General features: G+C 39.9%; 4 protein-coding genes and 1 long non-coding RNA gene across 5 annotated transcripts; all 5 read right to left on the reverse strand.

Annotated features, from left to right (window-relative positions):
- Positions 1–18782: 18782 nt before the first annotated feature.
- On the reverse strand, positions 18783–21176 carry LOC105040256 (subtilisin-like protease 4). The gene has a single exon (XM_010916711.3). The coding sequence runs from the start codon at positions 21165–21167 to the stop codon at positions 18903–18905; it is 2265 nt and encodes a 754-aa protein (XP_010915013.1). The 5' UTR covers positions 21168–21176; the 3' UTR covers positions 18783–18902.
- A 3602-nt stretch (positions 21177–24778) lies between these two features.
- LOC140856163 (uncharacterized) lies at positions 24779–25295 on the reverse strand. Its single transcript, XR_012139511.1, has 3 exons — positions 25238–25295; positions 24977–25078; positions 24779–24883 (listed from the first exon to the last, which is right to left on the reverse strand). It is a non-coding gene; the product is annotated as an uncharacterized lncRNA (long non-coding RNA).
- A 16504-nt stretch (positions 25296–41799) lies between these two features.
- LOC140856164 (uncharacterized) lies at positions 41800–42889 on the reverse strand. The gene is made up of 4 exons (XM_073253321.1): positions 42799–42889; positions 42538–42639; positions 42086–42444; positions 41800–41984 (listed from the first exon to the last, which is right to left on the reverse strand). The coding sequence occupies exons 2-3, from the start codon at positions 42592–42594 to the stop codon at positions 42139–42141; spliced, it is 363 nt and encodes a 120-aa protein (XP_073109422.1). The 5' UTR covers positions 42595–42639; positions 42799–42889; the 3' UTR covers positions 41800–41984; positions 42086–42138.
- An 11335-nt stretch (positions 42890–54224) lies between these two features.
- Positions 54225–56499, reverse strand: LOC140856358 (subtilisin-like protease 4). Its single transcript, XM_073253466.1, has one exon. The coding sequence runs from the start codon at positions 56487–56489 to the stop codon at positions 54225–54227; it is 2265 nt and encodes a 754-aa protein (XP_073109567.1). The 5' UTR covers positions 56490–56499.
- Positions 56500–59234: 2735 nt separating this feature from the next.
- Positions 59235–62160, reverse strand: LOC140856712 (subtilisin-like protease 4). Its single transcript, XM_073254912.1, has one exon. The coding sequence runs from the start codon at positions 61443–61445 to the stop codon at positions 59484–59486; it is 1962 nt and encodes a 653-aa protein (XP_073111013.1). The 5' UTR covers positions 61446–62160; the 3' UTR covers positions 59235–59483.
- Between the last annotated feature and the right edge of the window lie 9929 nt (positions 62161–72089).

Raw genomic sequence — 72089 nt, forward strand, 5'->3', positions numbered from 1 at the left:
TTGAACGTCGAAGGAGTATCGACTTCCGTGGGTGCATCGGTCCTGGTAAGGGGCCGATGGATCGTTGAACGTCGAAGGATCAGGACTCCGAAATTTAAAACTGAACTTGTATTCCAACCACAAAATTCGCTGGTAATACAGCTTCAAGTTGTCGGCGTTCCAAGTCCGGGGAATGGGCTTCCCCTCAAGGGTCTCCAGCCGGTAGGCCCTCGGCCCGAAGGTGTCAGCAACCTTGTAGGGTCCTTCCCAGTTGGGAGCCAACTTTCCTTGGTCCAAGGGCTTCGACACTTCCGCCTTCCTCAAGACTAGGTCGCCAGGCCTGAAGAGCTTTGGTCTGACCTTAGTGTTGTAGTACCGGGCGACCCTCTGTCGATATGAGACCATTCGGATTTGAGCCTTATTTGGCAGTTCGGGGAGAAGGTCTAGGTCGGCCCTCCGGCTTTCGGAGTTGTCCGGCTCGTGGTACTGCTCGACCCTTGAAGACGGCAGGCCAATCTCGAGCGGGATCATAGCCTCTGTCCCGTAAGCCAAACTGAACGGCGACTCCCCGGTCGGGACACGGGGGGTCGTTCGGTAAGCCCATAGGATGGAGCCCAGCTCGTCGACCCAGAGACCTTTGGCTTCGTTCAGTCGGGTCTTGAGTCCATGGAGCAGGGTTCGGTTCGTCACCTCAACCTCACCGTTGGACTGTGGGTGCCCGACTGAAGTTAGTCAATGACGGATGTGGAACCTGGCGCAGAAGTCCTTGAAGTCTTGGTTGTCGAATTGCCGTCCGTTGTCGGTGATGATGGTGCGCGGCAATCCGAACCTGAAGATGATGGACTTTTGGATGAAGTCCTCCATCTTCCGTTCGGTGATCTGCGCCAAGGGCTCGGCCTCGACCCACTTCGTGAAGTAGTCGATGGCGACAACGATGAACTTCCTCTGGCCTGACGCCGGTGGGAAGGGGCCGAGAATATCGACTCCCCACTGAGCGAAGGGCCATGGAGCGACAATGGGAGTGATTTGGCTGGCCGGTTGGTGCTGAATATTGGCATACTTCTGGCATGGCTCGCACCTTCGGACCAACTCTGCCGCATCCTTCCTCATGGTCGGCCAGTAGTAGCCCTGTCGCAAGACCTTGAAGGCTAAGGACTTGCCCCCCAAGTGATTCCCACAAATTCCTTCGTGAACCTCTCGGAGAGCGTAGTCAGCGTCGGTCGGTCCCAAGCACCTGAGCAGAGGGAGGGAGAACGACCTCTTGTAGAGTCGGCCGTCCATGATCACATATTGCGACGCCGACCATCGGAGTCGCTTGGCCTCCACGGGATCTTCGGGACTGGTCCCGTCGGACAGGTACCGGACGATCAGGTCCATCCAACTTGGTTCAGACGTTAGCTGCTGTACTTCTTCGACCCGATCGATGCTCGGCTGTTGGAGGTTTTCGACAAACGTCCGACCCAAAGAATCATAGGCCGATGTTGCCAATCTGGAGAGAGCATCGGCACGGGCGTTCTCCGTCCTGGGGATGTGGGAGATCTCGAAATGCTCGAGGCGGGCCACGAGATCCTTTACCTTCTGAAGATACTTGATCATGGTCGGATCTCGCGCCTCGAAGTCGCCCTTGACCTGCCCCACGATCAGCTGAGAGTCGGAGAATGCCCGGAGGCTGTCGACGCCCAGTTCCTTCGCCATCCTCAAGCCCGCGAGGAGTGCCTCGTATTTGGCTTGATCCTCAAGCCCGCGAGGAGTGCCTCGTATTCGGCTTGATTGTTGGAGGCCTTGAAGTCGAACCGGAGGGCGTATTCGGTGACCACCCCCTCCGAATTCGTGAGCAGGAGCCCGGCCCCGCTTCCCTGAGCGTTGGAGGCTCCGTCGATGTGCAGTACCCAGGTGGAGATCGGGTCTGGCTCAGAGACCGAATCTCGTCCCGGGCCTTCAGCTCCCGACCTTCGGTCGGTCGTCGGGCATTCGGCGATGAAGTCGGCCAAGACTGAGCCTTCGAGGCAGGCCTCGGTCGGTACTGAATGTCGAACTCGCTAAGCTTCATCGCCCACTTGGCGAGTCGTCCGGATGTGTCGGGTCGGCGCAGTACGGCCCTCAGGGGCTGGTTGGTGAGTACCACGATGGCGTGGGCCTGGAAGTATGGTCGGAGCCGTTGCGCGGAGACGGTCAGGGCGAAAACCATCTTTTCCGTCTCCGAGTATCTGGCTTCGGCACCGTGGAGCACTTTGCTGGTGTAGTAAATGGGCTGATGGGTTCGGCACTCGTTTTTCCGAATGAGCACCGAGCTGATCGCCTCAGAAGATGTGGCCAAGTAGAGATACAAGGTCTCCCCGATCTGCGGCTTCACGAGCAGCGGCGGGGAAGCCAAGTACCTTTTCAGGTCTTCAAAGGCCTGTTCGCACTCATCCGACCAAGAGAAACCGTTCGCCTGGCGCAGGGTCTTGAAGAACGGGAGTCACCTTTCAGCTGATCGGGAAATGAATCGGCTAAGAGCAACGATTCTTCCGTTCAGCTGTTGGACCTCCTTCTTGGTGTTCGGATGACGCATGTCGAGGATCGCCTTTATCTTCTCAGGGTTGGCCTCGATCCCTCTCTGAGAAACGAGGAATCCGAGGAACTTCCCTGAGGTCACCCCGAAAGCGCATTTGGTCGGGTTGAGCTTCATTCGGTGTCGTCGAAGGGTGCGGAAGGTCTCCTCGAGATCTTGAACATGGTCCGGGATCTGCGTGCTCTTTACTAGCATGTCGTCCACGTATACCTCCATGTTACGCCCGATCTGGTCTTTGAAGACCTTATTGACGAGTCGCTGGTAGGTGGCGCCGGCATTCTTCAATCCAAAGGGCATCACCCGATAACAGTAGAGGCCCTTGGGGGTCACGAACGTGGTGTGCTCCTCATCTTCAGGCGCCATCCGGATCTGGTTGTACCCGACAAATGCGTCCATGAAGCTGAGCAGTCGAAATCCGGACGTCGCATCCATCAGCTGGTCGATCTTCGGGAGTGGAAAGCTATCCTTCGGGCATGCTCGGTTGAGGTCGGTATAGTCGATGCAGATCCTCCATTTCCCGTTGGCTTTCTTGACCATGACGACATTGGCGAGCCAATCGGGATACGTGGATTTCCGAATGAAGCCTGCTTCGAGCAGCTTGTCCACTTCTTCGTCAATGGCCTTCTGCCTTTCTGGGGCGAAGGACCTTTTCTTCTGCCTCACCGGCTTCATTGTCGGGTCGATGTTGAGTCGGTGAGTAATTGTTTCTGGAGGGATGCCCGACATATCTGCTGCCGACCATGCGAATATGTCGGCGTTGGCCGTCAGCAGCTCCGCCAGTCGGTGGCGTTCGGTGTCGGGCAATTGAGATCCGACCCAAACTTTTCTGTCGGGATTTTCTCCTATCGGGATCGCCTCGAGCTGCTCGGCCGGCGAACCCCGCTCTTCCTCCTCCCGTTGATCCAGTTTGTCGATTGTCAGGGGATCCTTTGTCTCGTCGCTTTGGACGGAGATTTGGAAGCATCGTCGGGCGAGCTGTTGATCTCCGCGCATCTCCCCGACTCCGTTTTTGGTCGGAAATCGAACAAGGAGATGGTACGTCGAGACGATCGCCCTGAGGGCGTTCAATCCGGGTCGCCCGAGTATGGCGTTGTAGGTCGAAGGAACTTGGACGACCGCGAAAATGAGGGAGACTGTGCTTTGCCGTGGTTCGGTACCGACCGTCACGGGCAGGGTGATTTCTCCTTCTGTCGTGACGGTGTCTCCGGCAAAGCCGATCAAGGGCGTGGAGACCCCACTAAGTCGATCAGTCGGTAGTCGCATTCGGGAGAAGGTCGAGTAAAACAAAACATTTGTCGAACTTCCATTATCAACAAAAATTTTTTTACATCATAATTGGCTATTGTCGCCGACACAACAACAGCGTCGTCGTGGGGAGTCTGGATGCCCCGAACGTCGTCTTCTGAGAAGGTAATCACGTCGTCCGGGCGCGGCTTTTTCGTCGGCTCCCCCCCTGTAGACGTCCCCGATCCCAGCCGCTTGGAGATCATGTTGATGACTCCAGCCGTCGGCTGGTTAGTCGGCGCCTCTTCAGTCGGCTGGGGGCGTCGATCGGCAGTCGGTCGGGTCGGCGGACCCTTTCGAAATTTGCCGAGATACCCCCGGCGGATGAGATTTTCGATCTCATCCTTCAACTGGATGCATCGCTCGGTGTCGTGGCCGTGGCTCCGATGGAACCGGCAGTACTTCCGATGGTCGAGGCCCTTTGCCTTCAGAGGCGGAGGCCGTCGCAGGTATTCTTCCCCTTCGATCTCCATCAGGATCTGTGCACGGGGAGCGGAGAGAGGAGTGTAGGAGTCATACCTGGGACGCACCGGCCTCGGAGTCTGTCGGCGGGGTGATTTTTGGATCTGTCGGGGTGGAGAAAGCCGACTATTGGCCGGGGGCCTGCTTGGTTCGGCGGGCTCCCGACCTTTTCTTCGCTTCTCCTTCGGACCTCTGGGCTCGACCAAGCGTCGGTCGGACGCTCCTTCGTCCGCGCGCATATACTTGTATGCGCGCTCCAGTAGCTTGGCGTATGTTCGGGGGAGGGTCTTGTCCAGAGAATAAGTAAATCGGGACGACCTCAGGCCCCGCTTCATGGCTGAAACCGCCATGTCTTCGTTGAGGTCCCGGACCTCGAGCGTGGCCGCGTTGAATCGCGCCACGAAGTGTCGGAGCGTCTCGTTTTCCCCCTGCTTGAGGGAGAAAAGGCTATCCGACGTTCGCGGCGGCTTTCGGCTGGTGCTGAAATGGGCCACGAACGAGTGCTCGAGCTGCGCGAAGGAATGGATGCTACCCATCGAAGACCGGAGTACCAAGCCCTGGCAGCCTTGCGAAGTGTGGCGGGGAAGCCGATGCAAAAAAGAGCGTCGGTCGCCCCTTGAATCGTCATGAGAGCTTTATAGCTCTCGAGGTGGTCGACTGGGTCGGTGGAGCCGTCGTATGGCTCCACGTTCGGCATTTTGAACCGACTGAGAATCGGCTCATCGAGGACCAGTCGAGAAAGAGGCTGGGCGGTCTGGAAGTCGACGTCGTTCGAAGACTTCTGGCCGTCCATCTGCAGTTGGGCGAGTCGGCGGTCGATCTCCTCGAACCGTCGCTCGTAGTCGTCCGCTCGTCGATGCTGGGAGACCCCAGGGGTGGAGCCTCCGGAGGATTCCGAAAGAGAGGCCGACGGTGTGCGCGGCCGCTTTTCCTTCCTCGCCCGTTCCAACGGGGAAGGAGAGGGCCGCTGGGACCGTCGGTCGTCGCGCCGTGGTCGCCCCTCCTCCTCTCCGTGGGGGCGCTGTTGGGAGCGCTCGCATGGAGGTGACAGGGGTCGGCGCGGCCGTCGGCGGCTGCTCCTGGAAGGCATAGGTCGGGCCGCCGGTTGTTGCTGGAGGCTTTTGACTGCGTCGGTCAGTACGGTCATCTGCCGTACGATGGCCGCAATCTGGGCCTCCGTGGTCACTGCAGGGCGCGGAGAGCTAGGCTCCGCCGCCGGTGGGGGCGGGAGGCTTCTTCCCGGCGGGAAGAGCGCCTGGCCGACCCAGTGACTCTCGATCGTTGAGCTCTTGTCTTTATCATGCTGCTCCCCTTCCTGGCGCGCCAATCTGTTGCGGCCAATCGCCTCGTCGCCCGATCGCCGGGAAGCGTGCACCTGCAAAAGGAAGTCCGCACTGACCGGAGGCGGCTCCGGCGGGGACCCCTCCGACGGTCAAGTCAGAGAGGTGACTGGGCAACAGTGAAATGCAGACAGAGAGCTCTGAGAAAGAGAGAGGGAGAGAGAGAGGAGCGAGCCTGCGTATGTGGGAGAGACGGGCGGATCGACCCCTTGCACTGTTGCCTTCCCCGGTATATATAGTGGAGCACGGTATGGCGCCGTCATTAATGACGCGGACAAGTGAGGAACTGTCAACTCACTGTAGACTGTCAGAGCCGCCGTGAAAACGTCATGTCGCCGTGTAGCCGTCTAATCGCCAGGGTTGACCCGGCCCCGGGCGGGACAATGCCCCTAGGTAACTGTGCCGCATGTCCGTGTCAGAGCTGACAACGTCTGGCGGCCGTACGGTGGTTGGTGGAGTCGGCCGACCCCAGGTCGGTGGCCAGCAGAGTGGCGTCGGACTCCTCCGTCGGTCGGCGAGCTTCATGTGGGTCGGCTACCAGACCTCTGGGCTTAGTCGGTCGGGAATGGACCGTGGAATGGCCGTAGTTAGCCGCTGATGGCGTCCGTCGGCCTGTCGCCCGACCGACGATCGACCAGTCAGAGTCGTCCGTCGGGCCGTTGGTTAGTCGGTCGGGCTTAGTCGGTCGGGAATGGACCGTGGAATGGCCGTAGTTAGCCGCTGATGGCGTCCGTCGGCCTGTCGCCCGACCGACGATCGGCCAGTCAGAGTCGTCCGTCGGGCCGTTGGTTAGTCGGTCGGGCCGCCAGCCGGTCGGACCCTCCGATAGTCGGTCGGTCGGTCGGTGGGTATCCCCCAACAGGTCCATAAAATATTTTGAGGTTCGGTGGCTGATGAAAGAAAAGAGCGTTTTATTTATCAAAAAAATAAAAAATTAAAAATCGTTTTCTAATTTGTACTTACAGAGAATAAAATTCCACCCAGTGAGTTTCCTGAGCTCATATAAATTTATAATGTTGGGTGACAACTCCTTCAACCTGTCAACTACAAAGGACGGGATCGGGTTGTTTACCGGGGAAAAAAAAAAAGAGAGAGACGGGTTCCGGTTGCATCCGTTGGGCGATAGAATGATAAACAAGCAAGTCATGCTACGCAGCGGTCCAAAATAATTGGCGGTAAAAAAATAAATAAAAAAAATATAATATTAATTTAAAATAAATAATAATTTTTAATTTGAATCATATTTTTTTATCTAAAAAATTATTTTAATTTTATTTTTTTAAAAATATATTGTTATCTAATACAAACTAAATAATACTCAATCATGTTATGACAAACGGTTGTATACATCAAACATATGATGTAAGGCATTATCATCTATAGATTGATCGGACAATGCAGATCAAAAATCACAAAATACTCCATCAATCTTCGCCAACAATAGATCCTTCATCCTTCATCAATCTTCATCTTTCATCCTGCAGCAGATTCTTCTGATTCATTTTGATCATGCATCAAATGACTCAAGCCTTAAAAATCTCAGATGATTCATCATCTCGCTCCAATACAATCTTCACATGCAACCTCATCACCCCATTATCTCGAACCTCTAATCCATAAATCGGTCTGAGCAACCCTAATTTATCGATTATTTTTTAGAGCATGACCTTCGATGAAATTTTGATTATTTTTATTTCTACATTCATAATTAGCTAAAAATCAGTGAACTAGTCGAAAAAATATAGAATAAAATAATTATTTTCAAAATCCAACAAAGTAATATATGAGGGTATTCTCTTCCACTAGATAATCCACTAAATTTATAGTATTTGTTATATTAACCCAAAAAAATAATCACAATAAACCCAAAAAAGGTTATGTTAATTATTACATTTTATTAACCAAATTAAATGCTAATTTATATTAAATTATATATTATGGCTCATAAATTATAATAATAATATTATATTATATTAGCCAAATTATGTGTTAATTTATATTAAATTACATATTTTGTCTTACACGTTATACAATACATTTTATTAATTTCAGACAATAAAATAATAAAAAATAAAATTATTCTATAAAAATTATATAATAACTAAAATTATAATCTGATTACACAAATCAAATCATTATTTTATTATTGCTGCAAAATCTATGCATTAGCCATCCAATCACCATCCAAATTTTTATCTCATAAATCATAAATCATTTTTTATTAATATAAAATAAAATATCTTATTAAATAAATCATATTAGCAAAATATTATATTCAAAAAAATATTTTATTAATATTCTTTTCATCTACCAGATTATAGACCATTTTTCATCAATATTATTAAGTTATTTTTTCAACATAAATACAAAAAGAAAAACAAATATCACAAAAATTCAATAGTTTTTCCATATCTTTTTCATGAGGACATCCTCACAAAAATAGTCTAAACAACCAAAATATGCAATTGACAGCATAAATTCCCCATACAACCATTCCCTCATAAAATGTTTTATAGGGACTCCTACATAATCCTCTATGCGGCCGGTGTTTTATGTACTTGAAACCCATAATTTCTCCATATAGACAGGCCTTAAATTTCTACCCCTTCCCCATTCAAACCCCATTCTCCTTCCGACTCTTCCACTCCAGCCACCCTCTCTCCACCCCACTCTCCGTCATCATCTCTGGCATCCTTCCTCCATCTTTTTCGGCCAACCCTCCTCCCTCTCTGATAAGGATCTATCCTTTATGTGCCAATCTCGCCGCCTAATGACCCGCATGAAAAGGCCATGTTGGCGCTCACAGATCCATCACTTTTCTAAGCAACTGGACCGGCGATGATCGTGATCAAGACCGTTCTTCTCCTCCTTTCCTCCTTCTTTGAAGATGGGAGGCCATCGGTTGTTGCAAGAGCCTCTCCTCTCCATCCTTAACTCAGACCAGCCACTCTTCGGTACCATGTCCTTCTCCATTCTCTTCCCCTCTTTCTTCAATTGACGCCTCATTTTTTTACTTCTTATATCCCTCAACCACTCTTCCTCTTTGACTCAATCAACCCTAACCCAATCCTCTACAACCCTAGCCCAACCTCTATTTTTCTTCCCAACTTGAAACCCGAGTGCTCTCCATCGCCATCCCCACCCTCGAACCTTGGCTCTACCCTAATCCTAACTCTAACCCTAACCCTAACCCCATCCCAACCGTCCTCTCCCTGACTTAAATCGAATTGAACCCTACACCGACCTTTGGGTATCCTTCCAATTGGAAACCTAAGCTCTTATCTCTCCATTCTCTTTTCTTTCTTTCTCTGACAGGCTTCCCTGAACCACTGTTCCTCCTCAACCCAGGTAACCCTAACCCTCCCCACCACCATCCCTTTCTCTTGCTCGCTACTAAAACCCTACCCCACCTCTACCAAAAATTCTAGCTCTCTCCACCACCATCTTCACTTCTGAACCCTAACCCTAACTATAACCTAACCTTGACCCTAGGCCTGACTCTAACCCAAGTGGCCATCCCAACCATAATCGGACACAAACCCATTCACAATTGACCTAACCCAATTACTCAACCTAACCCTAATCTGAAACCGAACCCCAACCCCAATCCTGGCCCAGCCAAACCACCTTCTATAATCAATAACTTGCAATCCAAAATCTAACAACCAAATAACCTGCAACCCAATAACCCACTATTTAATAACTCGAACCTGATAACTTGGTACCCCAACAACCTGATAATCCGAATCCATGTGCCTGAATCAGCGGATCCGAACCCATTAATACCCAAAAAGTGCCTTGAACCTGAATCCTATAGCCTCGAATCTGATAACCCCAAACCTGTGAACTTGTGCCCGATGCCAAACCTACATCTGTTCACATCTGTGCATAGAAGCTGTCGGATTTTAGCAACACCGTCGATCGTGAGAGGCTCCACGATGATTCTCGAGAATGAATGACTGCTTTATGCGGCAACCTTCCCAAAAAACCCCACCATCTATAATGATCAACATCATTGATCAGACATGAAATTGTGCTCGGACCCTCTGACCGACCCTCCCCCTACATGATGTTATAAAATAAGGAGTGGAATGCTGTTGTTATTAAAATAGCAACCCTCCTATATAGCTGATGAGAAATCAAATTAGATTTCTCATATGATGCTAAAAACTACATAATACTGATGGGAAAAAAAAAATCCGATCCTGCTCTAGCCACGAACTCCTTCACTCAAACAATCCTTTCTTACCCTGTACTTAACAATAAACTGAAACATGTAACGAGCAAAAAAATAAAAAAAAATAAAAAAAAAAGAAGCCAGCCCTAACTGAAAATCCCACCTTGGAGCCTTGCTCTGAGCAACAAGGCCAGCAACTTCCATAGAATCCTTCTTAAAGGTAATTCCTCCATTCTCTCTGTCATCCATAAATAAATGTCCCATCTAATTCACCCTCTCTACCATTCCCTCCACCGTGCACAGCCACCACCGGCAGCCTCTACAATACTATTTTTTTCTCTTCCAATACTGAACAGTATAGTGACACGTCAATATACCTATCAGACTAGACCATTTCTTCTTTTAATTACCTCCCAAACCTACTTTGAAGAGCTAATCAACCATTAGATCAGCAGTCATGCACCTCTTCTCTCCCCTCTCTCTCTCTATATATATATATATATATTTTTTTTTTTTTTCATATCATATCAGATCATTTTCCATATGCACCATGCCCTGCTCTCCTCCCTCTATTTTCATTTTTTTTAGATTTATGGGAATGTTGCGATACTTCAACAGAATAGAAAATAAGATAGGCAGCATGTGTAGATTTTAAAATTTTAAAAATATACAGCGAAAAATAAATCGGGTTAAACCCTTTAACCCCACATGCAAGATACTAAATCTAAACCTACCCAAGCTCAAAAGAAAGTATATATAATTAATCTAAAATTTAAGAAAAATATGAGATCATATCTCATTACCTTTGTGCGGGTAGAAATTCACTGCTTCAGATGATCTCAGATTCGTAGAAGATAGAGCTGCACACATGTCCGACCTCTACAGGTATCTATCGGGATCAATCTCGAACTTTTCTTCTCGTAGAAGATTCTTTTTCTCAAGAAGAACCTTGGCCTTGAGGATCTGATCAACTCTTTTGATCTTAACTGAGAGATCAACTCTTTGATCTGCAGTCTTCTTCTTCTTCTCCTCGATCCTTGATCTCTAAGTCACCAAAACTCCTTCTAGACGTGTGGAAGAGAGAACACCCAACTTTTGGACATGAAAAGGAAGAATATGAGAGAGAGGAGGCGTGGAGATGGAGAGAGGAAAGATTTTCTTGATGAAAAATCAATACTAAGAAATCTTAGAGATCTCCCTTTAAATAGACATAAATCTTGACACATATTAGGAACCCTGTCATCTTAAAAAGGAAGATCCTTATCTCATAAGAATTTTTTACCTTTTAAATATAATTTATGCCAAATAAAATCAGATTTAAAAGATAATTAATCAGATCTTTTAAGCATGTATAATATCATCCATGGAATACATGTTAGATGGTTGGGACTCCAACTCTTGGTGCCCCACAAAAGGATCTCCAGCCATAAGAGGTGGGGCATGGACCCCACCCTCTCTCCTTCACGCCATGACACATAAGAGGGATTGGGCCTCTCTAGGATATGGCGCTCAATAATTTAAAAAAAAAATTATGCCACCCATTCTTCCATTTATTCCATATGCATACTTAGAGATAATTAGGAGATATAGAAGAGATAATGTTAGGATAATTATACCAACTAATTGACTTAATTAAATTTTTTTGGACTTATAATTAAGAGCCCAATTAAATCTAAATAAATTTAGGTTAGGTTCAAGGCTATGGACTTGATCAAATCAAAATTTTAAGAAGAATTTGGTTTAACCATGTGCTAGCATGATTCTCATAAACCTAATAGAGTTTCAAATAAACCTTAACCCAATTGAAACTTCATAAGCCTAATTGACAAATTCGAGATTAAATCCCTTAATGTGTGACTCCATAGGTTCCATTCTATCTGGTAGTGAGATATATTGTGATCTCTATCACAATATCATCGAAACTCTTTTCGATGGATTGGAACATTTTCAATTCTACCCTTCAAGGACCATCGATCATCAAGATGACATCCGATAAGTCTCACAATCCACCAGTAACACCGAGCAATATGTAATGACGATCCAGTAGAATGAAAATACGAACCCCTAGGTGCAGTTATCATATGATTTAGTCCTTCTATCGTGAGTCTCGACTTGATGGAGGTCATGGAGAACTCGTCAAACCCCATCGTCAATCTTATGTAAAATTGGCTCGACTCGAGTTCATTTGTGAATCCCATGAAAACTCTTTTTCAGTATTCATACTTGCTTTGGCTAAAAATTTTCGGAACTCAATCTCGCAAATCACATAGGACTTCTCCTTTTCTACCAAGGTTGTTAATTTCTATCTAGATGCATCCTACTCCAAACAACGAACATGAACCTATTGAAGCCAACATACACAATAAGGACCCGAATGGCTAGGGACCAAGAAAACGTGCAGTCAAACTCAGTAGCCTCGCTGCGAATAGCCAATATCACCACAGATCAAAAGACCACTCATACCACTGCAGTATCGAGAAGATCACTGACGAGTGAGTAGATATCCATGTGGTTCTTATGTTGGTCATGCTCAGTGCAAGTTGTTCTCTAATAACTACCTGCACCTTCACCCCAGTGTCTCTACACTGCAGACCCAAGACTTATCTCCCCACAAGGAAGGTGAACCGTGCACCGATCTTAAATAGATTGATCACTGTCCTCCGTGATGATCTCTTGATCGGGAGTATTTAGAAATTAACCACTAATTAATGTATGTCTCAAGTTCTTAACTCTTTAAGAATATACAAAAATCATCTTTGTTAATTTCTAGGACAAATCATGGACACATAAGTATGATTGGAAAGAAAAAGCCCTTTATTTATAATGAAAGTATTACAAGTACAAATTTAAGTCCTGAAAATACATAATGTATCAGCCAACAATTGGTTTCTAGGACACAAATCTAACATAGTAAATACTGCCTCATCAGACACCTGTGCACAGTCAGCTCCAATTGGATATGACAGCGAGCATGCCATATGGCACGTGGGGAGAGCATAGGGATGCACTTTAATATACAGGATAGATATTCTTATTTACCAAAAAAATGATAGATATTTTTTCACCAAGCTGATCATTGAGTCTCTCCTGCATGGCTCCTAAAGCATTTCGATCGTCCTTTTCAACTGCCTGCATAGTCTCAAAAGAGATATTGCATCCAATGGTGATTCACATGAAAGATGGTGCAATATCACACGTGGCATGCCATATGGCACGTGGGGAGAGCGTAGGGATGTACTTTAATATATAAGATAGATATTCTTATTTACTAAAAAAATGATAGGTATTCTTTTGCCATGTTGATCATTGAGTCTCCTGTATGGCTCCTAAAGTATTTTAGACATCCTTTTCAATTGTCTGCACAGATCTCAAAATAAATATTGCATCCAACAGTGATTCACATAAAAGATGGTGCATTTTTTTTTATTTTTTTTTGATGAGACAGAGAAATCAGAAAGCGTACAAATCAAAGAAGGATCTAGAAATCATAGAATAATCAAGTAATATCTAATTTTTTTATATGCTTGACGATAAATGAAATAATTCAATTTGCAGCACCATTCATCTCTAAATAAATACGGATGGTCTGAATGACTGTGCAGCCACTCGTTAATTCTAAATATTATGAAACAGGTGTTCGTCGATCTATAAATATATTTATCTACCAATAAATCTCCCTCAAGCTTTATATGCTGTGCTCATTAGTGGATGTATGCATGTAAATGTGGGATCAATTGACCTCACAAAAAAATTAAAGTAAAGAGTAAAAAATTAGCCCCATATCTCTTATATTAATAGAAAATTTAAAATTGACCCCATTAATTTGATGAATTGACCTCATATCTGATGTAAAATTTTTTAAAAATAAAAAAGATCATATAAAAAGAGAAATTATGATTTAAATTTTTTTTTAATGACTCATATATCCTATCTCTCTTCCTTTCTTTCTCTTTCTTTATTAAATATTTTTTTATTTATCTTTTAATATCTCATCCTAACCTCTTCCATCTATTTTTTATATTTAAATCTCACATCAATTTATTGTTTATATCCTAAAGGATCTGATCACATCAAAAAATGAAAAGAATAATTATGACCTACATTCTATCTTTTTAATAACTCACATATCTCATCTCTCTCCTTCTCGCATGCCACTTTGACCTCTTTCTCCCTCCCTCTCATTTTTTTTTTAATTTATTACTTCTCTATTTATCTTTTAATATCCCATTCTAATCCCATAGTCTTTATCCATTCATCCCTTGCATTTTAACCATACATCAATTTATTTTTTATACTTTAATTAATTCAAATGCAATAGAAAATCTTGTATTCTTCTCATCTCTCTTCTCAACGTGAATTAGGTATATCTTTTTTAATTTTTTTTTTGTAACACTCTTTTAATTTTTTCTTTATCTTTTACATTTTTTCACTCATATCAAATATATATGATCAGAATAATTTTTAATTAATCATTATAATTTTAATATTTAATAATATTCAAAATTTTACTATAGTACTTTTTTATAATATTTTATTATAAAAATATTTAAAATATTACATATTATTATTTTTATATATTTTTATTATTTTAAAAAATATTTTATTATTATTATTTTTTATTTTATTATAATTATTTTTATTTTTTTATTATATTAATCTCATAAAATAAATTTTTTGGATCCACCGTTGATTGTGCATCCTTTTGTGCGTTAGATCCACCCTCTGTTCATAAAAAAAAAAAAAAAAAGAGAAAAGAAAAAAAAAAACAGCTTGCCATCCAACTGCTCTGTTATTCTTCTTCTCATAGTTGCTTTAATAATTAAAATAAATATATTTTGCAAGTCTTCTGCGGTTTCGTAAGGATCCACGCATTTTTAGAAAAAAAATCGTAGGCAAAATCAATAAAATATTCACACATCACTTGATTGTTCATTAATTGCCGATTCAACCAATTGTGGACAGAAGACAAATCAGTTCGTAGACATTTATCTACCATGGTTATTAAGAACTGGATGGCCACGGATATTACATATTAAATATATATAGGGGTTTCCTTCAAGGCAACGGATCAATTCAATTAATAGTTCATAAATTTTATTAAACTTAGAGTTTTACCATGAATACTGCCTTTAATACAGAGAGACGTCATTTTACGTAAAACCTTTTTATTTCAAAGTCTATACGTGATCTGCTCTCTCTTTTTTTTTTTTTTTTTTTCCTTTTTCAAGCACCACCATCTTGATCCAGCATCAATCTGCATGCTGGTATCTCTATTATTTAGGCATAGAAACATCTCGATCATTTTAAAAAATCCATTAACGAAGCTGCACCCATAGCTTTATTCATGTTGTCAGCTTCCAAAACCTACAATAAACCTAGTGATGTTGCAGTTTGCCATCCGGATGTTGAGACAAAATGAGCACGATTCGTGAGAAAAGGAGGGAGGGGTGAAATCAAACCGTGTCGAACCTTTCGTATACCTTGCATTATTTATTTATTCTTTTTAATATTTAATTGATATATATATTGCACGTCCAATTATTGGTTGTACCAGGTTTCGTGGATCACTAATAGCGGTGGAAATAGGCCAGGGCCTGCGATCTAACCTACTGCTGGCCTCATCTGATTTATTTATCTAAATAAATCAAATATAAATTAAAAAAATTATTTAAATAAATAAATTAGATTTAAAATTTCAAAATCTGACTTGAGAACTTGCAGGCCGATCTGTATAAATTTAATATATATATAATTTAATAAAAAATTATAATTTTATTAATATATATAATTAATTAATTATTGAGATGTTACTTTCTATTTTTTATTTGGTTAAATTATATTCTCTGTAATTTGAGATCTATTAGAGATAAAAATTATTATGTTTGATAGGCATTTGGGTCTGTATTAAGGGTTTGAAGGCCTAAGGTTGTTGAGATCTATTAGAGATAAAAATTATTATGTTTGATAGGCATTTGGGTCTGTATTAAGGGTTTGAAGGCCTAAGTTTGTTGGTCTATTTAAAGTTCTTAATGTTTATAAGCCTTTAAATAGGTTTTTAGGCTAGATCAGACTTTTTTATTTTGCAAAATCGATCAGATTGAGCCTCATTGTAATCCTTAATCAGTCCTATAAATCAGACTCATGCTAGTATTTTACAATACATGTCTGACCTATTTAAGTCAGAGTCTGGTCTAATCTGACCTATTTCCACCTCTAATCACTGATAATATTTCAATTAGATGAGGAAAAAAAAATTAAGTACATCTTACCTTGCATTATTATTACGTATAGAACAAGAAAAAAAAAAATAATGAGATTATTAGTGATCCATGCTAAATGTGACAACTAATTTTTTTTATGTGTATATTGATGAATTAAGTTCATCAAGTACTTTGCATTAAAAATTTGAAACTCATGAAACAACATACAGTGAACACGTAAACTTTATAATTAAATCTCTCGGCAAACTTTGCATTCGGTGCAGTTCCGTCACCCCTCTCTAAAAAGAAAAAAATATTGGGTAGGCTCATCATATTATAGAAAAAATATTTTATAAATTTTGATTGACTATTTTTTATTTTACAATCAATCATAATTCATCATGAATAATAATTAATAAAAATTAAATAATATGAATTTTATTAATAAAAATATGAAGTAATACTTAATAATTATTTCAATGGACTGACACATGATTTGGCAATTTGGCTCAAACATTTTTAAAACTTGAGTGCTGTAACCCAATAACCCTTAAACCACATCCCATCAGTTATTAGTGTACTCCAGATTCTATCACGTACCGTTAGCACCTCCAATCGGCTGATCCAAATACTGGAAGCAAAAGCGAAAGGGTCTATTAACAAAGGTCCTGAAATTAATGCTATTGGCGCACCTTCAGTTCATGGTCAATCTAAACTTTTCACCATAGCTTAAAATATTTTAATGTAAGCTATTTATAAATTTATTTTTCAATATTAATATTTTTAAATCTATCATTATATATGTTTTTTGATTTTTTTGAGGGGAAATTTATGATCTTCTTGGATAAGAACCTCCTGGAGAATCCGAGTGTGAAAAAACGTCAAGCCAACAGAAGCTTTGGTCCCTATCCTTGGCTTGGCGGAGTAACCAATCTGCCACCTTGTTTTCTTCACTATAAATATGAGAGATTCTGAAATTAGACAGTTGAGAAGCGAATGACCGTATATACAGCAACAAGGAGAAATTATGAGGACCTAAGATGAAATTATCCAAATATTTTTTGCTATTGCACATAAAAGGAATAAAAAGCAGGGAAAAGGGAGTAAATTCATCCTAGATCCACGGTGGACCTGGTCCACCTGTGTCCTATTATATGTACTGGTTCAATCCACGAAAGCATTGTTGTGGAATCTTCCTCTAACCAAACGTTTGCGGTCAAATGAAATAGATATTTAGCTTACAATGCGCGGTACGCCCGAAGATCTGGGGACTGATGTCTTCTGTGACTGGGCCTGGTAATGGGCTAAGGCCAGGCGAAAACCCGTCAGGAAGGGCCTACTTGGGGCCCGGCTAGCCGATCGATAAGGATCACGGGCCAGCGATTTTTCTGGGTTTCATCTGGCAGATCCATTCGTGGCCCCTCGCCTGTTAACTTCCACTGCCTGGTTCTACACCCTCTCTCGTCTATTCTGCTCGAGCCCTAACACTAAACTGCCCGTAAACTTTGATACCGTTTTCTGCCTTTCTCTGAATCCTTGCTGCGTTGGGCATGGAATTTGCGTTTTATGTAAGTTATATATAGGCTTCTTATTAAGTATTCATATCTGACCCTTAATGTTCAAGCCTTCCAACTTGGCTTTCTCTACTACTTGAAACGAAGCTTTATTTATATTTGTTCTGTTATTTTTTGGAAAATGAAAAAAAAAAAAAAAAAACTGGAAACAATGAAATTGACTGATTATATGTCATCATCCTATGTTGACTAATAAAAGGAGTGCTACATATGTTTATAACTAAGTTGATCCGCTTCCCAACTATTTGGGCTTTTAGACTGCGAGTTCGTGACAAGAGGTATTAGAGCCAAATTTATTGTTTGTTACAGTCTTTATAAATCATGTGGGCATCTCATTAAGAAATACAAAAGTTGGGTAGGACCTAGGCCATGCATGGGTGACCCTCCTCTCTAGGAGTTAAATGTGATGAGAGAGTAATGAAATTGGATGGGGGAGGTTGTCATAGTCCCATATCGACTAATAAAAGAAGTATTCCATAAAGCTACTAGTATGGATCGGTCCTCCTTCATCTAATAGCTTAAGCTTTTAAGCTGCGAGTCTACGATATATAACTAGCCTAGCTTTTCCGCCGAAGATTTGCTGTTTGCAGTCTACCTAAAAAATAAATCCAAGTTGACCAACAATCCAAAGCATGTGCACCTTCAATATATAGAGCTTTTGTTGATGTTTCATTGTAAGTCTTAGTTTAGATAGAATTCTATTTCTAATTATTATTTATTTTATTATTATCGTAGTTAATTATTCCCATGTTATTCTAAGTTGAGATAAGTAGTACTTTGTCTTTTCATAGGATGGTTCGAATAAATATTGGCTTCCGAGTTTTCACTGGTTCAAAAATATTTTATTTTAAATAAACAATCAATATATAGTACCGTTGTATGAGTTTAAGGGGCAGTCTAGCTTTAGTTTTAATATGAAGGATCCACGTGGCCTACGAGAGAGGATACATATGCTCTGGTTCTTGGTGTGCGGTAATGGAGAAATATTTGTGAGACGTTCTTGGAGTACCAACTGATTTTTTTGGTCCGGCTTTGTAAATTTTAGTTATAAGTAAAAAATATATTTTTTTCCAATATATATTTTTTCAATTCTATTTTTTGTTGCAGTTCTTGGTGTTTGTGTATGATGATCCTGGGCGGACCCTCCCTCCAGAAAAAAAAAGGGGGGTGGGGGGGTGTGTGGGTGTTGTGTTGTGGTGGGGGTGGGGGGAGGAGGAGAGGGAAGATCCAGGGCGGATCCATTTTATTTAATTTGCAAGTGGTTGCAGTGCTTTACATACTCTTGGATGGTATACTTGCAGATTTTTGTAACAGCCTTCTTCTTTTTTTTTTTCAAGTAAAATCGACAGCAATCGGACTCGTCACGACGTACTTGTTGGAAACCCACTCCAGCTTCCCCCCCGCGTTCCTGATTTTCCCTGGGCGTGGATTTTTCAAGCTAAGTTTCACTGTGAATGTCACCGTCTGCCAGAGCCTGGAAAACTTAAGCTGGTACTCCGAAAGGTCTACCCTCACTCCTTTAGGCTCCGTGATTATGGCGTTGTAGGTCGAACGGGCTTGGCCTACGTTCGTAACAACCCTCGTGAAGTTGGCACTAGTTATGCTAGAGTTTAACGACACTCCTATGGAAGGATAGTTCAAATCGGATGCAGCAATCTTCTGAACGGTGGAGCAGTTGACCGTCCGACGGACAGTGCGTTTGACTTCATCATCGGTGTAGCCGAGGCCACAAAGGTAGTCGGTGTAACGAGTGGTATTGAGGTCGTAGACGAGGCCCGGATCCATTGCCGCCCACGGCCTCACATGCCCTGCACCAATGCCGTAGACATCGGCTGGTTCGTTCGTCCTGGCGTCGATGATAGGGTTCCCATCGAGGTCGAGACTGGTGGCCGACGTCATTATGGCGGATTGAATGGCGGCAGGAGACCAATCTGGGTGTTTGTTCTTGAGGAGAGCTACGATTCCGGCGATATGAGGTGCAGCCATGGAGGTGCCACTGCTGAAGGCGAATGGGGCAGTATTGCCGAACCCGGGGGGGTCACGCCATGCACCTAGAATGTCCACACCAGGTGCAATAATGTCTGGCTTCAGGATGCCACCGTTGATCTTGCTCGGACCTCTCGACGAGAAGGCGGCGAGGTGTGGAGACGGTCGATGACCGAACCGCGTGCCGCGGAATATGATTGTCGCCGTAGGGGTCGAATTTTTCATCGAATAGACGTAGCAGCGGATCTTCTGACCATCGACGTAGTTCACATAGGATACCGGAAGTACGTGGGGTTCAGCGAAGGTGTCTCTCCCTCGGTAGACGGGACCGACGAGGATCATTCCGGCTGCCCCGGCTTCATAAAGTCTCTTGCCTTTCGCAACATTAGTGCTCTCTCCCCCAGTCATGCATAACACAATCTTTCCTCTTACATTTAATTTGTCCAATGTGTACTCGTCGAGACACGCTTCATCATCGTCTGTACCGTTTATCCCTGGGAAAACGAGGGGCAGTAGGACGGAGGAGTTGAATGTGCTCGGTTGGAAGGCGGACTCTCCCTCGATTTCTATTCCATTTCCGAGCTTCACAGTGGCCATGATTCTTCGATCCGTGGCGCTCGCTCCGACCCCAATGAGCCATGGGGCATGAAATTCGAGCGACTGCCAATCCGGGCCACTGTTGCCCATGGCGCAAATTGCAGGGATTCCATGCTCGACCGCCGCGTGCAAGCCGATGGACACTTCGCTTTCAAAAAATTTCTTCTTCGTGGCTCGACCGATCGATAGTGTAAGGACATCGACTCCATCCGCGATGGCCTGGTCTATGGCTCCTAGTACATCGGCGTTGGTTGAAGCCTTATATATAGCCAGGTGGGATTTAGGTGCCATCCCGGAAGCCGTGCCACCGGCACTGCCGAGAACTGATGCATTGCTCGCAAAATTTCCACCGGCTATGCTAGCGACATGAGTTCCATGCCCCTTGTTGTCGGTAGGAGGTTGGGAGGGCTGTTTGCCGCCACGAAATGCGGCCGCGCCGATGATCTTGTTGTTGCAACCGAAGCCGGTGAAGTTACAACTCCCCTTCCACCTGACCGGCGGAGGCGGCATTCCGTGGTCCCCGAAGGAAGGATGGTTTGGGTGCAATCCAGTGTCGACCACCCCAATAATGATTCCTTCTCCATACATGGTCTGGTGCCACGTACCATTAGTCCACTGGCTTAGCCCCAAGAACTGAGGCGTATAGGTTGTTTGGGGCTCAGATTCCTCGTCCGGTGTTGCCGCCAGGAACCCGTCCATTGCTTCCATGGCCCGCACTTCCTCTGGAGTCAGTCTCGCGGCAAACCCGCTGATAGCATGGCGGTAGGAGTAGACCAGTCGTGGCTCGCCTGAGTCCAGGGGGGTGTTGGGCAGGAAGGACTTGTGCCAGCTCTCGAGATCTTCATCACCGAGAAAAACCGAGCCCTCCGGCTTTTCCACATGAATGATATAGATTTGAGATTTGTTGGCAAGGTCTTCTATTACTGGCAGAAGCTGACTGGTGAGAAGCTTGGAATTGCATAGGAAGACGAGTAGATGGGCCAAGAGGAGCAGGATGTGTTGGTGGCTTTCCATATGCGACGGGAGTAAACAGTCTTGTGTTTCAATGAAGCGCATCAAGGGACGTATATATGCATGCGTCGGAGGAAAGATTTAACATATGAAAAGTGAAGGCCATGTGGCTCGGATATTATAGGAGGACGGACGATTAGCAAAATGTTAAAGCTAGCGTACGTTCAACCGGGGATTTATAATTTTGTACAAAAAAAAAGCAATAATTAATAGATAGGCTTTTTATTCATCAACTTGCACCACACCTGAAAGTTATCATTGCATGATATCCAATGGTGGATTCGTGCGAAGGAAGATTAATCCTTCTTTCGCGCAAAAGATTAAAGCCTCTGTCCAAAGGAATCAATCATTGCATCAGCACATGTACATCTGGCTTCATGGGAGGTTCAAATATCATTCAAAGGCCTGGATAAGATCCATATTCTTACGTTGTTATCATCAATGTCAGTAATCATCGTCTATTAATTTTTGACAAAAAATAATTTTTAAGATATAACGAAGTGTCCATAATTAATTGGAGTGCCATGTTGGGACGTTTGGCTTGCAAATCTTTACACGAACACGCTTTCCTTTTTGGGTCGACTGATAATAAAATTGATAATTGCTAGTTACACGTGCTATGCGGAAGAAAGAAGAAAGACAGGCAGGAAGGAGGAAGCCCACCCACTTTCGCCGGACAGACTTAGGATGCTTCCGTGGTCTGTCTCGGGCATTAACTGCCGCTTATGGACAAAACGTGCATGAGAAAAGAAGAATCACATGTTTGGCTGGTGACGGACTTCATCAATCAGCATGCAATAATGGCCGATCGGCCTTTGCCATGACATGCGCATGAGAACTATGCTCATATATTTACATGTAATTATATGGCTTAAGCAGCTTTCAGGGGCATTATGATGCTCAAATGGCATATCACTATAAGTTGGGTCCCTGGAGCTGAGCATGACCATTTTTATTCGGATTTCGGACCGGATCTGTTTAAAATTTAATATTTTTTGTATCCAAGTCAGAACCATGATCAGCTCTACTTAATTTGATCCTCCCATTTAATACACACACGCACGCACGCACACACCACTACAATCTTCTCATGAAAAGATATGAGAAAAGAATTATAGGTTAAAGATTATTTTCTTTTATGGGTCTTTATACTCTTGTTCCATACTTGTAATGCTTTCAAATTATGAAATCCAATTTTATAATTTGTTTGTAATGTTGTAATGCTTGGTTTAACTATGAAACTGGGAGAGATAGATCAATCAAGAACAAATTTAAGTATGATATATAAAAAAATAAAGAAATAATTTGATTTTATACCAAGAAACTCTACAAATGAATCTATTTCTTCTCTCTAGAAGTTAATGAATAAGCATGGAGAAAAAGATAAGATCTTTATATAATTTTTATTCATTTAGTAAAAGCATATGATATATAGAATCTCTGGAGAAATTTTATGATGGATGTTGAAAAAAAAAAAGAAGTTTCTATTAGATATATTATTATTATCAAGGATATGTAGATGATGCAATTAATAGTGTAAAAACCACTACTAGCGATAATACTTGTAAGTTTGCAATCACAATAAATTTATGATTTAACCCAAATTAGACTAGCCAAACGTGGATGGACACGTGACATGGTAGGGGCCAGTTTTAATTAGTTGGACTCGGATTCCTAGGTTGATCTAGATAAGAAAAATCTAGAAATAGTTCTTTACTCAACTCTAAATCCTAGAGCCCAACTTCAGTGGGATAAGAATTCTGCATCGCTAAAATAAAGGCTAAGGCACCAGCATCATGAAAAATACATACCCTTTACTCTCTCTCTACTTTTTAAGTTTTCTTCTTCTCCCTTTGTTAGATTCTAGAGCCATGTCTGACTCAAGCATTGAAAAGGTGCCTGCTAATCAACTCCGATGATCTTTTATCTCCTCTCTCTGTGTGTGCGCACATCTAGCACAAAGTGGAGCTTCTTCTTTGCATGTGGATCCACCAGCAATTTTTCACCTACTAGTTGGGTTTTGACGACAACAATTTACATTATGAATATGCTCTAAATTAATATTTTTTATTCTCCTTATATATGGATGAGTTTACCAGAAACTAAATATTTAGGATGATATTTCTTTGTCCATACTATATGCAAGTGGTAGTCTTGGTAAGTGAAACTAAGATTGGAGCTCACTAATATAAGCTAATATAATGGAGGAGTGCATTAGAATCCAAAGATTTTATGTTAAGTAGAATCGGAGTGGAATTCAATTTTGGTAAAATATGAAATGGAGATAAAATTTCTAAAAATAATTATTTTTAGTATTTATGATCGATTATTCATAAAAATGAAGATAGTGAACAGGATGCTTTTCATATAATTAAATAAATTGGATAAAATAAAAAAGTACAATGAGGAAGGTGAATCTTTCTTTCATGCCGTGAAAAGATACAATCCTCACTACAGTGAAAATGGTCATTAACGACGCTATTAAGGTTATTTTATGATGCTAATAAGCGTCGCCAATAAGCTTTACGACACTTCAAAAAGCATCGCCAAAGCGTCGCCTATGTAAGAGTGGAGATGAAAAGCGCCGACGCTTTTTAAAAGCGTCGACGCTTTTTAAAAGCGTCGTTATTTTTTAACGATGCTTTAAAGCATCGTAAAATTAAATTATAACGGCGCTTATAAGCGTCGTTAAACTTGTTTTAACGACGCTTATAAGCGTCGTTAAACATATTTCTAACAACACTTTAAAGCGTCGCAAAATTCAATTTTAACGGCGCTTTTTAGCGTCGTTAATGACTTCGCGTCCTCCACTCTACCAAGATATTTTTCGAAGCGTTGGCTTTTTTGTCTTTAACGACGCTTATAAGCGTCGTTAAATTTTTACGAGTTATAAGCGTCGTTAAAGGTTTTAAGAAAAAAAAAATATAGATTTTATATACAAAAAAAAAGAATACATACATTCCTGTACAAAATTATATCAATTATTCTAACATAAACCTGTACAATCACCATCATTCACACTTGTACAATCACCACCATTCACACCAAAAGCAAACTTAAATAGCAAATTTAATCAAACCAAAAGATATTATTTTATATAAATAAAAATAAAGTACTAATCGTCCATTACAATCAAGAGTAATATAAATAAATATAAGAATACAATAAAAATAAAATAATATCAATCCGCAGGCGGATGGTCGTCGTTGTCTCCACGTGATGTGCCGCTGTCTCGACGGGTGCCTGATGTGCCAGGAGCCTACAAAAAACATATCAAAAGCATGATTTGCATATCTATAAATAAAAATATATAAATCATTAAATTAATACAAAAATATATATTTAATAATATGTGTTTACCTGAGATGGACCATACATCTCTAATAAAGATGTAAGCCGATCAATCTGTCCCCTCATGGCCTGCATCTCGGCACGGCTCTGTCGCATCTCCTCCATCTCAGCGGCACGACTCTGTCTAATCTCTTGTATCTCCGCCTCGAGTCTACGAACGCGTGAATCCTGAGCATCTGCTGCAGCATGCTGCGTATATCTACTAACCTCAGATAACTGAGTGGGGGTGACTCCTACTCCATAATCCCTCACTCGCCGTAGCGCTCTGGTCCCATCAACTCTGTGAACATCTCGGCCTCGATACGGCTCTGCTGCGTAGATGTTGCGGACTCGTCGTCACGCTCCGCAATGAGAGATGTAGCCCTCTCCTGTATTTTTTTTGAAAATAAGATTTATACATTAATAGCTAACAAAATTAAATTTAAATCATTGTAAAAAATAGAATATTAATAATGCCGTACATATAAATCTCTCGACTCATCTCGAACAAAAGTACCATCCTGATGAGTATGAGTCATCCGGTAAAACTCCACTTGTCCGGGTTCCCTCCCATGCTCATCCACCTACACAAATAATTTTAATTTTAAGCAAACGTTATAATAATTTTAAAAAATATATGAGTATCATGATACAGACATGGTCCACGATACATAATGATATTAGTTATATAAATATTTCAATATAAAAATTAAAAGTTAATTATGAAAGTTTAAGGAACATACAAACTCCTGTCGGAGTCGTGCATAACTCTTCGACCCCGATGTATGAGGAATAGACTGAGCTGCTCGTACAGCTCTACCAATAGCAGAATAAGTCTGTAAAATAAAGTAAAAAACTTGTTATATATATAATATATAATAAAAATCAATATTTTTATAAAATATTTAGAAAAAAAAATAATAAGCAGATAATATACCTGTGCCCTCTCGGAGAACCAATAATGAACCAACTCCATCTACTGATGAGGGGGTACATCAGGAGGACAATTCTAGCAACCTCCTCCTCTGTCATACCCTGTCTCATATAGTCCTTCTTCAATTGTGCTCTATATTCTTTCCATTTGCGGTTGAGAGACTTCATTACAAAATCATGAGTGGATGGAGGGAGAACAAACTTGCTCTATAAAAAAAAAAGTTAAATAAAATAAATTATATAAATGATTAACAATTAATATACAGTATGAACATCAATTCATTACCTCTATAACTCGGAGGAGCTCAACTTTGTACGTTGAAAGCATGTCATTCTATTTTGCATAGCCCAACGGACATAGCTGAGGCCTCCGAGCAACAGTCTCCAAAAATGAAGTCAATAAGCAGGAGCTATTAGTTTATCTGAATAAACAGTCTCCATTAATTATGAAACAGTTATATCTATTCACAATCTTGTTAGGTCCTCGAGCAAGAGCTATTAGTTTATCTGAATTATTTATCTCCATCATCTTTGATACCTAAAAAAAATGATATGACGAAGTGCTGTTGAGTTATCTGATATTAAATATGTATCAAAAATTAATATATCTCATAATTAAATATAAATCATACCTGATTCGAAAGCCACATAGGGAATAACTCGATCAACCATCACTGTTCAATCCTTGCATTAGGACGAATGTTATGATTGGCTCGTCTCTGATAAATTAAAAATTTACTGCATAAAATATAAATATATCATTTAAAATATTATATCTAATATAAAATTTAAATTTTGATGTCATTCCTTAAATATACTAACCTGCGATGGTCAGATATTATATCACTATGAAGTAACACATAACGATGTGCTTGTGCTAAGGATTTTTGATCAAGTACAATACTTTCAGCTCTTCCCAAGAATTTTCAGCAGTTAAGAACTTATACAGTTCTGCATTCTCCACAAAGTCATTATGCCGTTGGGGTCGACTAAAAATAGTCTCTACACCTTGAAGATATCTTGAACTAAATGTCAAACATTCATCCGCAATATATGCTTCAGCAATCGAGCCTTCGGGATAGGCTCTATTTCACACATAATCTTTAAGATACACAAGATACCTTCAAGAATTAAATATTTATTAAAATATCAGTATGCTGTTGTTTCTAATAAAATTATCAAAAGATTTAAGGTTTGCAATAATACCTCTCAATAGGATACATCCATCTATAATGTACCGGTCCACCAACTTTAACTTCTGAAGCTAGGTGAATGAGCAGATGTACCATAATAGTGAAAAATTCAGGAGGAAAATTTTTTTTCATCTGGCAAAGTGTAATTGCAATATCAGATTCTAACTGATCAAGTTCCCGAGGATCAATAACTTTGGAACATAATGCCTTAAAGAATGACGATAATCGAAGTACAATTGTAACAACTTGTTTCGGCAATGACGATCTTAAAGCTATTGAAAAAATATCTTGCATCAATATGTGACCATCATGACTTTTAAGATTTGAAAGTTTTCGATCCTTTAGATGCACACATCGTGAAATATTTGATGCATATCCATCGGGTACCTTGATACTTTTCAAAACTCCCAAAAAATTTCCTTTTCTCGAGCAGATATTGTGTAACATGCAGGAGGCACATAAATTCTATCATTAGCAAGCATTTTAGGATGAAGTTCCTGTCGGATACCCATTTCTTTTAAATCAAGACGTGCCTTCATGTTATCTTTGCTCTTTCCATCAAGGTTTAAAAATATTCCAAGTAAATTATCGCAAACATTCTTCTCTATATGCATGACATCAAGATTGTGCCGAATAAGATTATGTTTCCAATAAGGTAAGTCAAAAAAGATACTTCATTTTTTTCATAAATATTTACTGGGCTGTTGTGTAGATGCTATCTGTGTGTCTTCCTCATTTTCATCCTCGAAATAATTGTCTGGATCTTGAAACACCTCTGCATCTATAGTACTGATACTGACTTCCTCTGGTAACCCTTCGTGCACTGAGCTTTCAACATCATCCCTTCCTCTTTTTTTAGAGGACTTTGAGTGCTTACCATAGCTGTAATTGATGCCATCAATTTGTCTATGAACATCAGTTCCAGAAGGTGGAATAGGGGCACATCCCAATTCTATAGTACCATCAAACAAATCTTTCTGAAATCGAAACGGATGATTTGCTTCCAACCATCGACGATGTCCCATGTAACAAAATTTACCTCTATGTTTTAACCAAATTGAATGTGTTGAATCTCCACAACAAAGACATGCGACCCGTCCCTTTGTACTCCAGTCAGATAAATTGGCATATGCTGGAAAATCATTAATAGTCCATAACAAAGCTGCCCGTAGTTTAAATGTTTGACCGTTGGAAGCATCAAATGCATCAACACCCTCCCACAACTGTTTCAATTCCTCTATTAAAGACTGTAGAAAAATATCAATATCATTGCCTGGACCCTTATCTCCTGGAATAACCATTGACAAGATAAGTGATGATTGTTTCATGCACATCCACGGTGGCAAATTGTAAGGTATCAAAATGACTGGCCAAGTGCTGTAGGTAGAACTCAGGGTCCGAAATGGATTGAAGCCATCAGAAGCTAAGCCAAACCTAACACTGCGAACATCAGAGGCAAAATCAGGATGCCTATCATCAAATGCTTTCCATTGAAGACTATCTGCTGGATGTCTCAACATTCCATCCTTTGTACGTCCTTCATCATGCCATCTCATTGATGAAGCTGTTTTTGATGATGCATAAATCTTTTTCAATCTAGGTATAAGAGGAAAGTAACGCAATACCTTGGCCGATTTCTTTTTACTCCGTGTTGCATCCAATTCATTCAGTACATCATCTCGATCTTCTTTTTGTGTTATCCATCTTGAAGATCCACATACATTACATGACTCTTGATTAGCGTTTTCACCTCGATATAACATACAATCTTTCGGACAACTATGAATCTTTTCGTATCCAAGATCCAATTCCTTTACTACTTTCTTGGCTTCATAATACGATGGTGGTAAACGAGTGCTTTCTGAAAATGCATCCTTTAATAACTTGAGCAGCATGGTAAAACTTTTTTCAGACCATCCATTCAAATATTTTATATGAAATAAATGTACAAGAAAAAAAATCTTAAAAAATTTTGTACAACCCGGATATAATTCTTCGTCTGCATCTTTCATTAAGGTGTGATAACGAGCTGTCTCATCATTAGATGTATGTATAGGCTCCTCAACATGCATCGTTCCGTATGCGTACATCCATCAAACAACCCAACTGTTTCTTGTATACTACTGGATTCTCCTAAATTTTGAACACCAAATCCAAAAGCATCTGTGATCAAACCACTTATATCATCATCTCTTGCAGAATTGTCTTGTAGGCTAGTGGATCCAAAATGAGTCAGGGGTTGGTTACATGATGATGGCAACATAAATTCTCCATGAAAAATTCAGTCGGTATAATCTCTTAAAAAATTATTCCATACCAAATGTTCTTCAACATTTTGTGGATCTAAAGAAGAACTATTTACACATTTCCGACATGGACATAAAATCTTTCCATTCAAACTACTTTTCTCCATACCAAATTTAATGAAGTCATGAACTCCATCTAAATATTCTTTACTATTCCTTGGTTTATTTATCCAACTTTTGTCCATTGTAGGATAAAAATGACCGAACTTGTAATTTATCTAAAAATAAAAAAAATTATACAATCTATATTAATGCAATGAGTAAAAAATATCAGTCATTTCATAAAATCCAAAAAAATAACAGCTAGATAAAGTTTACATAGTAAATGCTTGCTATCATCAACTAATAGGTAAAGAAGGTCCTATCCCATTCAGAAAATGCATTAATTCTATAGGTCAATTACAGAAATCAAATGATATGCAACAAGAGTCGAAAAAAATTTCGGCAGCATTTTTTCTTAGTTCTTCCGTATAGGAAGAACAAAAGAAAAATACCATCCGAAATTTTTTTCGAACCCTCAGCATACCATTTGATTATGGTAATGACCTATAGAATTACTCACATTTTTCAAACTATCCATACTGGACAATCAATTGATCAATGTACATAATTCTTTTACCCATACAAAAATAAATAAATGTACGGATACAATAGAATATGTACATTAATCAAAAGATGGGTCTATATTTCTATGCAATGTAATTTTTTTTAAAATTAATTCATAATTAACTTGATTTAATACCTGATATTAACTTGGGGAGTAGTGGACAAAGAAACTTGGCCCAGCTTAATCCAGATGCTTAGTCTTCATCAGTCACGAAGATAAGGATAACGTAGGCCACACGATATCAGGGTCCAGCCACATAACGAGCGCCACATGTCAGATAAGCAATCAATCAGGATTCATAAAACTATGAAATTATCCATTCATCAACCATGTATCACAACCTTAATTAATTGTACTATATATTTTCGGGTGAACCTCATAGAGAGATACTAAGAGGGTGTGGTTGTAAATTGATCTAGCTCTATATCATTTATTTAATGCTATACATGTTTACCATATTTGATAATTTAGGAGAGGTGTGGATGAAGATGATCATGACTTATACGTTCGCTCCACAAGTACATATGAACCAACCATCATTCGATATTAGATTTTTTATTTGTTTGTCATTATCTTTAAAAAATCTCAATATTATTCTGGTTATGTGCTATCATGTGCTGGTTTTCTGTTCTTTTTCACTCCTCTTTTTAGATCATGAAAAACTTATTACACCAACCAGATAGTGACCTACTCAATGTTTTATGTAGTTAAGCCAATTTTTATAATTAATTTTCCAAATCATGTCATTTTATCCTCTATCTAGGCCAAATAAAATCGAAATCTAATTAGCATATATTTAATTGGTGCTAGTTTTCTATATGTATATGATTAATTCTATCATCAAGAGCTATAATATATTAGCTTTGCTGGTTGGCACCACTCCCGTGTATAATATTTTTTTATTTTTATATTTTTGGTAAGAGCTAGGTTGAAGTTCAAGTCCTGATGGTGGTGGCATATCTTCAAAAACTGATTCCTCCTTTGAACAATCTACTATTTTCACTAAATTATAAATATTTTATCGCTGCACAAAAATGATCATTACTACCGTCAACATGATCAGAAATAACAAATAATGGCGACATCTTATACAGCTAATTTATCAAAAATAAAATACAGTTAATTACATATAACACTATTTCTAAAAGTCAGAATAATAACTCAAAATAATATTGAATTTGATAGAGAATGATGATGTATCTAGAATTCCAATCAAACATATGAAACCGAATATTTTATACCGTCAACATACAGGAGACACCATAAAGCATGAAGAAAGTTGTTTTCTTTTTGCCCAAAAAGATCTCCTTTCTACTTGAGGTTAAAGGCCTTGGAGAAAGACTTTGGGAAAACCATTTGAGATTAAATCTAAGCTGGAAATCATTTCCTATAGACAACACTTAGTCAGCTGCAACAAAGTCCACGTTGGGAACTTTTAAAACCCACAAGAAAAGATGGAAAACTGACACCCCAAAAAATGAAAAAATAATTCATAACACGTAGAAATTATTAGATGGATATCCCCAGTGGACCGATTCAAAGCCTGGGGCAAATGTATGGTGGATAACAGGATGAATTGTCATCCTTGTTTTAATCTTAAAGAGTATACACACAAGAAGTAATATTATGGTGAGTGACAATTAGATTGGTCCACCGGACCTGATCATTCTAATAATTCCTCCAAATACGTATAATATCGAAATCAAAATCACCCATTTACATTTCCAAACCTAGGAAGTTCATGTTCCAAACCCTCTGCACCAGCTGATCTCCAGCAAGTATATAATAACCCAAGAATCGAGAATATGGAAAGATCAGAAGCATTCCATGAATTCAACCCAAATCATCAGTCCAATAGGGACAGTTGAAGTAAGCAAGCTCATGCGCATACAAGTCGACGATAACATTAGGTCTCTATCCCTGTAGCTTACAGGCTCCAGGGTGATCCATGCTAAATCTACCGGCTCTATGACAATCAAAGCTGCTAACAATTTCAAGCTTGCATCCCAAAAATCCAACAAAAACCCGCTATTATATAATTAAGCTATTGTGCTGAGCTACTCACACAGAATGCATCAATTGCTCGTCCATTCTCTCTTGCATGGCCTAGTGCACATATGCAGAGGAAAGAAAGTGTGCAAGCAAATTTAATATGAAGATGGCCTGTGTGAGCAACTGAAACTATTCGAACTTCACCGACATGTTGGGCAAGTTAGACAAGGGAAAGCCAAATGCATATGTAGGAAAGAGCTGCCCTTATCATCTATAGTATCAATACTCTTTCAGTTAAAATATAGAGAAAACAAAAGTTTGCCCATACCTCGGAAATGTGTGAAAAAAATCAATAGGAAGCACTAAACCAGTGTATTACAGTCTGATCTAGATGAGAAACAGAGTGCAATCTCTGCAATAAGGACCTTCATTGGTGGTCAGTCAAAGGCACATAGATGACAGGCAGAGAAGGCCTTCTCAGTCGAAGGGCAAATTTTAAAAGAAAATGCATTATTGATAATACAACAATTTTTTTCAACTGCCAGTCAACCAGAACAAGAAAATTTCTTCATCGGATCAGCGTGTCGCAAGGTGCCATCGCTATCAAGCTTAATTAGCTTGCAAACAATGCGCGGAAAAACCAGCCACCACATTTTGAATAATTCAAGGACCGGACAGAACATAAACTATTATGATGCATGTCAGCTGGCAATGAGCTGAAGGATCAAACAGATAAACACTTCAAGCTAAAGCCTGCAAATTTCTACCAAAATTCAATGAAATTAACCTTTTCAATGCTTCATTTCAGAAGTAAGATAACTATACTTGATGATCACAGAAAAATAAACTCTTCTATAAGCTTGATCCTTTGAAATAATAGAAAGCTAAACAAATACCAGTTACTCACAAAAATTATTAAAAAAACAAAAGAACGATCTCAAAACTAGATAGACAAATACGCGGCTCACTCCGAAACCTTTGCAAGCCAGAAAGAGATCCGATGCGATTACCGGTTATGACACCCTTCACTTTGTAAGAGGAGGATTCGGCTCATATGATCCAAAATCCAACCAAAATAACCCTCGGAGAGGGGGGAAACATGAGAGAAAAGATAAAAAGTGAGGGAAGGAGGGAGGGAGAGAGATCGAACCTTTGGGCCGAAATTTAATCGGTGGAACACGAATCAGTCCGCGCCAAACAAAATCCAAGAAAAAGTGCACGGCAATCGAAGGAAATCGTGATGGGAAGATGGCCGCCGGGAGGGGGAGGAGAGGAGGGCCGGTCGGGTGGCTGCTTCCAGGAGGGCGGACGGCGTATGGCTTGGACCGCACGGGCGCGGCATCGACGGACGCTGCAGCAGAGGGGAGCGGCGGACGGAGGTGAGGTGTGGACGGCGGGTGCGGTGCCGGCGGCGGAGATGGACCGGGGTCGGCGGAGGAATGGGTGAAAATTAAAGGGGCGGTGGTAGATAGATTAGAATATGGGAGGAGGGGGTATTAAACGAACCTAACAACGCTTTTTAGCGAAAGTGTCGGTATTTTCTTTATTTAACGACGTTTTTGCTAAAAGCATCGGCGTTGACAGTGTTCAAATGTTACGATGCTTAAAAGCATCGTTAACAAACGATGCTTTTTAAAAGCGTCGGCAGGTCAGCGCAGCCTGCCGACGCTTTCCAAAAATATCGCAAAAAAAAATCGATAATTTAGTATTTTTTTGTAGTGCCTTATCCCTCTTTGGCTAGTCCAACTAATTAAATATAACATGTCACTGCAGGAGTTTCGAACCACGAACCTCTGTCAATATGATTTTATGAAAGTGGATGTCATCTTTATAATTTTTTGTTTAACCATATAAAAATTTTAAATGCTACTGTCATATCAACTAGCTAGACAAGCGATAAAAATATTGATACACGTCCAACATATATTTTTTGAGCGCGGGAATTCCATGTTATCGAAGGATTTGTCGAGAAACACCCATCCAGAGAAATAAAAACAACAAACACAACAAATTAAAGACCCCACTTCAAGCTACAAAGACAACTATAACAAATAGACCGAAACAGACTTTCCCTTCTCACACAAAGAACAATCCATTTAAGGAAACATAACGACATTGATCAATTCAATTCTTTTAAGAAAGACCACAAAAAAACCCATGCATCAAAGTAAAGATCACCTGATATAGTTGATCTTTATCGATATTTGTCGTGAACAGGTGAGCTTGCCTTCTGCTTCAATTTCATTTGTATTAGCAAACACGCCTGGCACCAAAATGGTTCACACACATAGTTGGTCTTGGTTTCAGGTGAAGCTGATGGCTATCGGGCTAGCTACAACGTGATCCTTGGACACCCATTCAAGTTTTCCCCTCGCAGAAGCCAATAATCCATGAGAACCTTGCATGCTGAGCCTAACCGTAAAACTCCTCTGTTGCCCGACTCGAGAAAATTTAAGCTGATAGTAAGAAAGATCCACCCTCACTCCAATCGGTTCCCCGATCCGAGACAAATAAACCTCGCTGGCCTTGCCCACATTTGTAACGGTTCGTTCAAAGGTCAGGCTCTGCATACTCGAGTTCAGGGTCGCTGAGATGGTAGTTTTCTAAGCCTTTTGATTTGCATGTAATCTATAAGAATTTGAATATTAATGAAATCGAATATTTATAAGTCTTACTGATAACACATGTGGAGCTTCTCGAAGCTCTACATCCGTGGAGTAAAGGTTCCATTCAAACCTTCAATTAGCTATTGTTGTTAACATGGTGATGATATTGTGCTCATCAACAACGCTCCTCGATTGCTCTTTTCATTTTTTTTTAATTTTTGACATGATCTTCTGCCCTCCTGCTCCCTTCGAAACTTCGAATCATGCTGATAGTGCTAGCCATCGGCTAATTATTATTGTTGTTTCATTGGATAGCTGCCAAGGTGGTTCCTCAGGCGTGGGGCTTTTGTCAGTTAGGAGAAGGGGGGAATTCGGCTTTAGGGCTAGTTCGTGTGTGTGCACTCCGAGGAGCATGATCTGGCACCAGAGAAGAGTTTCGATAATTGTGCCAATAGAGCACAGGTTAGGAAATAGGCTATGGAGGTCGTCATTGCTTCGCAACCCATCAAGCCACTAGAAGGTGTCGATCTATCCCCAGATTTGGTGGACTAGATCACAAAAATATCGCGAGTGAGCTGCCACAGGCACTGATGTCAACTGTGTAGGTTTAGTTCGGGGTGGGCGACTGGGTGGCTCCACCTAACTTCATCGGATGGACCGTCGGTAGCAATTGATGGAGTGATTACGTCTATTCATGCTCTCTCTCTTTTGATGGGTTACTGACAATCCTTCTTCTAACGCCAAACTGTTGCGTTAAGGCTTTAGAAGGTGCTGATGTGGCCGAAGGTAAAGGTAGATCTGAATATCGGGGTGCTGAGATGGACCTACAAAAGAAGTTCATACTCACCGGAGGTTCTCCGATCGAGGACCTTCCGATGCTTAAGTTAGCTAGAGCTTGAGCACAATAATGGAGGGAGAGAGCAGGCTTAGTCTCGCATGCCTCAAGGATCCCCTCATTACTTCTTTATATAGAGATAAAGATATAGGCTGTTATATAGGTCGATAAGTTGGTAGGCCGAATCTTGATTTGTTAGGCTGTTAGGATAGAAAATCGAAGATTGTTAGTCATCGATAGTGGCCACGTACTAACAAAGATTTTAAATGGTGATCATGTGGTTGAATAAGATGGTAATCTATGGTCGGCAAATGACCGAGGCATCGGTCTGGATATGTCCTCATCGATGTCAGTCACAAAAAATCATCCTATATGATCAGCAAGGTTACGACTTCGAGGTTGGTTGATACCCAAGTTAGAGGATCGGATGGGAGCCAATGGGATTATCCCTCTCTGACTATCCATGGCGGTCTCAGCAAGTCGTCGACCGTAGCCATCGAACATGTGTTGCTGTCCTCACGAATATCCAAGGATGACATTCGAGGATAAAGTTCAATGATGTTGTCTGCTCCACTACCTGGTCATCTGGATCATGTCTGCTATCTGGAGTCCTCCTTGGCATCGCAGTTGATCTGAAGAGTGTGCCCAGATGAGATCTATGGACAGTGCCCGAGGTGGTTCAACCCCGCAACAGACCCCATACAAAGAGCATTGTGGTCCAATTAGCTTTAATTGGTATGATAGCTTGCCTATGTCCCAACTAAAAGTATTTAGGTTGCATGTGAAATGTGGTCCTTATGGGATGGAAGAGCATTGGGGTCCAGTCTTCTATTGTAACAGAATATACAGCTATGGACTGCTAGCTATTTTGTAAGTGCTATGTCGTGGTTGGGTGGCTACACTGAGAACCATGTGGTGGATGGTCCTTGACTTTGGAGACTTGGAGTCCACTTGAAAGTCAGTTTGTTCCTGCGAAAGGTCGCTAGGACGTGCCTCTCGATCAGGACGCTGAGAGCCTGATTAGATAGATATTCCACCCATGTGCTCTAGTTGCATGCTGGATGAGGAGACAATAGAACATGCCTCTTTACTTGCCCAAGAGCAGCACAATCTGGTATTTGTTTGCATCTTTTTTTGAGGTTACCCAACTAGAGCAGCCTATTCAGGCTTTTCTACGGGCTCTGGACCATGAAGAGTGAGGCCACTAGGTTCTTCGGCATTCGAGCTATCTACATTGTTTATCACATCTGTTTAGCTCGAAACACTGACACCTTTGAGGCTAGATGACACTCGACGAGGTTTGTACTTGAGAGGGCTCTGATTCAGACTTTCTAGTTTGCTAATACCTCGTTGAGTCGTTGTCTTCCCTCATGCTTAGGTAGCGCACCGTTAAATTTTTATCATTTAGGAGCCCCCACCTCCGAGTTTTCTGACAGTTAACTTCGACAACAGTGTGATCGGTAGCAATGGAGGAGCTGGTTCGTGATTCGAGATCCTGACTCCTGACTCATTGCGGCTAGTAGGGTCCATCTGATCGGGACCATTGTCTCTGAAATAAAGCTTTGAGCTATCTAAAAGGGCACCGCTCATGCGATGTTGTCGCTTCGGATTGATAGGCTTGTCATTCAAGAGGATTCAGCCACGGTTGTTAGTTGGCTGTGAATGCAAATGGGGACCACTACTGTCCACCCATTAGCTCATGATATCTGGAGGCTATTAGAGGGGTGTGCTACTGTAGCCATCTGACATATCTATTGCGAGGCAAATAGTACCGCAGATATGGCCATCAGTTTTGCAGCTCACCATATTAGTGGTCTGATTTCTCAGTTTTGCTATTGTTCTTTAAGGACCTATTTTTTTGTTGATCTTTTTGATTTTATCATATTATATTTGTATGAGTGTTCCATTCAATAAAAAAAGAAAAAGTAAGTAGATTTATATCTTTGGTTTTTGTTTTTCGCGGCTGTGAGTAATTAGGTTTTATTTTTTTTGATAAAAAGTAATTAGGCTTTTTCAGTGGACCTTGTCCGCTTTAAGTTTCACAGCCTATAAAATAGTCCAAGACATGGGAAATTCGTTCATTCGATGACATGAGGTGAACAACGCACTAGTCCACTCAGCTGGTAAATTCAAGGGTTTGAAAAAAAAAATAATTGAGAATTCTGTTATTTGGTTCAGAATTATCTACATCAGTCACTCGGAGGAGTTCCAAAACCAGATCCAGATCTTCTTGGCAACGTGGGAGAGGCATAGCGTATCCAAAGCACGTGTACTTTACGTAATTTAATTTTTTTTACCTTGAGGTATAGCATGTGGTGTAAGACATAAGTAATTTAATTTCTTCGCCTTGGGGTCAGTACTTGTAGTGCAAGACGTAAGTAATTTAATTTTATCACCTTGTCTGTAACGTACTCAAAATCCGTGTAGTGCAAGACATAAGTAATTTAAGTGTTCCTTGGCTTTTGCAAAATATGATCTAATTAAAATTAATGGATGATTTTCTAAATTTTACCCAAGGAAATTTGTGCTGCGGGTAAGTTTGCTATCGTTCCGCATCTAAGCTGGTCTTATTTGGGTCATGATCGTGGAGTCATCACAATCCATTGAATAATCTGGTTGGTCGGGTCCATAAAATATTTTGAGGTTCAATGGCTGATCAAAGAGAAGAAAATTTTTTAATTTGTACTTACAGAGAATAAAATGCTACCCAGCCAGTTTCCTGAGCTCATGTAATGTTGGGTGACAAATTCTCCTTCAACCTTTCAATTAAAAAAGATGGGTTCGGGTTGTTTACCGACAAAGAAAAAAATAGAGACAGGTTCGGGTTGCATCTTTGGGGCGATGGAATGATAAATATTCTTTCGCCATGTCGACCGTTGAGTACTTGAGTCTCTCTAGCACAACTCCTAAAGTATTCCAGACGTCTTTTTCCACTGTCTGCGTAGATCTTGAAATGAATATTGCATCCAATGACGATTCGCATGGAGGACATCGCATTTTATTTTTTTTAAATAAAGCAGAGAAATTAGAAAACAAACAAATCTAAAAAAATCTAAAAATTATAAAATAATTAAATAATATTTAATTTTTTATATACTCGATCATAAATGAAGCAATTCAACCTGCAATACTATTCAGCTATAGATAGTTTGAAAGACTGTACATATATATGGACACTGGGCCATGCTTGGCACGGCCTGACTTAGACCCATCGGGCTAGGGTTTAAACGGGCCGTGCCAGGCACGGCCCGTTTGTCCCGAATCCCGGCCTGACACAATCCAAGATCTGGGGTTTGACGGGCCGTATTAAATATGTCCCATAGCCCGTCAGGCCCATGGGTCTGAAGGGCGGCATTTTTTTTTTTTTTTTTATAAAAAAAGTAACCCAAATGAATCGTGTCAGGCACAATCCGTTTAAGACCGTTACGAGCCGTGCCTTGTACGACCAGTTTATGGCCGTTGTGGGCCAGGCAGAACTCGTAACGGCTAATTCAATTTTTTTTTTTATTTTTTAGATTGGATAACAGCTAGTTTTAAATTTTTTACTATTTTAGCCCTCCCAATAGGTATAAAATGGTTAGTTTTAGAGATAATTAAAAAAATAAAAATATTAGGATTTCGCAGTTCTACATTATTTATTTTTCTTGATCTAAGAGTCCTTAATTTTTTTCTCTTTCTCTCTCTCTTTATATATATATATATATATATATATATATATATATAGTAGGGTATGATTGGTAAATGAGCTGTATGAATTTAGAGCAAGCATTACTTTTATATTGAAAGAAAAAAAATAAAAAAATCTCTCCAAACTAGCGTCGGCCTCTACTTTTAGAAGCACCAGTGCACGTATATAAATCGTTGTACGGATTTCGTACCAGTTGTTATGCTCTAACTAGTCGTTATGTGTTCTTAAAATATTCAGCGACAGCTCCAACGAATAATAACGTGCAGATCTACCCACATGTCATTTATAAACTTATCTATGAGTTTGATGAATTCTTCCATTACTTAAATTATATGTTAAGGAAGGAAAATTATATGTTATTAGATTTGCCTAACATCTTGAAAGAGGTCGAGTATAGTTACAGATGAATTGAGTTGAGTTCAATGTGTGATTAACTTGTCGTGGCTAATTCTCTAGAGATCATAAAAATTTTCTATAACCAAACAGATGAATTTAAAAGATTTATGTATTGGCAAAAAATCATTGAGGTTAGTACTAACTAAAATTGTTAAAATCTCGGGATTGTGCATAGCTATTTGTTGATTGAGGCTCAATAAACTATACAAACAAATCTCTTGTAGGAAAGGATAAGGAGGAGCATCTTCGTAATTAGATTTACTTTTATAACTTTTTAGATTTATCTTTTAATTATTGAGATGAGTCACCTCAATTTCTTCTCTCTTCCTCATTATATTTGAAGGTCAGGCCTAGCCCCCCTCCCTTTTTTGTACCATTTTAATTGTTATTAATAAATCGGTAGGGATCCACATCAAACCCCCCACTATTACAAAGTAATTTTTTATTTTTACAAAAAAAATCCCACATTTATTTTTAATTTTACTCATTTAATTTTTTAAAATTTATAAATAAAATTATATTTTTTAATTAAAAAAAGACCGGATCAGCATGCGGGCCATGCCGAGCTTGGACCATGTCAGGTCATGCCTGGCTCACGGATTATGCCAGCCCAAGTCCTTATGGACCGTGTCAGGTTTGAGCCGCAGGCCGCAAACCCTAAGTCCAGCCCAGCCTCTTTTACTGGATCATGTCTGGCATGGTCTGTTACTGTAGCTAAGGGGTCATGCCTGATACGATTCATTTCATGCTATTATTCATCAATTCTAAATATTATGGTATAGAATGTGTTGGTCTATAAATATATTTATCTGCTTATAATTTAATCGATCATCATCGTTATTGAGTCTCCTTCAAGCTTGTAGCTTGCCGTCCAACTGCTCTGTTGTACGTCGTCCCCTTCTTCTAGTTGCGCTAATAATTAATAAATATGTTTCGCAAGTCCTGTGTGGTGCGCGCGAGGATCCGCATTCTTTAAGAGGGCCGGCAGGAAAGGCATCGGATGCAAAGTTTGTCGAGAGATCTAATTATAAAGTTTTCTAAGCATTCATTTGGTTGAGGTATATCGAATAATTTTTAAAAATTATTTATTAAAAAAAATAATTATAAAAAAATAAATTTTATTATATTTGATTGATAAAAAATATTTTAAAAAATAATATTAAAAAAATTATTATATTTGATTGAAGATAAATTTACATAAAAATATGATCAAATTTATAAATATATCTTTAGATATAAAATAATTTTTTAATATTAAGATAGTATTATCATCTCTAATTAATTTTTATACAGTGACTATAATTATCTAATATTTTATATAATACTATCTCTATTTTAATTTTAGAAAGACATCAGAATAAATTTAATAATTACATATGCAGCTTTATTGATGGTTCTTTTATCGAGTATAGATTATTGTCACTCGAAAATTTATTAAATATCAATACTTACATGGTATTTATTTTATCTTTACTTTTCGAAAAATAAGTATGAGACTCACTAATTTTTTTTATTATTTTTTTATATCAAATATAATAATTTGATATAAAAATTATTTTTTTGTATAAAATTATTTCCAACCAAAAGCCTCTAAATTTATGTATTCACCGTATGCTGCTTGATGGGTCTCATAGCTTTAATGTAAAGTACTTGATGAACTTAATTCATCAATATGCACAGAGCAAATAATTAGTTGTCATATTCAGAGTGGACCACTAATAATTTAATTATTATTATTTTTCTTTTCTCGGTTCATGCGTAATAACAATGCGGGGTAAGGTGTACTTCATTTTTTTTTTTTTCCCCTTCCAACTGAAAAATTATTAGTGATCCATGCTCGAAACCTGATGCAACCAATAATTGGACGTGCAATGTATATATCAATTAAATATTAAAAAGAACAAAGCAATAATGCAGGGTACATGAGGGGTTCCAGTTGGTTTGATTTCACCCCTCCCTCCTTTTCACACGAATCGTGCTCATTTTGTTGCTACTTTCTCTCAACATCCGCATGGCAAACTGCAACATGACTAGGTTCATTGCAGGTTTTGGAATTTGACTACATGAACACAAGGTATAGATGCATCTTGCTTAAGATGGAGGATGTCCTAAAATGATTGAAATGTTTTATGCCTAAACAATAGAGATATCAGTATGCACACTACAGGAAAAATGGTCATTAACGACGCTATTAATGGTCATTAACGACGCTTTAAAGCGTCGCTATTTCTCTTTACGACGCTTCGAAAAGCGTCGGCAAAGCGTCGCCTATGTAAGAGTGGAGACGAACAGCGCCGACGCTTTTTAAAACGTCGTTATTTTTTAATGACGCTTTAAAGCGTCGTAAAAACTAACATTAACGGCGCTTATAAGCGTCGTTAAACTTGTCTTAACGACGCTTATAAGCGTCGTTAAATATATTTTTAACGACGCTTTAAAGCGTCGCAAAAAGCAATTTTAACGGCGCTTTTTAGCGTCGTTAATGACTCTGCGTCATCCACTCTACCAAGACGCTTTTCGAAGCGTCGGCTTTTTGTCTTTAACGACGCTTATAAGCGTCGTTAAAGGTTTTAAGAGGAAAAAAAAATACAGGTATTATCTACAAAAAAAAAAAGAAGAATACAATACATTCCTGTACGAAATTATATCAATTATTCGAACATAAACCTGTACAATCACCACATTCACATTCACACCTGTACAATCACCATCATTCACATCAAAAGCAAACTTAAATAGAAAATTTAACCAAACCAAAAGATAATATTTTATATAAATAAAAATAAAGTACTAATCGTCCATTACAATCAAGAGTAATATAAATAAATATAAAAATACAATAAAAATAAAATAATATCAATCTGCAGGCGGATGGTCGTCGTTGTCTCCACGTGACGTGCCGCTATCTCGACGGGTGCCTGATGTGCCAGGAGCCTACAAGAAACATATCAAAAGTATGATTTGCATATCTATAAATAAAAATATATAAATCATTAAATTAATACAAAAATATATATTTAATATTATGTGTTTACCTGAGATGAACCATACATCTCTAATAAAGATGTAAGGCGATCAATCTGTCCCCTCATGGCCTGCATCTCGGTACGGCTCTGTCGCATCTCCTCCATCTCAGCGGCACGACTCTGTCTAATCTCCTGTATCTCCGCCTCGAGTCTGCGAACGCGTGAATCCTGAGCATCTGCTGCAGCATGCTGCGTATATCTACTAACCTCAGATAATGAGTGGGGGTGACTCCTACTCCATAACCCCTCACTCGACCGTAGCGCTCTGGTCCCATCAACTCTGTGAACACCTCGGCCTCGATACGGCTCTGCTGCGTAGATGCTGCGGACTCGTCGTCACGCTCCGCAATGAGAGATGTAGCCCTCTCCTGTATTTTTTTTTTAAAACAAGAGTTATACATTAATAGCTAACAAAATTAAATTTAAATCATTGAAAAAATATAATATTAATAATGCCGTACATATAAATCTCTCGACTCATCTCGAACAAAAGTACCATCCTGATGAGTATGAGTCATCCGGTAAAACTCCACTTGTCCGGGTTCCCTCCCATGCTCATCCTCCTACACAAATAATTTCAATTTTAAGCAAACAGTTATAATAATTTAAAAAAATATATGAGTATCATGATACAGACATGGTCCACGATACATAATGATATTAGTTATATAAATATTTCAACATAAAAATTAAAATTAATTATGAAAGTTTAAGGAACATACAAACTCCTGTCGGAGTCGTGCATAACTCTTCGACCCCGATGTATGAGGAACAGACTGAGCTGCTCGTGCAGCTCTACCAATAGCAGAATAAGTCTGTAAAATAAAGTAAAGAACTTGTTATATATATAATATATAATAAAAATTAATATTTTTAAAAAATATTTAGAAAAAAAGATAATAAACAGATAATATACCAGTGCCCTCTCGGAGAACCAATAATGAACCAACTCCATCCACTGATGAGGGGGTACATCAGGAGGACAATTCCTAGCAACCTCCTCCTCTGTCATACCCTATCTCATATAGTCCTTCTTCAATTGTGCTCTATATTCTTTCCATTTGCGGTTGAGAAACTTCATTACAAAATCATGAGTGGATGGAGGGAGAACAAACTTGCTCTATAAAAAAAAAAGTTAAATGAAATAAATTATATAAATGATTAACAATTAATATACAGTATGAACATCAATTCATTACCTCTATAACTCGGAGTAGCTCAACTTTGTACGTTGGAAGCATTTCATTCCATTTTGCATAGCCCAACGGACATAGCTGAGGCCTCCGAGCAACAGTCCCCAAAAATGAAGTCAATAAGCAGGCAGCTTTCTTAATTGGCTGACCTAGCTGATTGCACTCCACAACAATCCTCTCGCCCTCACACATCTGCCACACATCTCGTACTACTGTGGGTCCGCGTCTGGGGCGTACTCTCCCGGATCCGTCTGCAAAAAATATATAAAAGTAACTATATCATAAATATATATAAAATGAAATAAAAAAAATTACATGAAAGACAATATATACCCTGCACGTGTATCTCATCATCTGCCTGATGAACAGGAGGATCGTGCTGTGCTGATGATGAAAGACAAGGCTCAGAATGCTGGGCAGCTGAACTAGCCTCAGGCTGCTGTGCTGAAGAAGACGTACCGGCCTCTGTCTGTGAAAACTGAAACTGCACACCAGCATATCGTCCCCTACGACGCATGATGTCACCTAGCATTTATATAAATAAAAGGTAGAATCAGTTAATATATGGAGTAAAATAACACAATAATTAACGTAAAATATATACATCATAAATAATTATTACCAGTAACAATCAAGCAGTAGTATTTTCTTCGAATTCTGTTCTAACCAACGTCGTCGTAGCATTTAAATCATCAGCTGGCACAAAATTGTAGGGCATACATTGTGTATAAGTGTCATCGTCATCATCCTCCATTTGGTTTTCCATATCATATAAGTCTCTAGGTTTTGTTTTGATGACAGTAAACCAATCTTTATCTTTTGCGTCTTGTACATAAAATACTTGACGAGCTTGAGATGAAAAAATGAATGGATCATCCTTCAATAACACACCAGTGTGTATCAACCTTGAAAAATTTACAAGTGTAAATCCATTTGCATCTTGTTTCAAACCCCTTGGTGAGTTTATGTCTATCCAATCACATCTAAACAGTACTACTTTAAATTTTTCATAATAATCCAACTCATAGATATCTTTAAGTGCACCATAATAGGATTTTCCATGCGCTTCCACCATAACACCGCTATTCTGTTTTTTTAAATTTCTCTCGTTCTCTGGTATGAAATTTAAAGTCATTAATTATGAAACCATTATATCTATTCACAATCTTGTTAGGTCCTCGAGCAAGAGCTATTAGTTCATCTGAATTATTTGTCTCCATCATCTTTGATACCTAACAAAAAATGATATGACGAAGTGTAGTTGTGTTATCTGATATTAAATATGTATCAAAAATTAATATATCCATAATTAAATATCAATCACACCTGATTCGAAAGCCACATAGGGAATAACTCGACCAACCATCGCTGTTCAATCCTTGCATTAGGACGAATGTTATGATTGGCTCGTCTCTGATAAATTAAAAATTCACTGCATAAAATATAAATATATCATTTAGAACATTATATCTAATATAAAATTTAAATTTTGATGTCATTCCTTAAATATACTAACCTGCGATGGTCAGATATTATGTCACTATGAAGTAACACATAACGATGTGCTTGTGCTAAGGATTTTTGATCAAGTACAATACTTTCAGCTATTCCCAAGAATTTTTCAGCAGTTAAGAACTTATACAATTCTGCATTCTCCACAAAGTCATTATGCCGTTGAGGTCGACTAAAAATAGTCTCTACACCTTGAAGATATCTTGAACAAAATGTCAAACATTCATCCACAATATATGCTTCAGCAATCGAGCCTTCGGGATAGGCTCTATTTCGCACATAATCTTTAAGACGCACAAGATACCTTCAAGAATTAAATATTTATTAAAATATCAGTATGCTGTTGTTTCTAATAAAATTATCAAAAGATTTAAGGTTTGTAATAATACCTCTCAATAGGATACATCCATCTATAATGTACCGGTCCACCAACTTTAACTTCTGAAGCTAGGTGAATGAGCAGATGTACCATAATAGTGAAAAATCCAGGAGAAAAAATCTTTTCCATCTGGCAAAGTGTAATTGCAATATCGGATTCTAACTGATCAAGTTCCCGAGGATCAATAACTTTGGAACATAATGCCTTAAAGAATGACGATAATCGAAGTACAATTGTAACAACTTGTTTCGGCAATGACGATCTTAAAGCTATTGGAAAAATATCTTGCATCAATATGTGACCATCATGACTTTTAAGATTTGAAAGTTTTCGATCTTTTAGATGCACACATCGTGAAATATTTGATGCATATCCGTCGGGTACTTTGATATTTTTCAAAACTCCTAAAAAATTATCCTTTTCTCGAGCAGACATTGTGTAACATGCAGGAGGCACATAAATTCTATCATTAGCAAGCATTTTAGGATGAAGTTCCTGTCGGATACCCATTTCTTTTAAATCAAGACGTGCCTTCATGTTATCTTTGCTCTTTCCATCAAGGTTTAAAAATGTTCCAAGTAAATTATCGCAAACATTCTTCTCTATATGCATGACATCAAGATTGTGCCGAATAAGATTATGTTTCCAATAAGGTAAGTCAAAAAAGATACTTCATTTTTTCCATAAATGTTTACTTGGCTGTTGTGTAGATGCTATCTGTGTGTCTTCCTCATTTTCATCCTCGAAATAATTGTCTGGATCTTGAAACACCTCTGCATCTATAGTACTGATACTGACTTCCTCTGGTAAACCTTCGTGCACTGAGCTTTCAACATCATCCCTTCCTCTTTTTTTAGAGGACTTTGAGTGCTTACCATAGCTGTAATTCATGCCATCCATTTGTCTATGAACATCAGTTCCAGAAGGTGGAATAGGAGAACATCCCAATTCTATAGTACCATCAAACAAATCTTTCTGAAATCGAAACGGATGATTTGCTTCCAACCATCGACGATGTCCCATGTAACAAAATTTACCTCCATGTTTTAACCAAATTGAATGTGTTGAATCTCCACAACAAGGACATGCGACCCATCCCTTTGTACTCCAGCCAGATAAATTGACATATGCTGGAAAATCATTAATAGTCCATAACAAAGCTGCCCGTAGTTTAAATGTTTGGCCGTTGGAAGCATCAAATGCATCAACACCCTCCCACAACTGTTTCAATTCCTCTATTAAAGGCTGTAGGAAAATATCAATATCATTGCCTGGACCCTTATCTCCTGGAATAACCATTGACAAGATAAGTGATGATTGTTTCATGCACATCCACGTGGCAAATTGTAAGGTATCAAAATGACTGGCCAAGTGCTGTAGGTAGAACTCAGGGTCCGAAATGGATTGAAGCCATCAGAAGCTAAGCCAAACCTAACACTGCGAACATCAGAGGCAAAATCAGGATGCCTATCATCAAATGCTTTCCATTGAAGACTATCTGCTGGATGTCTCAACATTCCATCCTTTGTACGTCCTTCATGATGCCATCTCATTGATGAAGCTGTTTTTGATGATGCATAAATCCTTTTCAATCTAGGTATAAGAGGAAAGTAACGCAATATCTTGGCCGGTTTCTTTTTACTCCGCGTTGCATCCAATTCATTCAGTACATCATCTCGATCTTCTTTTTGTGTTATCCATCTTGAAGATCCACATACATTGCATGACTCTTGATTAGCGTTTTCACCCCGATATAACATACAATCTTTCGGACAACTATGAATCTTTTCGTATCCAAGATCCAATTCCTTTACTACTTTCTTGGCTTCATAATACGATGGTGGTAAACGAGTGCTTTCTGGAAATGCATCCTTTAATAACTTGAGCAGCATGGTAAAACTCTTTCTAGACCATCCATTCAAATATTTTATATGAAATAAATGTACAAGAAAAGAAATCTTAGAAAATTTTGTACAACCCGGATATAATTCTTCGTCTGCATCTTTCATTAAGGTGTGATAACGAGCTGTCTCATCATTAGATGTATGTATGGGCTCCTCAACATGCATACGTTCCATATGCGTACATCCATCAAACATCCCAACTGTTTCTTGTATACTACTGGATTCTCTTAAATTTTGAACATCAAATCCAAAAGCATCTGTGATCAAACCCCTTATATCATCATCTCTTGCAGAATTGTCTTCTAGGCTAGTGAACCCAAAATGAGTCAGGGGTTGGTTACATGATGATGGCAACATAGATTCTTCATGAAAAATCCAGTCGGTATAACCTCTTAAAAAACCATTCCATACCAAATGTTCTTCAACATTTTGTGGATCTAAAGAAGAACTATTTACATATTTCCGACATGGACATAAAATCTTTCCATTCAAACTACTTTTCTCCATACCAAATTTAATGAAGTCATGAACTCCATCTAAATATTCTTTACTATTCCTTGATTTATTTATCCAACTTTTGTCCATTGTAGGATAAAACTGACCGAACTTGTAATTTATCTAAAAATAAAAAAAATTATACAATCTATATTAATGCAATGAGTAAAAAATATCAGTCATTTCATAAAATCCAAAAAAATAACAGCTACATAAAGTTTACATAGTAAATGCTTGCTATCATCAACTAATAGGTAAAGAAGGTCCTATCCCATTCAGAAAATACATTAATTCTATAGGTCAATTACAAAAATCAAATGATATGCAACAAGAGCCGAAAAAAATTTCGGCAGTATTTTCCCTTAGTTCTTCCGTATAGGAAGAACAAAAGAAAAATACCATCCGAAATTTATTCCGAACCCTCAGCATACCATTTGATTATGGTAATGACCTATAGAATTACTCACATTTTTCAAACTGTCCATACTGGACAATCAATTGATCAATGTACATAATTCTTTTATCCGTACAAAAATAAATAAATATACGGATACAATAGAATATGTACATTAATCAAAAGACGGGTCTATGTTTCTATGCAATGCAATTTTTTTTTAAAATTAATTCATAATTAACTTGATTTAATACCTGATACTAACTTGGGGAGTAATGGAGAAAGAAACTTGGCCCAGCTTAATCCAGATACTTAGTCTTCATCAGTCACGAAGATAAGGATAACGTAGGCCACACGATATCAGGATCCAGCCACATAATGAGCACCACATGTCAGATAAGCAATCAATCAGGATTCATGAAACTATGAAATTATCCATTCATCAACCATGTAGCACAACCTTAATTAATTATACTATATAGAATGTTTAAAGAATCTTTAAAGAAATTGAAAATATAGAATGTTAAGAAAAGTTTGGTACATTGATCTTTAAAGTAAGATCAACAAAACTAACACTACAAAACAAAGGTTATGGAGGTCTGGTGCGTTTATCATAACACAATGCATGCTCAGCACACACCAATATAGAAAGGTACACATGCAACATTGTTAATTAATATTGTATTCACAGATTAGCAAAGATAAGGTACACAACATCATCGAATATTTTTTTCAGCTTAATTCCTTCTCATCATTAGATTAATATCATTTTCTCTCATCTAATTTTTTTTAATTATGTTAAATATAAAGTATATCAATACCTATTTTGAAAAATTATAATATGTGAAGTTGTACCTTAAGGATGATCATTTTTTGGGATCAAATTTAAAAAAAAAAATCATATTTAATTTTTAATTTTAATTATTATTTTTTATTTATACATAATAGCTAAATATTTGATTTGAACTATAGACCGATTTAATCTAATCCTAACCTAGATATCATACTTCAGTCCAATCCAACTCGAATGATCTGTGAGTGGAGCCTACAGGAATCAAGACGTGTGAGTGGCTCCTAAGGCTTTCGATCACCTAGCACTCCAAGGATTGGGCTCTGCTTGTCCAAGGAACTGGGCTTTTGCCTGAGAGAGGGTTTTAACTAAAGACCACAATTAGTACTCATGTTATATCCGCTTGAACATATTGGTTTCCATCTCTTTATCCCTCCACATATTAATTTTTTAATTAAAAAAAAAAAGGGTTGAAACGGAATTCCTAGGTGCCTACATGGAGCTGACCTGGTATTTACCGATCTTTAAGTTATGCCAGTCTCTGCAAATTCATGGTACCGAGAAAATTTTATATAAATGACCAGCATCCTGCAACATCACTCTAAATTCTCAACAGTGGTAGATATAAGATGTTTATAAAATCTCAAATCCGTACATAAAACTGGTGTCCACAAATCAGGCACCAACAATTTCGGAGGCCTATGTGCCATGATAGAAGAAAATCCAACAATTTTACTGTGCTTACAACATGTATCCTCGTAAGATGACCAAACTGGCGATTTTATCCTCCAAATCCCGGCCAGCAGCTGCCGGAATACCTCAATCGACCGATCGCTGACCTCTCTGGGGACTGAAGACCCCTTTTTCCGATGATGAGGGAGGGGAAACCGCCGGTTTGCCTTGATCCGGTGGTTCCAAATTTACCGCCTGCGATCTTTTTTTTTTTTTTTTTTTTAACAATGGGTTGAACGCCGGTGATCTATTCCCCTTCCCCCTTTTCGGTCAGCTATAAAAACTTGATGCCGGCCCAGATGGTTGCCGGCGTCGGGTCCGGAGGTGATAAAACCCATCTCCTCTTGAATCTGGACGAGATTCAAGAGGAAAAAATTGAATTTACGTCGAAAAAAATCATTATGAATAACATATCTTACTTTTGTGCCTGCGAAGATGGCCGTCGGGAGGGGAGAGGAGAGGAGGGCCGGTGGGGAGGGGAAGATGGCTTGGACCGTGCGGGTGGACGTCGACAGATGCGGCAGCAGAGGGGATCGAGCGGCGGACGGTGGTGAGGCGTGGACGGCGGGTGCGCGTGGACGGCAGCTGCGGTGCCGGCGGCGGAGATGGGCCGGGGTCGGCGGAGAGGAACGGGTGGAAAAACTGAAGGGGCGGCGGTAGATAGATTAGGGCACGCGCGGGGGTATGAAGGAACCTAACGACGCTTTTTAGCGTCGTTAAATAATGACGTAAAAAAGCGTCGGTATTGTTTTTATTTCACGACGCTTTTGCTAAAAGCATCGGCGTTGACAGTGCTCAAATTTTTCGACGCTTTTAAGCGTCGTTAAATATCGACGCTTTTTAAAAGCATCGGCAAGTCAGCGCAATCTGCCGACGCTTTTCAAAAGCGTCGGCAAAAAATGGTCGGTATTTACCTATTTTCTTGTAGTGGCAGATTGAGGCTTGATCAAGATGATAGTGCTTGAGAAAGGGAGAAAGAAAATGAAAAAAAGAGACGGGATGTCGGGACCGGCGAGCTGGAGTTAGAGTTGTAATAATTATATCATATTATATAGAATTTAAGAATTATGATCAATTAAAAATATAAAATTTGAAATAAAAAGGTTTTAGGTAAAATGACGTCTCTCTTTATTAAAGGCAGTATTCATGGTAAAACTCTCAGTTTAATGAAATTTATGAATTACTGATGGAAACCCCTATATTTAATATGTAACGTCCGTGGCCATCCAGTTCTTAATAACCATGGTTGGCAAATGTCTACGAACTGATGTGTCTTCTATCCACATTGGCTGAATGGTCCAACACTGGCCTGAGACATGATTTGGCAACTTGGCTTGAACATTTTCAAAACTTGTGCTATAACCCAGTAACCCTTAATCCAAAGTGGCGCACCATCATTCAGTTCAAGGTCAATCTAAACCTTTTACGATAGCTTAAAATTTTAATGTAAGCTATTTATAAATTTATGTTTCAATATCAATATTTTTAAATCTATCACTATATATATTTTTTAGGATTTTGAGGAGAAATTTATGATCTTGGATAAGAACCTGCCGGAGAATCTGAGTATTTAGTTGGAAGAAGTTAGGGTTTGGAATCGGAATGGGAATTGGTAACTCTCATTCTAACCGTTTGATTGAGATGAGTTCTATTTCGATTTTGATTTCAAAATGAAATGAAAATTGTCTAATCTATGTAAAACTCAATCCTTAATCTTTCTTAAGGATTTAAACTTTCATATCGATTCCGATATCGATCACAAACTAAATATTTTGAGAGATTTGACTATTTTGATTTTGATTCTGATTCTGATTCTAATTGCAAATCAAACATTTCCTGAATGTGAACAACATCAAGTCAATAGAAGCTTTGGTCCCCATCCTTGACTTGGAGTAACCAATCTACCACCATATTTTCTTCACTATAAATATGAGAAATTCTAAAATTAGACAGTTGAGAAGCAAAGGAACGGGATTCTCTGCGGTACTTAAAAAATATCGCACGGTGCGGTGCACATATTGGGACGTTTATCAAAAAAAGAACGATTATGTGATGTTTATCTAAACTATTCAAATATCTTTGGGGTTTATCCATTTCTCTTTTCTTAGTATTTTAACGCGCGCGCGTAAACGCGCGCGATCACTCATCTTTTGATAGATGTCTTCGAAGCATATACAGTACCCTATGGTACTTTTTGAGTACCGCAAATGATCCATTTCCAGAAGCAAATGACCTTAAATCATGAAGTATATGGCAACAAGAAGAAATTATGAGGATCGGATCTACCATGAACCTAAGATGAAATCATTCTAGAATTTATTGCTAGCGCATACAAAAAGGAGAAAATGGAGGGAAAAAGGAGTAAATTCATCATAGATATTCCATGACGAACCTGGTCCAACTATGTCCAATTATACCTACCAGTTTAAGCCATGAAAGCACATTTGTAGAATCTCTCTAACCAAACTTTTGTAGTTGTTACGGATAGAAAGTCTCTAGTGTTCGAACCAAAGATAAGGACAAATCTTGGTCCCAATGGGTCAGCCGCTGACCCATGCACTGGCGCTGACCCATGCAACAGCCTTCAGGCATTGGCCACCGATCCATATTTCAGTCGTTGATCCACACGATATCTGCCGACCTGTGTATCGAATGCCAACCCCTATCTCTAGCAGTACGCATGGCAAGCTGCCGATCCACACTATCTCTGACTGCTGCTTTGACTATCATATTCAGAATGGTTAACTGAAAACTCCTGCACACTTCTTTCAAATCAAACAACTACTCGGAGCAGCTGGCTACATACCGAATAAGACGACCATAACTACCTAATCCTAAAAAATCGGATAAAAATCCTTGGAATGATGCATCTGAAGAAGTTGGAATGGCCTACAACTCTTTTCTTTTATGATTTCCATCTTGATCTATAAATAGAGATAATCAGGGGATCTTCAAGAGATGTAATTTTTCTCTTTTGTGCGTAGCTTTCCATCTATTCTGCTAATTCTTGACTTGAGTATCAAAGGATCTTCGTTGGAGCCAACTCCGACTAGAAACTTATTTTACAAGTTCAGTTATGGTCACCTTGCTAATTGCTTCCTCATTCCAGCTAGTCCGGTCCAAGTTGAAAATCTACAGTAACAGTAGTCAAATGAAATAGACATTTAAGTTGCAATGTGTAGTGCGTCCGAAGATATGAAGACTAAATGTCCTCTGTGATTGGGCTGGTAATAGGCCAAGGCCAGGCTAAAACCCGTCAGGAAGGGACTACTTGGGGCTCGACTAGCCAATCGAGAACTATCATGGGCCTAGGCATAATCTTAAGGCTGCATTCCTTCTGGGTCTGATTTGGAAGCTCCCCTTCTCGGCCCATCATTTGTAAAACTCCCACTTCCTAGGTACTACTCTCTTTCTTGTCTATTCTGATGGAGCCCTACCACTAAATTGACCGTAAACGTTGATACCTTTTTCTACCTTTCTCTGAATCCTTGCTGCGTTGGGCATGGAATTCGCCTGTTATCTAATTTAGATAAGGACTTCTTATTAAGTATTCATATCTGACCTTTTATGTTCAAGCGTACCATGTTGGCTTTCATCTTCTCTTTGAAACGTAGCTTTATATATATTTATTCCATTATATTTGGAAAATAAAAAAAAATCTAGAAACATTTAAATTGGTTGACTATATATCAACATCTATGTTGACTAATAAAAGGAGCGCTACGTGGGTTTATGACTGAGTTGGTCCTTCTCCTGACTGTTTAAACTTTTAGGTTGTGATTCCATGACAAATGGTACCAGAGCAAGATTTACTATATGTTGTAGTCTTTATTAATCATGTGGGCATCTCATTGAAGGATAACAAAGTTAAGTAGGACCTAGGCCATGCGTGAGTGACCCCCTCACGAGGAGTTTAATGTGATGAGAGTCATGAGATTGGGTGAGGGAAGCTGTCATAGTCTCATATTAACTAACAAAGACGTGCCCCATAGAGTTAGCCCAGACCAGTCCACCTCCTCCAAGATTTTACCGGTTCAAAAACATGTGCACCTTCAATATATAGAGCTTTCGTTGATGTTTCATTGTAAGTCTTAGTTTAGATAGAATTATATTTCTAATTATTATGTATTTTATTATTATCGTAGTTAATTATTCCCATGTTATTCTAAGTTGAGATAAGTAGTACTTTGTCTTTTCATAGGATGGTTAGAATAAATATTGGCTTCCGAGTTTTCACTGGTTCAAAAATATTTTATTTTAAATAAACAATCAATATATAGTACCGTTGTATGAGTTTAAGGGGCAGTCTAGCTTTAGTTTTAATACGAAGGATCCATGTGGCCTACGAGAGAGGATACATATGCTCTGGTTCTTGGTGTGCGGTAATGGAGAAATATTTGTGAGACGTTCTTGGAGTACCAACTGATTTTTTTGGTCCGGCTTTGTAAATTTTAGTTATAAGTAAAAAATATATTTTTTTCCAATATAATTTTTTCAATTCTATTTTTTGTTGCAGTTCTTGGTGTTTGTGTATGATGATCCTGGGCGGACCCTCCCTCCAGAAAAAAAAAAAGGGGGGGGGGGGGGGGGGGGGTGGGTGTTGTGTTGTGGTGGGGGTGGGGGGAGGAGGAGAGGGAAGATCCAGGGCGGACCCATTTTATTTAATTTGCAAGTGGTTGTAGTGCTTTACATACTCTTGAATGGTATACTTGCAGATTTTTGTGACAGCCTTTTTTTTTTATTATTTTTTCAAGTAAAATCGACAGCAATCGGACTCGTCACGACGTACTTGTTGGAAACCCACTCCAGCTTCCCCCCCGCGTTCCTGATTTTCCCTGGGCGTGGATTTTTCAAGCTAAGTTTCACTGTGAATGTCACCGTCTGCCGGAGCCTGGAAAACTGAAGCTGGTACTCAGAAAGTTCTACCCTCACTCCTCTAGGCTCCGTGATCCTGGCGTTGTAGGTCGAACGGGCTTGGCCCACGTTCGTAACAACCCTCGTGAAGTTGGCACTAGCTATGCTAGAGTTTAGCGAAACTCCTATGGAAGGATAATTCAAATCGGATGCAGCAATCTTATGAACGGTGGAGCAGTTGACCGTCCGACGGACCGTGCGTTTGACTTCATCATCGGTGTAGCCGAGGCCGCAAAGGTAGTCGATGTAACGAGTGGTATTGAGGTCGTAGACGAGGCCCGGATCCATGGCCGCCCACGGCCTCACATGCCCTGCACCAATGCCGTAGACATCGGCTGGTTCGTTCGTCCTGGCGTCGATGATAGGGTTCCCATCGAGGTCGAGACTGGTGGCCGACGTCATTATGGCGGATTGAATGGCGGCAGGAGACCAATCTGGGTGTTTGTTCTTGAGGAGAGCTACGATTCCGGCGACATGAGGTGCAGCCATTGAGGTGCCACTGCTGAAGGTGAATGGGGCAGTATTGCCGAACCCGGGGGGGTCACGCCATGCACCTAGAATGTTCATACCAGGTGCAATGATGTCTGGCTTCAGGATGCCACCATTGATCTTGCTTGGACCTCTCGACGAGAAGGAGGCGAGCTGTGGAGACGGTCGGTGCCCGAACCGCGCGCCGTGGAATATGATTGTCGCCGTAGGGGTTGAATTTTTCATCGAATAGACGTAGCAGAGGATCTTCTGAGCATCGACGTAGTTCACATGGGATACCGGAAGTACGTGGGGTTGAGCGATGGTATCTGTCCCACGGTAGACAGAACCGACGAGGATCATTCCGGCTGCTCCGGCTTCATAAAGTCTCTTGCCTTTTGCGACATTGCCCTCTCCCCCCCACCCAACCACGCATAGCACAATCTTTCCTCTTACATTTAATTTATCCAATGTGTACTCGTCGAGACACGCTTCATCATCGTATGTACCGTCTATGCCTGGGAAAACGAGGGGCAGTAGGATGGAGGAGTTGAATGTGGTGGGTTGGAAGGCGGACTCTCCCTCGATTTCTATTCCATTTCCGAGCTTCACAGTGGCCATGATTCTTCGATCCGTGGCGCTCGCTCCGACCCCAATGAGCCATGGGGCATGAAAATCGAGCGACTGCCAATCCGAGCCCCTGTTGCCCAGGGAGCAAATTGCAGGGATTCCATGCTCGACCGCCGCGTGCAAGCCGATGGACACTTCGCTTTCAAAAAATTTCGTCTTCGTGGCTCGACCGATCGATAGTGTAAGGACATCGACTCCATCCGCGATGGCCTGGTCTATGGCTCCTAGTACATCGGCCCTGGTTGAAGCCTTATATATAGCCAGGTGGGATTTAGGTGCCATCCCGGAAGCCGTGCCACCTGCACTGCCGAGAACTGATGCATTGCTCACAAAATTTCCACCGGCTATGCTAGCGACATGAGTTCCATGCCCCTTGTCGTCGGTAGGAGGTTGGGAGGGCTGTTTGCCACCATTAAATGTGGCCGCGCCGATGATCTTGTTGTTGCAACCGAAGCCGGTGAAGTTACAACTCCCCTTCCACCTCACCGGCGGAGGCGGCATTCCGTGGTCCCTGAAGGAAGGATGGTTTGGGTGCAATCCACGGTCGACGACTCCAATAATGATCCCTTCTCCATACATGGTCTGGTGCCAGGTGCCATTAGTCCACTGGCTTAGCCCCAAGAACTGAGGCGTATAGGTTGTTTGGGGCTCAGATTCCTCGTCCGGTGTTGCCGCCAGGAAGCCGTCCATTGCTTCAATGGCCCGCACTTCCTCGGGAGTCAGTCTCGCGGCAAACCCGCTGATAGCATGGCGGTAGGAGTAGACCAGTCGTGGCTCGCCTGAGTCCAGGGTGGTGTTGGGCAGGAAGGACTTGTGCCAGCTCTCGAGATCTTCATCACCTAGAAAAACCGAGCCCTCCGGCTTTTCCACATGAATGATATAGATTTGAGGTTTGTTGGGGTCTTCTATTACTGGCAGAAGCTGACCGGTGAGAAGCTTGGAATTGGATGGGAAGACGAGTAGATGGGCCAAGAGGAGCAGGATGTGTTGGTGGCTTTCCATATGCGACGGGAGTAAACCAGTCTTGTGTTTCAATGAAGCGCATCAAGAGACGTATATATGCATGCGTCGGAGGAAAGCTTTAACATATGAAAAGTGATCAAGGCCATGTGGCTCGGATATTATAGGAGGACGGATTAGCAAAATGTTAAAGCTAGCGTACGTTCAACCGGGGATTTATAAATTTGTACCCAGAAAAAAAAAAACGCAATAATTAATAGATAGGCTTTTTATTCATCGACTTGCACACACCTGAAAGTTATCATTGCATGATATCCAATGGAGGATTCGTACGAAAAAAGATTAATCCTTCTTTCGCGCAAAAGATTAAAGCCTCTGTCCAAAGGAATCAATCATTGCATCAGCACACATCTGGCTTCATGGTAGGTTCAAATATCATTCAAAGGCCTGGATAAGATCCATATTGTTACGTTGTTATCTCCAATGTCAGTAATCATCGTCTATTTTTGACAAAAAATAATTTTTAAGATATAATGAAGTGTCCATAATTAATTGGAGTGCCATGTTGGGACGTTTGGCTTGCAAATCTTTACACGAACACGCTTTCCTTTTTGGGTCGACTGATAATAAAATTGATAATTTCTAGTTACACGTGCTATGCGGAAGAAAGAAGAAGACAGGCAGGAAGGAGGAAGCCCACCCACTTTCGCCGGACAGACTTAGGATGCTTCCGTGGTCTGGCTAGACTCTCGGGCATTAATTGCCGCTTATGGACAAAACGTGCATGAGAAAAGCATAATCACATGTTTGGCTGGTGACGGACTTCATCAATCAGCATGCAATAATGGCCGATCGGCCTTTGCCATGACACGCGCATGAGAACTATGCTCATATATTTACATGTAATTATATGGCTTAAGCAGCTTTCAGGGGCATTATGATGCTCAAATGGCATATCACTATAAGTTGGGTCCCTGGAGCTGAGCATGACCATTTTTATTCGGATTTCGGACCGGATCTGTTTAAAATTTAATATTTTTTGTATCCAAGTCAGAATCATGATCAGCTCTACTTAATTTGATCCTCCCATTTAATATATATATATATATATACATCACTACAATCTTGTCATGAAAAGATATGAGAAGAGAATTATAAAGATTATTTTCTTTTATGGGTCTTTATACTCTTGTTCCATACTTGTAATGCTTTCAAATTATGAAATCCAATTTTATAATTTGTTTGTAATGCTTGGTTTAACTATGAAACTGGGAGAGATAGATAAATCAAGAACAAATTTAAGTATGATATATAAAAAAATAAAGAAATAATTTGGTTTTATACCAAGAAGCTCTACAAATGAATCTATTTCTTCTCTCTAGAAGTTAATGAATAAGCATGGAGAAAAAGATAAGATCTTTATATAATTTTTATTCATTTAGTAAAAGCATATGATATATAGAATCTCTGGAGAAATTTTATGATGGATGTTGGAAAAAAAAGAAGAAGATTCTATTAGATATATTATTATTATTAAGGATACGTAGATGATGCGACTAATAGTGTAAAAACCACTACTAGTGATAATACTTGTAAGTTTGCAATCACAATAAATTTATGATTTAGCCCAAATTAGACTAGCCAAATGTGGATGGACACGTGACATGGTAGGGGCCAGTTTTAATTAGTTGGACTTGGATTCCTAGGTTGATCTAGATAAAAAAAATCTAGAAATAGTTCTTTACTCATCTCTAAATCCTAGAGCCCAACTTCAGTGAGATAAGAATTCTGCATCTATAAAATAAAGGCTAAGGCACCAGCATCATGAAAAATACATACCCTTTACTCTCTCTCTCTACTTTTTAAGTTTTCTTCTTCTCCCTTTGTTAGATTCTAGAGTCATGTCTGACTCAAGCATTGAAAAGGTGCCTGCTAATCAACTCCGATGATCTTTTATCTCCTCTCTCTGTGTGTGCACACATATGTGTACAGACCATCTAGCACAAAGTGGAGCTTCTTCTTTGCATGTGGATCCACCAGCAATTTTTCACCTACTAGTTGGGTTTTGGTGACAACAATTTACATTATGAATATGCTCTAAATTAATATTTTTTATTCTCTTTATATATGGATGAGTTTACCAGAAACTAAATATTTAGGATGATATTTCTTTGTCCATACTATATGCAAGTGGTAGTCTTGGTAAGTGAAACTAAGATTGGAGCTCATTAATATAAGCTAATATAATGGAGGAGTGCATTAGAATCCAAAGATTTTATGTTAAGAAGAATCGAAGTGGAATTCAATTTTAGTAAAATATGAAATGGAGATAAAATTTTTAAAAGTAATTACTTTTAGTATTTATGATCGATTATTCATAAAAATGAAGATATTGAACAGGATATTTTTCATATAATTAAATAAGGTGAATCTTTCTTTCATGCCGTGAAAAGATACAACCCTTATCCCTTTTTGGCTAGTCCAACTAATTAAATATAAAATGCCACTGCAGGAGTTTCGAACCACGAACCTCTGTCAATATGATTTTATGAAAGTGGATGTCATCTTTATAATTTTTTGTTTAACCATATAAAAATTTTAAATGCTACTGTCATATCAACTAGCTAGACAAGCGATAAAAATATTGATACACGTCCAACATATATTTTTGAGCGCGGGAATTCCATGTTATCGAAGGATTTGTCGAGAAACACCCATCCAGAGAAATAAAAACAACAAACACAACAAAGACCCCACTTCAAGCTACAAAGACAACTATAATAAATAGACCGAAACAGACTTTCTCTTCTCACACAAAGAACAATTCATTTAAGGGAACATAACGACATTGATCAATTCAATTCTTTTAAGAAAGACCACAAAAAAACCCATGCATCAAAGTAAAGATCACCTGATATAGTTGATCTTTATCGATATTTGTCGTGAACAGGTGAGCTTGCCTTCTGCTTCAATTTCATTTGTATTAGCAAACACGTCTGGCACCAAAATGGTTCACACACATAGTTGGTCTTGGTTTCAGGTGAAGCTGATGGCTATCGGGCTAGCTACAACGTGATCCTTGGACACCCATTCAAGTTTTCCCCTCGCAGAAGCCAATGATCCATGAGAACCTTGCATGCTGAGCCTAACCGTAAAACTCCTCTGTTGCCCGACTCGAGAAAATTTAAGCTGATAGGTAGAAAGATCCACCCTCACTCCAATCGGTTCCCTGATCCGAGACAAATAAACCTCGCTGGCCTTGCCCATATTTGTAACGGTTCGTTCAAAGGTCAGGCTCTGCATACTCGAGTTCAGGGTCGCTGAGATGGAAGGATAGTTCAGCTGCGCTGCACCGATGGCCTTGACACCGGAACATCGGACTCGCTGGCGGGCCATCATCGTGACCTCTGTGTCGTTGTACCCAATGCCGCACAGGTAGCCGATGTAATTGCTAGGACTGCGATCATAGACTAGGCCAGGATCCAAGGCTCCTGCTGGATTCACTTGTCCGGCGCCGGTGGCAAAGATGTCGGCGGTGTTGTTGGAGTTCCCGTCGACAATGATGTTGCCATCAAGGTCGAGATCTTTGGCCGATGTGATGATTGCTGATTGGATGACCGCCGGCGACCAGTTTGGGTGAACGTTTTTGATCAGTGCCACGATCCCGGAGACGTGAGGTGTGGCCATGGAGGTGCCGCTCTCGAAGTTGAACGTCTTCGTGGCGAGCGCCGAGGGATTCGGCCCGACATCAAACGGCCACGCCGCCAGAATGTTCACACCAGGCGCGAGGACATCCGGCTTCAGGATTCCGCCGTTCATGAGCGCCGGACCTCTCGACGAGAAGGCGGCGACCGCCGGCGACGGCCGGACTCCGAACTCCGTTCCATGGAAGACGATTGTCGCCGTGGGAGCCGAATTGAAATAGACATAATCCCGGATCATCATGCCGTCCACGAAGCTAACATGGGCCGCAGGGAGAATATGAGCTTCAGAGAAAATGGTGTAACCTTGGCGTGGTAGGTTCATGACGATCATGGCAGCTCCGCCGGCGGCATAGACTACCTCTCCTTTCTCGGTATCCTTTATCGCACCGCTCCAGCATAGCACCACCTTTGTATAAACGTCGATGTAATCCAACGAGCCTTTCAAACAATAGGAGGCATTTAGATCCCCATACATGCCGGGGAACACCAGGGGCAACAAGGTGGTTGAATCGAAAGAGCTGGGCTGGAAGGCGGATTCTCCCTCGAGTTCCATCCCATTTCCAAGCTTCACCGTCGCCCCAATTCTTCTATCCGTCGAGCTCGCGCCTACCGCGAGAACCCAAGGGGCGTCGTGGTTGACGGTATGGATCTTCGGGCCATTGTTGCCCGCAGCAGCACAAGGGAAGATCCCCTTCTCAACTGCCGCTAGCGAGCCGATGGCGACGGGGTCCTGATAGAACGTGGCATCAGGAGCACCGCTGATGGACATCGAGAGCACATCGACTCCATCTTTGATGGCTTGATCTATAGCGGCATATATGTCACTGCCGGAACAACCGTCTTGGAAGCACACCTTGTAGATGGCCAGGTGAGCTCTCGGAGCCATCCCGGAGGCGACGCCCTTCGCCGTTCCGAGAACCTCAGCGTCGTCGACGAAGTTTCCCGCGGCCGTACTGGCCACGTGCGTGCCATGTCCATCGTCGTCGGTGGCCGGGGCTCTCGTCCCGTTTAGGAACCCCATCGCACCGACGATCTTGTTGTTGCAAGCGAAGCCGCTGGACCGGCACCGTCCCCTCCATTTGAGCGGGGGAGGAGGCATCATGCTGTCGTTGAAGGAAGGGTGGGAGGCGTGGATCCCGGTGTCGATCACCCCAATTACGATCCCTTCTCCCAAAAGGGTACCGCCCCAGGCGCCGTCGAACTGGCTCAAGCCCAGAAAGTTGGGCGTGTAGGTTGTCCTGAGTTTGTGCTGCTTATCGGGCTCGGCGTACACGAAGCCATCTATGGCTTCCATGGCCTTCACCTCCTCGGCGGTTAGTCTTGCTGCGAATCCACTGATCACATGGTTGTAGGAGTAAATTATCCGTGGCTCCCCTGTGTTTAGGGTGGTGTTAGGCAAGAAGGAACGGTGCCAGCTTTCGACATCCTCGCCGCCAATTAGCTCGGTGCCCTCAGGCTTTGCAACGTGAACGATGTAGGTTTGGCTTGGCCAGGACTGACTCCATGGTCATGAGCTATGGGAAGAATTTGGCTGAGACTGCTGATAATATCGGGGCTGGACAATAACAAGAGAGAAGCTAAGAAGAAGTGCATGAGATAGTGGTCCTCCATTAATGGATCGATCGAAATAGATGGAGAGAAAGCAGGAGGAGGATGATCAAATCACTTCCTAGTGTCCTTGGGGTATGTAACAACAAATTTCATGGATAAATAGGTGATAAGAACTCATTTTTAAATGCTACTTGCTTTTTTTTTTGGAGTAATGAATAAATGTTATTGGTGTTGCTTAGCTAATTAAGACAAAGCAAGAAACTTCGCCTGCAACATGTACCCTCATGACACAAAGCAATCATACAGTAGGCAGAATTGTTAAGTCAACAATGATAGAAGAGTTAATGAAATCATAAATAAATTAAGGGCAATAATCCTTGTCCTATTGCTCGTCAACATTTAGATACTCACCGCAACTTCCCTCGCTGAAATATAAGAGACATCATGCGTTTTGAAACCTTCCAATGCCAGGTGGTCGGAAGACTCAACTATGAACTGCTAAGATGAGGATTTATAGGACGATGTACATATTTGGTTTCGGATTCGGCTTTCCTATGAAAGAATTAATGGTTGATTTTTTTTTACGATATTAACCATTGAATCACAATGACACATCTTTCAAAGCACATGTGATGTATGCTGTAGATAGAAAAATGAGATTCGAGTGCTTTTCAAAGCTGGGCACTATTCGATCCAATGGTTGATATCAAGAAAGAAGATCAACTATTCTTTTGCATAAAAGATGCAATATCAATCCTTTGATTTTTTGTATGCTTCAAATCATAAGATGAGGATGTTCTCCCTCTATCTGTCCTTTAAAACTCAACTATCGAGTACATGTACGTACTTCAGCAAAATATATATGAAAGTGATCAATTTTATCTGGACCTTGGAGCTCGGCATCTCCAATTATGGTGACATAGTCAAACCACATTGCCTTTCTCAAAAGACAAAAAAGCTTCTGATCACCATTTTTAATTTTATTTAAAAAGAAAACATACCAAAAAGGGTCCATTAGTTGCAGGTCCATGATATCCATAGTTTTATACCAACTTATGATATATAGATCTGCCAATTACTATAGCAATGCTTCTCTCTACCACCATCCAAGCATATAAATTATATCTTTCTATTTTTCAGAGAACCATTAAAAAGGTGGTAGGAGGTTTTGGCCAACCCATGCTTGGAAGGACATAGGACTGAAATTTGTACTCACACCTACTTTATTGTTAGTCATGGTCCCCATTTGATGATGGATTCTTAAACAGGTCCTAATAGATAATTCTGATCCCTGATTTAACTGCTAAAAAAAAAAAGGAAAATGGAATCCCTGATTGCATGGATGCGTGACCTCCACCTTCACAGGTACCGGGGCAAAAACGCAGAAAATGTACTCTATACCCACGTAAAGTACTGTTTGGTATGCATACTCATTTTACATTCGTCCAAGTCAATGCGACAAATCATGATCCAAATTAAGTAGAAAATCAAAAAGAAAGAGCATCACACGAAACCCATTGTTTAAAATTAAGGTGCCGGGCTAACGTTGCTCCAATTTCAAATGAGACCCAACCTAATGCTGCTATTGGTTGGCAAATTTGGGAGGCCAACTTGCCCGCGGATTCAGTTTGCGTCTAGGTCAACTTCACGTTGTAAGTTTTGTATCCATGATTCTTAGCAAATTTGGGTCCAAACATGATCAGGTTTTTTTGTCGTCTTCACCATGCTCTTTAGAGATGATTAATTGCACCTCAGATTTAACTCCAGCATTCGGTCAAGTCCACTGTCTTACATTGTATATTCATTTCTCTCTTCATAGTAAATTTTGATGTGAGAATTCGTACGACGCCGGAATGCTAGAGTTGGCAGCGAAGCTGGCCTCCCAGGGGTATGACATGCACAAAAGTCCTGACCAAAGATTGCTCTAGTAAGGATCCTCCGACGCTCAAATTAAAACTCCTATACAATAGATGGAGGAACATGAGAGGTAGAATAATGGCATACCTTTTTGACAATCCTCTTTGAGTCTCCTTTATAGACGGAGAGCTAGAGCTTCAGTTAGCAGGTTGGTTGACACGATCCCATGATTCACATGGGGTACAAAACTGTCATTCGAAATATTCGAGATGCAGTGTTGTGGTTGCTTTATCAGTTCTATGACAACTGTTGTCTGACAGACGTCGTATTTTGAATTTAGTTGCCAACTGAGTGTTGTTTAGATGAGAGTTGGTCGATGGCGACTAGAAGTCCTTCGCTCCATGCCGTCATCAGGATCTGTTCGGTGATGCATATTTGGTCGGCCGAACTTGATCGGCCGATGAGAAGATATCGACGGTGATGCACAAGGATTGTTGAGTTGTGTTCGATCGGTCCCTATATTCTCAAAATGTGAAGTGCCAATTATGCAGTTGTCAAAGAAGAACTCAACGAACGTTATGGCCAACATTGAGTCGGTGAGGGCCCCAGCAATGGCCGACCTTGAGTCGGCAAGGGCTCGACAGGTGGGCCTGTTGAGCATGGATGTCTTGGACCCTGAGCCTTTTCACATCATCAGTCCATTCAAAATTTTTTCTAACACATGACCTCTTACTCTCGAGTCTGACTTCAGTCGGATGAAGGGAGTATACATATTTCTTTAAGTTGAGGATGTGAAAAGGCCACTTAGGTGATGAGGCTTTTGGGGTGATGTGTCTGAAGCCATCATTGTGGAATTAAATGGACATCATTTCAAAATCTTTTTTTTGAATCATGGCGCTGATTTGTATAACTGACGATAGCAGTCGATCGAATAGAGAGATGCCATGTGTGCCATGTACTGTGAATTGTTGGGGAAGAAATGATTCGATATCTGGATGTTATTTTTTTCTGACTATAAATGGAGGAGGTGCCTGTCCTATCTTTTCCGACTGTTGTTAGGCTCTTCTATTCTTCTTTTCTCTTTTTTATTACTGTAGCTTCTCGGAACAAGAAGCTCTCCTCTTTCATTCATGGTGCTATTCTTCATAGGGGCTTTTGAAGGTTTTGGTGACTATTTCATTCCTTCTACCTCCTTTTCTCGCTCTCAGGTGGGTTTTCTTTCTCACTTATCTATCTTCCCATTTCTCCTTTCTTTCTTTAGATAGCTTTCTAGCCTTTTGGTCCAGAAATGGCCGATCAGAGTGAGGTTGGGTCCAACGGCTATAGTTTGGTACTAAATTCAGACGATTTGAGCCGGATACGAGTTTGGCATGGAATCCCTCTAAATTTTGATCTCGTGCTTCCTAGGATAAACGAACGTATAGATAACCCGCCCTCTGATCGGCTTGCCGTATACGAGGAAGCGCTCTGGACGGACTTAAGGTTTCTAGTCCATCCTTTGTCCTTGATGTCTTTCATTTTTATGGTTTATCCCTTTGTGCCATTGTTTCGAATTTATTTAGGTTTGTAGTAGGCTTTTTAATTATCTGTGTCATGGCTAGTGTTCAGCTATCTGTTAACCTCTTTTATTCCTTCTTTACCATCAAGAGGCATCCATACGCTAAGAACTTATGGTATTTCTCTTCTCAGAGGGCCAGGGTTTCTCCTCTGATCAAGGAAGCTCCTTCCTCCATCCACAGGTGGAAGGGGCGGTTCTTGTTCGTGTCTAGCTCTCTGGTGGAGGACTGAGATTTGTCGAGCTGGGGCCGGCTGGAGGCTTCAGCATTCAAGATCTCAAAGTGGGGGCCGATGAATAGGATCATTTTAAGATCCTTAAAGAGTTCAAAGCTCTTTCGACCGATAAGCTGGTGTCCGATGAGGCCATCTTTAATGTTGGACTTAGCCAAGTTAACCTGAGGGGTGAGTACTGTAGTTGCCCACTTTTTTTATTTCTTTCTTTAAAGCTGCTGACCAAGTTCGACTATTTGTAGAGATGAGACTTGAAGATGTCGTCAAGATGAAGCAGAACCTTTCGAAGAAGAGGAAGGCTCCAATATTCGAAGGCACCTCTAAACAGCCAATGGTCCATCGAGAAAAGATCATAGACCAGCAAGGCCCTGCGATTGAGGCCACAGTTGTATCGGTGACCTCCACTCCTCTGAGTCCGTCTTCGTTGACTGTGGCTCTAATTTTGGTGACTGCTCCAATGCCCATGTCTCCACACCAGTGGCTCCCGTAATTACTGCTCCGACATCTCCTCGTGGGGCTGGGGCTCAGTCTCCTTCAGCTGCAGGCCCAAGCAGCATATCTCCTTCTACTGACCAATCAAATCCTGACATCCACCTTACCTTTATTCCTGAATATGCGTCATTTGATGATTGGAGGGTTGTCAAAGAACTGATCGAAAGGTCAATGCATCTTATAGAGCTGAGGGGTATCGACAATATGGGCTTCACCGATTTACAACGACACTTCGTGACCACCATGCATCAGATGCTATTTTTGTTTTTTGTTTCATCCTTTGGTTTCTCCTCTCCTCTTTTTGTTAATTGCAACTTCCCCATAGATACTCCATTTCTTGGTTATCACCTTGAACAATGCATGCAAAATGGAGATCCATAGAGTTTTGCACCAAAGGGCCGAGTCCAATGCCATTGAGGCAAGCATGCACCCCGATGCGGCCAAGGTAGAGGCCGATAAGCTGAGGGAATTTCTTAATAAAGTTTCCGTCAATCTCGTGCAGAAGGAGGAGGAGCTTCAGGCAGTCAATGCAAAGCTCGTCCAGGCTGAGAGACTGAAGAGCGGGTTCCCAAGGCCAAGAAGCCGGCCAAGGACCGAGTCACTGAGGCCAGACAGGAAGCTAAAGAGAAGATTGCTGAGGCCCGTCGATCGATCATGGAATCCTCTAGCATCGATCTGTTAGTGCGAGAATTCGTATGGCGTCGGGATGCTAGAGTTGGCGGCAAAGCTAGCCTCCTGGGGGTGTGACATGCACAAAAATCCTGATCGAAGGTTGCTCCGAAGAGGATTCTCCGACGCTCAAGTTAGAATTTGCATACAAGAAATAGAGGAGCGTTAAAGGCAGAGTAATCGCGTATCTTTTTAGGGTCCTCTTTAAGTTTCCTTTATAGGTGGAGAACTGGAGCTTCAGTTGGCAGATTGATTGGCACGATCCAGCGATTTACGTGGGGTGCAAAACTGTTGCTCGAAATATTCGAGATGCAGCAGTTGTGGTTGATTTATCAGTTTCATGACAGCTGTTGCCTGACAGACGCCGTATTTTGAATTTAGTTACCGATTGAGTGTTGTTTAGACGAGGGTTGGTCGGTGGTGACTAGAAGTCGGTCGCTCCATACCGTCATCAGGATCTTTTCAGTAATGCATAGCTGGTCAGTCAAACTTGATCGATCGATAGGAAGATATCGACAGTGATGCACAAGTATTGTTGAGTTGTGTTCGGCCGATCTCCATATACTTAGAGTGTGAAGTGTCGATTATGCAGTTGTCGAGGAAGAACTTGACGAATGTTGTGGCCAACTTTGGGTCTGCGAGGGCTCCAGCAATGATTGACCTTGAGTCGGCAAGAGCTTCGACAGGTGGGCCTGCTAAGCATGGATGTTTTGGGTCCCAGGCCTTTTCACATTATCGGCCCATTGAAAATTCCCCCCAAAGTAAATATTCTCTATCTTCTTCAATCAGTTGACCCTTGGTAACGATCCTCCTATCCATTACCCCGTTACCCCAAGCTTTTGTATACATATATTTTCAAAAATCCTATTTGAGATGAGATCTCTGTCGTTTGATCGTGAGGATGCAAGATAGACGTACAACTACCAGTGTTATTGGTTGTGCTGGCCCAATCGGCCCAGAACTTCAGCTTCAATGAGAAATTTTATTTTGCACGTGCCGTGATTGTCTCACGCATAGGACCGGACAAAAAAAAAAAAAAAAAATTCCCGCATCGCTGCTCGACCCCGTGCGTGAGTCAATGTGTGGTGCACAAAAATTTCTCCAGCTTCAATATATTAGTCTCGGGTTCAGTTGCTAGTCTCTAAGGCTGAGTCCATATCCAGATCAAGTAACCTGCAGGCTCTACTCTAAGACTTGGGAAAAAATGAGCTTGGTCTGCGTAGAGCCCAGCACCTGGACTACAAACCTAGACTGGTTAACTTTGGTCTAGATCTAGACCAGATTTCAGCTCAAAGTGTCATTCCCTTCCCCGCATCGAGATCAGGTCTATATGCAGAAGTGTTACTTGTACCCAAATCAAATGATCACTGACCAAAAACCATGCCGCAACTCATTCCCAAAAAGATAAATAAAATAAAACAAAATAAAAATCATTCGCCATTTGTATATATGAACCTTGAAGCGTAGCAAACCACAACAAACGTCATGTTAGATCTTTTATAATATATAAATTATCTACATAATATCCACTCTTAGATGGGTTTCTTTGTCCGGTTTTGCTTTCGATTAAGCTTTCTTGCCGGCTGACAAACATTTATTTGCTATATAGAGATTTTCATAAAATAAAATATTTTCTGCCATCATTATCGCTAGATCCAAGATGAAGTGGAGCAATTAGAAGCCCATCTGCTTCTCCATAACATCTGAATTTTTCTTTATGATTACGTCGCAATATTTATTCGATATGTATTTCAGAAGACGAATGCTACAGCAAATTAAGTTATATCATATATTGCTGAGTACATTGGAGATTGGATCGAATGATAGGATAAGGTATATATATGTGGATCCTATACAATTTTTTATTTATTGAAAGGGAGGCAGAAACCATCCATCTTTTATTGGTTTAAGCCAAAGAATACAAATAAAGAGAGGCACGGTTCCGTTAGAGGTGAGAGGGAAACAAAACAGAGGCTAGGAGGCCGAAAAAAATGCAAAGTTCAGAGTTTGGTGCAAGATGCTAGATATCACAATAGGATTCGTTATTAAAGACTAAATATTGCCAAAAACATATTGAAAATATCCTGTGTTGTAATTTTTCATGATTTTCTACGATGCACTAAGTTAATAAGTACTGATGTTATGATGACAGTAGCAAATGTTTTTGTTAGTAACTAGCTTTCATCGGTCTCCCACTAGCTAGGCCAGAATGAATAATATGCATGTGGTATGCCGGAGCATACGAAACTATTTATAAATTTTTGTTGGCGCTGTATGAATAATTGACCGGCACGCATGTACAGAATTTTGATAAATAATTATAATAATTTGAAAATTTTGATATATTTTTATATCCTTTTTAGCCTTTATTTTCTTTCAAATATTTTGAAAGAGAATACAGATATTGTTTTTGGTGACAAAAAAGGATTGCTAATGACTAGCTACCACTTAGCCATTTCTTTCATGGTGTTTATCTTGTGTTGTAATAATTTTGTAGTACCATTTTATCAAAAAAAAAGATTGTAACACTATGAAAAAATAAGCAATATATTCACCATTTACGTAAATTGTCTTAAACATGTTAGGAATTGATAAGGAATATTACAATTCTCCTTTCATGAATCAACGAAATATACAATGTCAGCTATTAGCATGTCCAGGGAATCATGTCTGATTGCTAAAATTTTTTATGTTTTTTAAAGATAAATATTGTTGTAGTTCTAATAACGTAGATTTCACCAATAGTCTTCCATTGATTGTGAATTAAGAAAATTTTGTGTTTATAAGGAGGAAAAAATTCTTTCTACGTAACATATCTTTTAAGGGGACAAAACCGTGAAGTCCATGAGTCAGAGTGGACAATACCTCACGTGACGGACTGAGTCTTGTTCGCAACAAATATATTTAGCACACTATCTGATGGTTCTTAAGATCTATACTAATTTAGCTCAAGATCTCATTTTGGATAATCTAGTTTAGTGTTATATAACTTTGTTCTTTGCATAAGCACACAATGACTATTCCTGTAGCATGCAAAAAGAACAAGATTAATATATTGAGTTCTACACCCAAATTCTCATATTACTAGTGAAATGAGGTCTGGAGTGTTAGAAGAAGGCAGAAGGGTCTTATCAGGAATGTTAAATACCTAGAAGGCTGGAAGTTGGACCAGAGGATGGCTAAAACGAAGTGGTTCGTCGCAGCTAGCGTTTAGAGACCATGAATATCTAGAACCGGGTGTGACGAAGACTAGGTCCTGAATGAAATAGGATCTTTGCACCATAGAGCACGGTACCATCCGCCACATCATGCATCTTAAAATTGTGCAGATGTTCTTTAAATCCATGTCATATATCGTATGGAAAAATCTATGAAAACCTTTTAGGATAAACGAGAGCCATCCATCTTTAGGATGGATGTAGAACAGGAGTGCAAAAGTCACACCATAAAGGATCCAAACTTAGTTCTACATTTCTTTATTAGTAGTCTATGGAGAGGAGAGCCCAACGATCAACTCCTTGGATGTGGATTCTTTTGGAAGGTTTAGTAATAGTTTGTACCGTCCTCCGTGGAATAGCTATTAATATGCTAGCCAAGCAATTTGAATTCTTTTCCTAAATAATACAAAAAATAATTTATTTATCTAAATAATTTAAATTCTAACTTACTTACAAATCTAATATAAAAATGATAAAACATCATTTTGAATGACATTTTATCAAGACCACGTCACCCACAATTTTCACGTGGACGTCATACAAAAAAAAAATTAGAAAATGCCATTCAAAATGGCATTTTCTAATTTTTTCCAAAAAAAATGGAAAAGAATGGGAAAAAAATAAAATTTATAATTTTAAATTTATAAATAAATAAAAATTTTAATTTTGAATGAAATTTAAAATATAAAAATTTAAATTTTTAATTCAAATAAAAAAGATAATTTTAAATTATTTTTTTGTTTTCAAATTAATTTTTTTAAAAAAAATATCTAAACAAAAATCTTAAAAATTTAAAAAATTAAAAATATCATAGAAATAGAAAAAATGAGAAAAAAATGTAAAAAAAATAAAAATTATAAATTTAAATTTAAAAAAATAAAACTTTTAAATTTAGTTCAAAAACATCATTTCAAATTCTTTCCCCATTTCAAATTAATTTTTAAAAAAATATTCAAAAAAATAAAAAATTAAAAAAACAAAAAGTGCCATTAAAAAGTCAAAAAATTAAAAAAATTGAAAAAAATAAGAATTATAATTTAAAATTTAAAAGAAATAAAATTTTTAAAATTAATTAAAATAAAAAATATCATTTCAAATTACTTTTCCAATTTCAAATTAATTTATTTAAAAAATATTCTAAATAAATAAAAAATAGCCTAAAAAATTTCATAAAAATAAAAAATGAAAAAAATAGAAAAAATATATAATTATAATTTTAAATTAAAAAAATTAAAATTTTAATTTGAATTAAATTTTGATAAAAGAAAAATAAATGCCATAAAAAAGTGAAAAAAAGAGGAAAAAATGTAAAAAAAAGAAATTTGTAAATTAAAATTAAAAAAAATAAAATTTTAACTTTAATTCAAATAAAAAATATCATTTCAAATTACGTTCTCCATTTCAAATTATTTTTTTAAAAAAATATCTGAAGAAAAGAAAAAAATATTGTAAAAAAATAAAAATATCATAAAAAAAGGAAAAGAATTGAATTGAAAAAAATAGGAATTGTAATTCTAATTCAAAAACAAAATTTATAATTTTAAATTTTAAGAAATAAAAATTTTAATTATAATTGAAATAAAAAATATCATTTTAAATAACTAAATTAATTTAAATTTAATTATTTAAAAAATAATCTAAATAAAAGAAAAAAATACCTAATAAAATGTCAAAAAGATAAAAATGAGAGAAATTAAAATTATAATTTGAAGTTATAAAAATTTTAAATTGAATTCCAAAAAAAATGCCATAAAAGAAGTGAATAAAAGAGAAAAAAATGGTAAAAAAATAAAAATTATAATTATAAATTAAAAAAAAATTAACTTTAATTCAAACAAAAAATTATCATTCAAATTACTATCCCCATTTTTAATTAATTTTATTTATTAAAAAATTATATAAAAATAATTAAAGAAATTAAAAAAATTAAAAAATAAAAAAAAGAAAAGAGAAAAAAAAAAGAGAAAATGCCAAAGAGAATGATATTTTCTCCCCTTCTCCCCCTTTTTCTCTCCATTCTCCCTTTTCTCCATTTTCTCCAACGTCTCTCCGGCGGCACGGCAGCACGACGGCGAGCTCCCGACGGTGGTGAGCTGCCTCCTCTCTCTCCCTCTTTCTCTCTCTCTCTCTCTCCCTCTTCCTCTCTCTCTCTCCCTCTTTTTCGTTGGCCGCCGGCATCAGAGGGCCGGTGGCGGGCCGTGCACCCCGACGGCGAGCCCCGGCTCTCCCCTTCCCTTGGCCGGCCCCCTCCTCTCCCTCTTCCTCTCTCTCTCTCTCTTCCTCTCTCTCTCCCTCTTTTTCCTTGGCCGCCGGTGACAGACGGCCGGTGGCGGCCCACGTGCCCCGACGGCGGCCCTGGCGGT

Source organism: Elaeis guineensis, chromosome 3 (assembly GCF_000442705.2).
Source record: "Elaeis guineensis isolate ETL-2024a chromosome 3, EG11, whole genome shotgun sequence".
Lineage (NCBI taxonomy): Eukaryota > Viridiplantae > Streptophyta > Magnoliopsida > Arecales > Arecaceae > Elaeis > Elaeis guineensis.

What these genes read in the sequence shown, in the direction of transcription:
- LOC105040256 (XM_010916711.3), bottom strand. Translation starts at nt 21,167, where the DNA reads ATGGAAAGCCACCAACACATCCTGCTCCTCTTGGCCCATCTACTCGTC.
- LOC140856164 (XM_073253321.1), bottom strand. Translation starts at nt 42,594, where the DNA reads ATGACTCATACTCATCAGGATGGTACTTTTGTTCGAGATGAGTCGAGA. An exon ending in ATGAGTCGAGAGATTTATAT is followed by an intron (nt 42,445 to 42,537) that starts GTACGGCATTAT and finishes AAAAAAATACAG; the next exon opens with GAGAGGGCTACATCTCTCAT.
- LOC140856358 (XM_073253466.1), bottom strand. Translation starts at nt 56,489, where the DNA reads ATGGAAAGCCACCAACACATCCTGCTCCTCTTGGCCCATCTACTCGTC.
- LOC140856712 (XM_073254912.1), bottom strand. Translation starts at nt 61,445, where the DNA reads ATGGAAGCCATAGATGGCTTCGTGTACGCCGAGCCCGATAAGCAGCAC.